At 52.7% G+C, this 70,245-nt stretch overlaps 1 protein-coding gene across 1 annotated transcript; it reads right to left on the reverse strand.

The window, feature by feature from the left end:
• Window positions 1–2,954: 2,954 nt before the first annotated feature.
• e2f7 (E2F transcription factor 7) lies at window positions 2,955–59,967 on the reverse strand. The gene is made up of 14 exons (XM_070901538.1): window positions 59,888–59,967; window positions 58,479–58,577; window positions 54,725–55,009; window positions 44,435–44,603; window positions 42,209–42,496; window positions 38,650–38,811; window positions 34,557–34,694; window positions 31,437–31,613; window positions 27,896–27,980; window positions 25,430–25,973; window positions 19,319–19,579; window positions 16,393–16,498; window positions 7,101–7,492; window positions 2,955–4,077 (listed from the first exon to the last, which is right to left on the reverse strand). The coding sequence occupies exons 2-14, from the start codon at window positions 58,575–58,577 to the stop codon at window positions 3,913–3,915; spliced, it is 2,871 nt and encodes a 956-aa protein (XP_070757639.1). The 5' UTR covers window positions 59,888–59,967; the 3' UTR covers window positions 2,955–3,912.
• Window positions 59,968–70,245: the final 10,278 nt, after the last annotated feature.

Below are 70,245 nucleotides of genomic sequence, written 5' to 3' on the forward strand. Positions count from 1 at the left end.
ACGGAGACCAAAACTGTACGCAGTACTCCAGTTGTGGCAGGACTCCTCTGCTTTTATACTCCATCCCCCTTGCAATAAAGGCCAACATTCCATTTGCCTTCCTGATTACTTGCTGTACCTGCATACTCACTTTTTGTGTTTCATGCACAAGGACCCCCAGGTCCCTCTGTACTGCACTTTGCAATTTTTCTCCATTTAAATTATAATTTGCTTTTCTATTTTTTCTGTCAAAGTGGATAAATTCACATTTTCCTACATTATATTCCATCTGCCAAATTTTTGCCCACTCACTTAGCCTGTCTATATCCCTTTGCAGATTTTTTGTGTCCTCCTCACAATTTGCTTTCCCACCCATCTTTGTCTCATCAGCAAACTTACACTCTGTCCCTTCATCTAAGTCATTAATATAGATTGTAAATAGTTGAAGGCCCAGCACCGATCCCTCTGGCATCCCACTAGTTACTGTTTGCCAACTGGAAAATGACCCGTTTATCCTGACTCTCTGATTTGTTAGTTAGCCAATCCTCTATCCATGTTAACATATTACCCCCAACCCCGCGAACTTTTATCTTGTGCAGTAACCTTTTATGTGGCACCTTATCGAATGACTTCTGGAAATCCAAATACACCACATCCACTGGTCCCCCCTTATCCACCCGGCTCGTTACATCCTCAAAGAACTCCAGCAAATTTGTCAAACATGATTTCCCTTTCATAAAACCATGCTGACTCTGCTTGATTGAATCATACTTTTCCAAATGTCCAACCACTGCTTCCTTAATAATGGACTCCAGCATTTTCACGACAGATGTTAGGCTAACTGGTCTATAGTTTCCTGCTTTCTGTCTGCCTTTTTTTTTAATAAATAGGGACGTTACATTTGTGGTTTTCCAATCCGCTGGGACCGCCCCAGAATCCAGGGAATTTTGGTAGATTACAACCAATGCATCCACTATCTCTGCAGCCACTTCTTTAAGGACCCTAGGATGCAAGCCATCAGGTCCAGGGGACTTGTCCGCTTTTAATCCCATTATTTTACCGAGTACTACTTCTTTAGTGATAGTATTTAGTTCCTCCCTCCCTATAGCCCCTTGATTATCCATTATTAGGGTGTTTTTAGGGTGTATTGGTTTGAAGACCAATACAAAATATTTGTTCAACATCTCTGCCATTTCCCAGTTCTCCATTATTAATTCCCCAGTCTCATCCTCCAGGGGACCAACATTTACTTTAGCCACTCTTTTCCTTTTTATGTACCTGTAGAAACTCTTACTATCTGTTTTTATATTTTGTGCTAGTTTATTCTCATAATCTATCTTCTCTCTATTATTTTTTTCATCGTTCTTTGCTGGCTTATAAACAATTCCCGATCCTCTGGTCTCCCACTAATCTTGGCCACACTATGACCTTGTTTTCAATTTGATACCATCCCTTATTTCCTTCGTCAGCCACGGATGGTTATCCCTTCTCTTAGTCTTTCCTTCTCATTGGGATATATTTTTGTTGAGAGTTATGAAATATCTCCTTAAATGTCTGCCACTGCTCATCAACTGTCCCACTCCAATCTATTTTCCCAGTGCACTTTAGCCAACTCTGCCTTCATTACTTTTGTAGTCTCTTTTATTTAAGCTTAAGACACTGGTTTGCGATCGAACTTTCACACCCTCCAACTGAATTTGAAATTCAACCATGCTATGATCACTCTTTCCTAGAGGATCCTTTACTAGGAGATCATTTATTAATCCTGTCTCATTACACAGTACCAGATCTAAGATAGCCTGCCCCCTGGTTGGTTCCGCAACGTTCTGTTCAAGGAAACTATCCCGGATACACTCTATGAACTCTTCCTCAAGGCTACCCTGGCTAATATTGCTTTGTCCAATCAATGTGAAGGTTAAAATCGCCCATGATTATTGCCGTTCCTTTTTTACAAGCCTCAAATATCTTTGTAGCAGCAGCTGGCGACAGCTACAAACTAACGGGAGACGGTGTTTAAAACTTTAAACCTGGGCCTCAGAGGCCGCTACGTACACATTCCAAAAGCAAAATACTGCGGCAGCTGGGAATCTGAAATAGGAGCAGAAAATGCTGGAAATACTCGGCAGGTCTGTGGAGGGGGGGAGAGAGAGAGAGAGAGAAAGAAAGAGAGAGAGAGAGAAAGAGAAGAGAAGAGAAGAGGAGAGAGAGAAGAGAGAGAGAGAGAGAGAGAGAGAGAGAGAGAGAGAAACCGAGTTAACGTTTCAGGTCGATGACCCTTCGTCAGAACTGGAAAAAGTTAGAGAAGTAACAGATTCTTGACCAAGTGCAGGGGCCGGGAAAGGTGGGAGAGGGGAGGGGAGGAAAGAACAAAAAGGAAGGTCTGTGATTGGGTGGAAGGCAGGAGAGATTAGAGAAACAAAAGGGGATGATGGTGCGAGGCAAAAGGAGACGGTAATGGGACAAGTAAAGAAACAAAAGATGGGTCTAGAGAGAGGGTGTAAATGGGAACGGCTGAAAAAAATGGGGGCAGAGGTTATGATCTGAAATTGTTGAACTCGATGCTGAATCCAAAGGCTGTAAAGTGCCCAATAGTCTCGCCACAGATGCTCAGTGTCTCCAGCATTTTCTGTTTTTAAATGTACATATTCCAACTGTGAAGGCAAAAAGTGATTGTATTATGAATTACCACACATAGCAACCCTTCTGCCCACAGGGCCATGAAGGATCAAGTAATGGCCAAGACCTAGCTAGAAGGATAAAACCGACCTTCAAATGGTACTCGACCATCGAAGGTGAATTGGAGAGCTTTTCCAATTGGTTAATTAGATTCCGTAAAAAAATATTCTTTTTTTTAAAAAACAAGACTTTTTGGGAGAACAATACAATTTTGGGGGGGGGGGGGGTGGGGGGGGGGGGGAGATGGGACAAGGATACCGGAATATAGGATATGCTGGATATCGGAACCGGATGCAGATTGGGATCAGTAATGGTTTTGAAGTGGACACGAGCGTTTAGCTGCAGCTCCGAGCTCGGGACAGAGGGTAAAGAGGACCTTTAGGTGAAGTGAGACTGTGACTTGTAGTTTGTCCGTCACAGAGAAGGAGCAGACGGCAGCAATCTCAGTCCACTATCTGCGGCGCAATGCACCACACTCTCAGCGAATCGCAATTATACAGCGGGCCGGGCCGAGAAACGGGTAAAACCAAGATCCCTTCTGGTCGTGACTGTCATTTGGTGCAGTTGCTCCAAAGTAACTCTTTGCTCTCACCCCGTGGGGTATTTTTTGCAGGGCAGGGGGGGGGGTATTTAAACTTGCCTGGTGACAACTGATGATTAGCGCACAGTACAATTATTCTGCAGTTATTCAACTCGTTCACATTACTAACACTCACCCTCACCGGCGGGCGTGCTGTCCATCAAACACAAGTGAATACAGGAAGGGTATTTTTTTTTTTAAACAAAATACAGAGGTAATACTACGTCGAATTCCAACAGCTGCCGCATGCTGTGGTTAGTTACTGTTCGTTTTACATTCCACCTGTCCTCAGTGAGAGGTCTGTCGGTCCTGAAAAATGCTCTTCTGTAATCTGGGCTCTGGGGAAGTCCCAATTCCCCGCCCAGAATTTTTCTGACAATCTTAATATATTAAAATGTAAAAAAAAAAAAAAAATCGCAACGTTATTATAAAAAACCTCTCCCCATAAACTGCGGGAAGAATCCGTAATGCTCTGTGTCCTTCCTCGCACACCCCCCCCCCATTCACTGAGTAGCAACGTACTCAATCATTCAGCGTGGGCTGGACTTGTAAACAATTGGTGGGGTTACACACAGGTAAACTTCAGCAATAGCGACACCCGACGGAATTGATCGGTAAGTGCAGTTAACCGTCCCACTGCCGTTCATGTTCATTTGCGAGACGCAGTGTACAATCCGTTACTTTGCGCCGCTGTTCTCGATTTCCAGCCTGCGCTGGGCGGGAGACCCCACCATGACCTGCAGTCCCTCCGCCTTCTTGCCCTGTGCCGTGGGAACAGGCGTGTGGAAGCAGGACTCCACTAACTGCTGCTGACCATCCGTGGGGGCCATTGGCATCGGTGACTGGAACAGAAAGAATAGAAACTGGGTGTAGAATTCGATTTCCAATACCTTGCCTCACATAGAAAATAGATGCAGGAGTAGGCCATTCGGCCCTTCGAGCCTGCACCACCATTTCAATATGATCATGGCTCACAAAAAATAGGAGTAGGCCACACGGCCCCTCGAGCCTGCTCCGCCATTTAATAAGATCATGGCTGATCCGATCATGGACTCAGGTCCACTTCCCTGCCCGCTCTCCATAACCCCTTATTCCCTTATCATTTAAGAAACTGTCTATCTCTGTCTTAAATATATTCAGTGTCCCAGCTTCCACAGCACTCTGAGGCAGCGAATTCCACAGATTTACACCCCTCAGAGAAGAAATTTCTCCTCATCTCAGTTTTAAATGGGCGGCCCCTTATTCTAAGATTATGCCCCCTAGTTCTAGTCGCCCCCATCAGTGGAAACATCCTCTCTGCATCCACCTTGTCAAGCCCCCTCACAATCTTATACGTTTCGATAAGATCACCTCTCATTCTTCTGAATTTTCGATACGATCACCTCTTCTGAAGTCCAATGGTTAGAGGCCCAACCTACTCAACCATTCCTCACAAGTCAACTCCCTCATCTCCGGAATCAACCCAGTGAACCTTCTCTGAACTTCCTCCAAAGCAATTCAATAAGATCGTGGCTGATCCTCTATCTCCACTCCACTTTTTAAAATCTTGATTCCCTACTGAGGGAATTTAAAATGTCTTTATTTATTCATTCTTTGGATGTGGGTGTCGCTGGCAAGGCCGGCATTTATTGCCCATCCCTAATTGCCCCTTGAGAAGGTGGTGGTGAGCTGCCACCTTAAACCGCTGCAGTCCGTGTGGTGAAGGTGCTCCCACAACGCTGACTTTGTCGGAGCGGTTTGGTACAACTGAGTGTCTCGCTGGGCCCTTTCAGAGGACAGTTAAGAGTCAACCCATTGCTGTGGGTCTGGAGTCACATATCGGCCAGACCAGGTAAGGACGGCAGATTTCCTTCCCTAAAGGAGATCAGTGAACCAGATGGGTTTTTACAACAATCCAATATTTCATGGTCACCATCACTGACACTAACATTTTAATTCCAGATTTATTTAATTAACTGAATTTATATTCCCCAGCTGCTGTGGTGGGATTTAAACTGATGTCTCTGGATCATTAGTCCAGTGACATAACCACTCTGCTACCGTACCCAGTGTTGCACTGTTGAAGGTGCCGTCTTTCGGATGAGATGTTAAACCGAGGCCCCGTCTGCTGTCTCTTGTGGGAGCTTGCTGTGCGCAAATTGGCTGCCGCGTTTCCCACATTACAACAGTGACTGCACTCCAAAAAGTACTTCATTGGCTGTAAAACGTTTCGGGACATCTAGGAGGTTATGATGTGCAAATTCCTTTTTTCTAACATTGGGGTATAAGTCCATCAGAACTGGAAAAAGAGAGAGAAAAGAGAGAGAGAGAGAGGCGAGAAAGAGAAAAGGGAGAGAAAGAGAGGAGCGAGAGAGACTTATATTTATATCAGGCGTTTCACATCCTCATCGACTGAGTGCCCACAACCTCCCGGGGTAGAGAATTGCAAAGCATTGATTGTAATCTCGGTTTCCGACATTACAACATTCCAAAGTATTTCATTGGCTGCAAGGCAGTTTGGGATGTCCCGAGGTGGTGAAAGACACTCGCTGAATGGGAGTTCTTCTTTGTGAAGAAGAGCTGGCCAGTTTAACAGATACGATTTGTCTCACTTTTGTCGCTCACATTGCACTGGTCCCAGTGTCTGAAACACCCGAATGCTCTCTTCAAAACAGAAGAAGAACTCGCATTTATATAGCGCCTTTAACGTGGTAAAACGGCTCAAGGCGCTTCACCATATAAACCACAAGGAGATATTAGGGGAGGTGACCAAAAGACTGGTCAAAGAGATAGGTTTGAAGGAGCACCTTAAAGGAGGAAAGAGGGGTAGAGGGGTTTAGGGAAAAAAATACTTGCATTTATATAGCGCCTTTCACGACCACCAAAGTGTTTTACGGCCAATGAAATATTTATTTTTTTGAAGCATAGTCACTGTTGTAATGTGGGAAACGCGGCAGCCAATTTGAGCACAGCAAGCTCCCACAAACAGCAACGTGATAATGGCCAGATAACCTGCTGGTTTTTTTCCCCCACTGATGTTGGTTGAAGGATTAAACAGAACGTAATATCGGTCAGACACTATCACGGAGACTTAACCCAGTAATAAAACACACATTACGGCCCCATCATTGGAAATAAAACTGACATTTTGATTGACGGGTTGAAAATATCCCCCAAAAACATGAAAAGGGGGTAATTTTCACCATCAATCGGGTGGTAAAACGGAATTGCCTTATTGCCCGCCCAGTTCAAGACGATGAAAACCGAGCGGGTTCTATAACGGCAGGGCGACGCGTCTCGTCAGATCACCACCCAAGTGGCATCGCTGAACATTGCTGTGAGCCCCCCCCCATAGATCCCCCCGGCCACCGCCCCCCCCTGCACCCAACCAACTGCCCCCCCACTGCACCCCCCCCGTCCCCTTCCCCCACCCTGTTCCCCCCCCCACCCAACCGACCGCCCCCCCCCGCTCTCCCCACCCACCGTCCCGTCCCCCACCCTGTTCCCCCCTCACCCAACCGACCCCCCCCCCCCGCTCTCCCCACCCACTGTCCCCTGTCCCCCACCCACCCAACCGACTGTCGCCCCCGCTCTCCCCACCCACCGTCCCGTCCCCCACCCCGTTCCCTCCACCCAACCGACCGTCCCCCCCCGCTCTCCCCACCCACTGTCCCCTGTCCCCATCCCGTTCCCCCCACCCAACCGACTGCCCCCCCCCACCAAACCCCACCGTCCCCTGTCCCCCATCCCGTTCCCCCCCACCCAACCAACTGCCCCCCCCCCCACCAAACCCCACCGTCCCCTGTTCCCCCACCCCGTTCCCTCCACCAAACCGACTGTCCCCCCAGCTCCCCCCACTCACCGTCTCCCCCCCGTTACCCCATACCTGTTGCTGTAGTTTGAGGCTCGCCACCGGTGGCAGGGCGGGAGGGTCGAGCTTGACGGGAAGGTTTTCCCGAGCAGACGGGGCGAGCACAGGAGAGTAAATCTGCCGCTCCGGCGAGACGGGTCTCACGGCACTGCCGGCCGGGGCGGGGATGGAAACGCCGCTCACCAAAAGCTGGCCGGTCGGAAGGAGGCTCAGGTCCCGCAGGTTGAACTGCAAGAGGCCGGTGTTGGGGATGGAGTTCCCGGCCGGTGTGGTGGTGGGAATGGCCTGGCACAGTACGGGCACCATCACCTGATACGGCAAACTGACCGACGCCACCTGGCTGGGCGACAGGCTCACTCCACCCACGCTTTGATTGGCGGCAAGCAAGAGGCTCAACTTGCCCATACCTACAAAACAGGAGAGGGCACAGAAAACAAAAACTGCAGTTTGAGCAATGTTCACGCATTTCCAGTTGTAAGAAAGAAAGACAGACAGACTTGCATTTATATAGCGCCTTTCACAACCACCGGACGTCTCAAAGCGCTTTACAGCCAATGAAGTACTTTTTGGAGTGTAGTCACTGCTTTAATGTGGGAAACGCGGCAGTCAAGTTGCGCACAGCAAGCTCCCACAAACAGCAATGTGATAATGACCCAGATAATCTTTTTTTGGTTATGTTGGCTGAGGGATAAATATTGGACCCCAGGGATAACTCCCTTGCTCTTCTTCGAAATAGTGCCGTGGGAGCTTTTACGACCACCCGAGAGCATACGGGGCCTCGGTTTAACGTCTCATCTGAAGGACAGCACCTCGGACAGTGCAGCGCTCCCTCAGCACTGCACTAACAGACTCCTGTGGCAATGGTCACAACATCATGACAAGGACAAGGGTTTTGAACCGTACAAGATTCTGGGGGGGGGGGGGGTTTGACAGGGTCAATACAGAGAGGATGTTTCTCCTGGTGGGGGAATCTAGAACTAGGGAACATAGTTTCAGAATAAGGGGTCGCCCATTTAAAATGGACATGAGGAGGAATTTCTTCTGAGGGTTGTAAATCCTTTGGACTTCTCTGCCCCAGAGAGCTGTGGAGGCTGGGTCATTGAATAAATTTAAGGTGGGGACAGACAGATTTTTCAGCGATAAGGGAGTTAAGGGTTATGGGGAGCGGGCAGGGAAGTGGAGCTGAGTCCATGATCTTATTAAATGGCGGAGCAGGCTCGAGGGGCCATAAAGTCTACTCCTGCTCCTCTTTCTTATGTTCTTACCACGTAACACGCAGCGGATTATTCCACTACTAAAGTGCGCTGGGAACTCGACATCCAGCGGTATTCAACATTCAGGAAGGATAGACAGAAAGGAAAAGGAGGTGGGGTGCCGTTGCTGGTTAAAGAGGAAATTAATGCAATAGTAAGGAAGGACATTAGCCTGGATGATGTGGAATCGGTATGGGTGGAGCTACGGAATACCAAAGGGCAGAAAACGCTAGTGGGAGTTGTGTACAGACCTCCAAACAGTAGTAGTGAGGTTGGGGAGAGCATCAAAGAAGAAATTAGGGATGCATGCAATAAAGGTACAGCGACTTCATGGGCGACTTTAATCTACATATTGACTGGGCTAACCAAACTGGTAGCAATACGGTGGAGGAGGATTTCCTGGAGTGTATTAGGGATGGTTTTCTAGACCAATATGTCGAGGAACCAACTAGAGGGCTGGCCATCCTAGACTGGGTGATGTGTAATGAGAAAGGACTAATTAGCAATCTTGTTGTGCGAGGCCCCTTGGGAAAGAGTGACCATAATATGGTAGAATTCTTTATTAAGATGCAGAGTGACACAGTTAATTCAGAGACTAGGGTCCTGAACTTAAGGAAAGGTAACTTCGATGGTATGAGACGTGAATTGGCTAGAATAGACTGGCGAATAATACTTAAAGGGTTGACGGTGTATAGGCAATGGCAAACATTTAAAGATCACGTGGATGAACTTCAACAATTGTACATCCCTGTCTGGAGTAAAAATAAAACGGGGAAGGTGGCTCAACTGTGGCTAACAAGGGAAATTAAGGATAGTGTTAAATCCAAGGAAGAGGCATATAAATTGGCCAGAAAAAGCAGCAAACTTGAGAACTGGGAGAATTTTATAATTCAGCAGAGGACGACAAAGGGTTTAATTAGGAGGGAGAAAATAGAGTACGAGAGGAAGCTTGCTGGGAACATAAAAACTGACTGCAAAAGCTTCTATAGATATGTGAAGAGAAAAAGATTAGTGAAGACAAACGTAGGTCCCTTGCAGTCAGAATCAGGTGAATTTATAATGGGGAACAAAGAAATGGCGGACCAGTTGAACAAATACTTTGGTTCTGTCTTCACGAAGGAAGACACAAATAACCTTCCGGAAATACTAGGGGACCGAGGGTCAAGTGAGAAGGAGGAACTGAAGGAAATCCTTATTAGGCAGGAAATTATGTTATGGAAATTGATGAGATTGAAGGCCGATAATCCCCGGGGTCTGATAGTCTGTATCCCAGAGTACTTAAGGAAGTGGCTCTAGAAATATGGATGCATTGGTGATCATTTTCCAACAGTCTATCAACTCTAGATCAGTTCCTATGGACTGGGGGGTAGCTAATGTAACACCACTTTTTAAGAAAGGAGGGAGAGAGAAAATGGGTAATTATAGACCGGTTAGCCTGACATCAGTAGTGGGGAAAATGTTGGAATCAATTATTAAAGATGAAATAGCAGCACATTTGGAAAGCAGTGACAGGATCTGTTCCAAGTCAGCATGGATTTATGAAAGGGAAATCATGCTTGACAAATCTTCTAGAATATTTTGAGGATGTAACTGGTAGAGTGGACAAGGGAGAACCAGTGGATGTGGCGTATTTGGACTTTCAAAAGGCCTTTGACAAGGTCCCACACAAGAGATTGGTGTGCAACATCAAAGCGCATGGTATTGGGGGTAATGTATTGACGTGGATAGAGAACTTGTTGGCAGACAGGAAGCAGAGAGTCAGGATAAACGGATCCTTTTCAGAATGGCAGGCAGTGACTAGTGGGGTGCCACAGGGCTTAGTGGTGGAACCCCATCTATTTACGATATACATTAATGATTTGGATGAAGGAATTGAGTGTAATATCTCCAAGTTTGCAGATGACACCAAGCTGGGTGGCAGTGTGAGCTGTGAGGAGGACGCCAAGAGGCTGCAGGGTGACTTGGACAGGTTAGGTGAGTGGGCAAACGCATGGCAGATGCAGTATAATGTGGATAAATGAGAAGTTATCCAATTTGGTGGCAAAAACAAGAAGGGAGAATATTATCTGAATGGCGGCAGATTAGGAAAAGGGGAGGTGCAGTGAGACGTGGGTGTTATGGTACATCAGTCATTGAAGGTTGGCATGCAGGTACAGCAGGCGGTGAAGAAGGCAAATGATATGTTGGCCTTCTTAGCTAGGGGATTTGAGTATAGGAGCAGGGAGGTCTTGCTGCAGTTGTACAGGGCCTTGGTGAGGCCACACCTGGAATATTGTGTTCAGTTTTGGTCTCCTAATCTGAGGAAGGACATTCTTGCTGTTGAGGGAGTGCAGTGAAGGTTCACCAGACTGATTCCCGGGATGGCTGGATTGACATATGAGGAGCGACTGGATCGACTGGGTCTTTATTCACTGGAGTTTAGAAGGGTGAGAGGGGATCTCATGGAAACATATAAAATTCTGATGGGACTGGATAGGTTAGATGCAGGAAGAATGTTCCCGATGTTGGGGAAGTCCAGAACCAGGAGACAGAGTCTAAGGATAAGGGATAAGCCATTGCGGACTGAGATGAGGAGAAACTTCTTCACTCAGAGAGTTGTTAACCCGTGGAATTCCCTACTGCAGAGAGTTGTTGATGCCAGTTCATTGGATATATTCAAGAGGGAATTAGATGTGGCCCTTACGGCTAAAGCGATCAAGGGGTATGGAGAGAAAGCAGGAAAGGGGTACTGAGGTGAATGATCAGCCATGATCTTATTGAATGGTGATGCAGGCTCGAAGGGCCAAATGGCCTACTCCTGCACCTATTTTCTATGTTTCTAAGTGCAGGGAGATTGGACGGGTAGATTGCATGCAACAGCGCAGCCTCTGGTTTCCGTACATCCACTTAAATGGATGGAAAATGGAGCGGACTGTGGTATGGTTTTGCGATTCCACCCCCTGCCCGACTTTAACCCAATGTGCTCGACCCCATCGATGACTCAATATCCAAAGGTCAAAGGGCAAACTCCACCCGAAGGTGCTCCACTCGAGATCAGAATCGCTGGGCCCTCTCCGGGTCAAGTCGACACCAATTAATGCGGGACAGATCTTCAGTTCAATTAACGAGAAAACTGTTTTAAAAAATTTCTCCATGTTTTTCTCCCCAGTTTGAGCCTCCTGACAATTCATTGGTCGGAAGTGTCTTTGCACATTGAAGATCAATGCCGTGTTTTTGCTGCCGGAGTTCGATATAAAAATTAAGCGTGATGCGGTGGCCAAATTGCGTCAAAAAAAAGTACATCTCCTGCATCATTGCTCATGATAAGTCAAGATGATTCATAGAAGTTTACAGCCCAGAAGGAGGGTATTTCGGCCCAGCGTGTCCGCGCCTAATCTCACTTTCCAGCTCTCGGTCCGTAGTCCCGTAGGTTCAAGTGCACATCAAAGTACTTTTTTAAATGTGGCGAGGGTTTCTGTCTCTACCGCCCTTTCAGGCAGTGAGTTCCAGACCCCCACCGCCCTCTGGGTGAAGAAAGCTCTCCTCAAATCCCCTCTAAACCTCCTACCAATTACTTTAAATCTACGCCCCCTGGTTATTGACCGCTCTGCTGAGGAAAAAAAATCAGTCCTTTGCTGCTTCATCAGGACAGGAGCAAGAGATGGAACACAATATTAGAAATAGGAGCAGGACTCGGCCATACGGCCCCTCGAGCCTGCTCCGCCATTCAATAAGATCATGGCTGATCTGATCTTGGCCTCAACTCCACTTCCCTGCCCTGCTCCCCATAACCCTTGGGAATAGCAGATGCATTGGTTGTCATCTTCCCAAATTGCACTCTCTCAGAATGGACAGATGTGGTTGAAAGCACTGTCCAACTGCTGTGCGTCAGCAAAAAGAACTACTTGCATTTATATAGCGCCTTTAACGTAGAAAAACATCCCAAGGCGCTTCAGAGGCACAGTCAGCCAGAAATAGACACCGAGGCAAAAATGGAGACACCAGGTGAGAACAAAGGCATGGAAAAAGAAGTGGCTTTAAAGGGGGAGATAGCAGTGTAGAGGCAGAGAGGGTTTGAGGGACAGAATTCCAGAACTTGCGACTTAGATGGCTGAGGGCACGGCTACCAATGGAGGGGTAAAGGAGAGGGGGAGAACAATTAAATACTTCAGTTCTTCCTTCACGGAAGAGGACACAAATAACGTCCCAGAAACAATAGGGAACCAAGGGTCTAGTGAGCAAGAGGAATTAAAGGAAATGATTATTAGTAAGAAAATAGTGCTGGGGAAACTAATGGGACTGAAGGCCGATAAATCCCCAGGGCCTGATGATCCGCATCCCAGAATACGAAAAGAGGTAGCCATGGAAATAGTAGATACATTGGTTGTCATCTTCGCAAATTCTATAGATTATGGAACAGTTCCTGCAGATTGGAGGGTGGCAAATGTAACCCCACTATTTAAAAAAGGAGGGAAAGAGAAAACAGGAAACTACAGACCGGTTAGCCTAACATTAGTAGGGAAAATGCTAGAGTCTATTATAAAGGATGTGATAACGGCACACTTAGATAATATCAATGGGATTAAACAAAAATTTATGAAAGGAAAATCACGTTTGACAAACCTGCTGGAGTTTTTTGAGGATGTAACTGATAGAATAGATAAGGGAGAACCAGTGGATGTAGTGTATTTGGATTTTCAGAAGGCCTTTGATAAAGTCTCACGCAAGAGGTTAGTCTGCATAATTAAAGCACATAGGATTGGGGGTAATGTATTGGCATGGATTGAAAATTGGTTAACTGACAGGAAACAGAGTAGGAATAAACGGGTCTTTTTCGGGGTGGCGGGCAGTGACTAGTGGGGTACATCAGGGATCAGTGCTGGGGTCCCAGCTATTCACAATATATATATATATATATATATATATATATATATATATAATAAATGATTTGGATGAGGGAACCAAATGTAATATTTCCAAGTTTGCTGACGACACAAAACTAGGTGGGATTGTGAGTTGTGAGGAGGATGCAAAGACGCTGCAAGGTGATTTAGATAGGTTGAGTGAGTGGGCAAACACAAGATGCAGTATAACGTGGATAAATGTGAAGTTATCCACTTGGGTAGGAAAAACATAAGGACAAAGTATTATTTAAATGGTGATGGCTTGGGAAGTGTCGATGTACTGAGGGACCTGGGTGTCCTTGTACACCAGTCAGTGAAAGCAAACATGCCGGTGCAGCAAGCAGTTACGAAGGCAAATGGTATGTTGGCCTTCATTACAAGAGGATTTGAATACAGGAACAAGGATGTCTTACTGCAGTTATACAGGGCCTTGGTGAGACCGCACCTGGAGTATTGTGTGCAGTTTACCAAAGAAAGGATATACTTGCCATAGAGGGAGTGCAGCGAAGGTTCACCAGACTGGTTCCTGGGATGGCAGGACTGTCGTATGAGGAGGGATTGGGTCGACTGGGCCTGTATTCACTAGAGTTCAGAAGAATGAGAGGGGATCTCATTGAAACGCATAAAATTCTGACTGAGTTGGATAGACTGGATGCGGGGAGGATGTTTCCCCCCGGCTGGGAAGTCTAGAACAAGGGGTCACAGTCTCAGGATACGGGGTAGGAAATTTAGGACTCAGAGGGTGGTGAACCTGTGGAATTCTCTACCACAGAAGACTGTGGAGGCCAAGTCAGAGAATATATTCAAGAGGGACATGTGTAGATTTCTAGAAACAAAAGGGGTATGGGGAAACAGTGGGAATGTGGTGTTGAGATACAGGATCAGCCCATGATCATATTGAATGGTGGTGCAGACTCAAAGGGCCGAATGGCCGACTACTGCTCCTATTTTCTGAGTCTATGAGACACCCTTATCGTTCAAAAATCTGTCAATCTCCACCTTAAATATATTCAATGACACATCATAGAATGTGCAACGTATTATTCTGCTGCTAAGACAAAGTACTGGATGGGCAATCCAGAGATGGTAAGTTCAGATCCCACAATGCCAAGTTGTAAAACGGAATTTGAATGGGTCAGATTTGGACTCGTGCGCCATCGTGTAAAACGAGCATTAAACCTCTCCTCATTCTTCATTTCAATTTCAGTCACATCCGGGAATGGGTGACCGATACACCACCGCGCAAGGATCCGGGTCTACCCAGAGATCAATCTGGCACCGGATGGAAACGACCCAAGGGAAGCACCCAGATCGGTGCGAATACTAAACTGGTCCGGCCAATGCCCCCCCACGGGGGGGGGGGGGGGGGAAGAGAGAGAGAGAGAAAAAGAGAGAGAGGGGGGCGGGGGGGGAGCGAGAGGGGGGCGGGGGGGGGGAAGCGAGAGGGGGGCGGGGGGGGGGAAGCGAGAGGGGGGCGGGGGGGGGGAAGCGAGAGGGGGGCGGGGGGGGGGAAGCGAGAGGGGGGCGGGGGGGGGAAGCGAGAGGGGGGCGGGGGGGGGAAGCGAGAGGGGGGCGGGGGGGGAAGCGAGAGGGGGGCGGGGGGGGGAAGCGAGAGGGGGCGGGGGGGGAAGCGAGAGGGGGGGGGGAAGCGAGAGGGGGGCGGGGGGGAAGCGAGAGGGGGGCGGGGGGGGGAAGCGAGAGGGGGGCGGGGGGGGAAGCGAGAGGGGGGCGGGGGGGGGAAGCGAGAGGGGGGCGGGGGGGGGAAGCGAGAGGGGGGCGGGGGGAAGCGAGAGGGGGCGGGGGGGGAAGCGAGAGGGGGGCGGGGGGAAGCGAGAGGGGGGCGGGGGGGGAAGCGAGAGGGGGGCGGGGGGGAAGCGAGAGGGGGGCGGGGGGGGGAAGCGAGAGGGGGGCGGGGGGGGAAGCGAGAGGGGGGCGGGGGGGGGAAGCGAGAGGGGGCGGGGGGGGAAGCGAGAGGGGGGCGGGGGGGAAGCGAGAGGGGGGCGGGGGGGAAGCGAGAGGGGGGCGGGGGGGGAAGCGAGAGGGGGGCGGGGGGGGGAAGCGAGAGGGGGCGGGGGGGGGAAGCGAGAGGGGGCGGGGGGGGAAGCGAGAGGGGGGCGGGGGGGGGAAGCGAGAGGGGGGCGGGGGGGGAAGCGAGAGGGGGGCGGGGGGGAAGCGAGAGGGGGGCGGGGGGGAAGCGAGAGGGGGGCGGGGGGGGAAGCGAGAGGGGGGCGGGGGGGGAAGCGAGAGGGGGGCGGGGGGGGAAGCGAGAGGGGGGCGGGGGAGGAAGCGAGAGGGGGGCGGGGGGGAAGCGAGAGGGGGGCGGTGGGGAAGCGAGAGGGGGGCGGTGGGGGGGGGGGGAAGAGAGAGGGGGGCGGGGGAAGTGAGGGACGGGGCGGGGGAAGTGAGGGAGGGGGCGGGGGAAGTGAGGGAGGGGGCGGGGGGAAGTGAGGGAGGGGGCGGGGAAGTGAGGGAGGGGGCGGGGGAAGTGAGGGAGGGGGCGGGGGAAGTGAGGGAGGGGGGCGGGGGGAAGTGAGGGAGGGGGCGGGGGGAAGTGAGGGAGGGGGCGGGGGGAAGTGAGGGAGGGGGCGGGGGGAAGTGAGGGAGGGGGGCGGGGGAAGTGAGGGAGGGGGAGGGGGCGGGGGCGGGGGGAAGTGAGGGAGGGGGCGGGGGGAAGTGAGGGAGGGGGCGGGGGGAAGTGAGGGAGGGGGCGGGGGGAAGTGAGGGAGGGGGCGGGGGGAAGTGAGGGAGGGGGCGGGGGGAAGTGAGGGAGGGGGAGGGGGAGGGGGCGGGGGGAGGGGAGGGGGAGGGGGCGGGGGGAAGTGAGGGAGGGGGCGGGGGGAAGTGAGGGAGGGGGCGGGGGGAAGTGAGGGAGGGGGCGGGGGGAAGTGAGGGAGGGGGCGGGGGGAAGTGAGGGAGGGGGCGGGGGGAAGTGAGGGAGGGGGCGGGGGGAAGTGAGGGAGGGGGCGGGGGGAAGTGAGGGAGGGGGCGGGGGGAAGTGAGGGAGGGGGCGGGGGAAGTGAGGGAGGGGGCGGGGGGAAGTGAGGGAGGGGGCGGGGGGAAGTGAGGGAGGGGGCGGGGGGAAGTGAGGGAGGGGGAGGGGGCGGGGGCGGGGGTGGGGGGGGGGAGCCTGGCACAAGGCGAGGTGCCAACGCACGATGTTTCATCACTCACCCGTCGCGGCTGGCAGTCGGAAGCACCGGCCATTCTCGGCGGATCCATTCTGACCCCGGGGAGCGAACGGAGGCGGTGGGGCGAGGTTTCTGGGCACCATCGGAGGCTAGGAGAAATACAGCACCATTGGTCACCCAGTGTAACCAGGGAACAGTCATACCCCTTCTCCCCCCCCCCACTCCCCCGCTCCCCACAACAAAAATAACAGCAAGTCGATAAATAAACGTGAGGAACTCTAAATTTGGTTTAATCACGTAATGCTCCTCGGGGCGTTTCACTACACGAAAGGCGCTATACAAATTCAAGTTGATGTTGCTGTTGGTGGTTTGTTTTTGAAATAATACTTTAAAAAAAATGGGAGCGGATGGAAATGAAGTAACCCCTGGCCCTGCATGGCCTCCCCCTCCCTAAACATGTAACCTCCTCCAGCCCGACAACCCTCCGAGATCTCTGCGCTCCTCCAATTCTGGCCTCTTGTGCACCTCGATTTCCTTCACCCCACCAATGGAAGGCCGTGCCTTCAGCTGCCCGGGCCCCATGCTCTGGGATTCCCTGCCTGAACCCCTCTGCCTCCTTTAAGACGCTCCTTAAAACCGGCCTCTTTGACCCAGCTTTTGGTCACCTGTCCTAATATCTCTATGAGGCTTGATGTTACATTTCGTTTGATAACGTTCCAGTGAACATTTTAAATACTTGGATTTATATAGCACCTTTCACGACCACTGAACGTCTCAAAGCGCTTTGCAGCCAATGAAATACTTTTGGAGTGTAGTCACTGTTGTAATGTGGGTAACGCGGCAGCCAATTAGCGCACAGCAAGCTCCCACAAACAGCAACGTGATAATGACCAGATAATCTGTTTTTTGTGATGTTGATTGAGGGATAAATATTGGCCCCAGGACACCGGGGAGAACTCGCCTGCTCCTCTTCGAAATAGTGTCGTGGAATCTTTTACTTCCACCCGAGAGAGCAGACAGGGCCTCCTCGGTTTAACGTCTCATCCGAAAGACGGCACCTCCGACAGTGCAGCACTCCCTCAGCACTGCCCTGGGAGTGTCAGCTTAGTGAGACTTGAACCCACAACCTTCTGACTCAGAGGCGAGAGTGCTACCCACTGAGCCACTGTTTTACTACAAGTTGCTGTTGTATATCATAGAATAGTAGCAGCATGGTCAGCACGCGAGGGAGAGGACACTTTGCCAATAGGCTCGGAGGGATAGACCGCCCCCTGGTGGCAAATTAAGACCAAAAACCACGGCCACATTTTGTGCCTATCACGTTAATTCAACATCATTCCTGCCCAGACAAATTGAGACTGTGAGCATACCTGCGAGGGTAATTAGTGTGTTAGATAATTGCTCAATGACTCCCACACGAGTAGAGACCAAATTGCAGTGTTGATCTCCGAGGAGCAGTAAATGAATTTAACGGGGGCCAAAGACCAGTCAAGGGTTCCAGCTCAGAGCACTGGCACAGTGAGCTAGGCTGGGAATCTCTCACGTTCAATACCGTTACAGGGTTGGGGAAACAGTTTCAACAGGGGGAGTAGGATATGGGGGGGGGGGGGTGGAGGGAGGGAATGACATCGCAGTCCAATCTTTCCCGAGTCGGGGAGACACACATGTGCGGTTTCTCGGCAGGGTATTAAAAAAAGACTTGCATTTATATAGCGCCTTTCACAACCACCAGACGTCCCAAAGCACTTTACAGCCAATGAAATACTTTTAAAGTGTCGTCACTGTTGTAATGTGGGAAATGCAGCAGTCAATTTGCTCCCACAAACAGCAATGTGATAAATACCAGATAATCCGGGGCCTTGTTTTAACGTCTTATCCGAAAGACTGCACCTCCGACAGTGCAGCACTCCCTCAGCACTGCACTGAGAGAGTCAGCCTGGATTTTTTTGGAATTCAATTCTCTGGAGCGGGACTTGAACCCACAAACTTCTGACTCAGACGAGTATGGGGGAAATTATTGATTTAAACCTCTATTGCAGCACTCTGTGGCAACACATTTGACCAGCACTACAAGTCTCCTCCCATTCCTCTCATAAGAACATAATAGGAGCAGGAGTAGGCCATACGGCCCCTCGAGTCTGCTCCGCCATTCAATGAGATTATGGCTGATCCGATCATGGACTCAGCTCCATTTCCCTGCTCGCTCCCCATAACCCCTTATCGGTTAAGAAACTGTATATCTCTGTCTTAAATTTATTCAATGTCCCGGCTTCCACAGCTCTCTGGGGCAGCGAATTCCACAGATTTACAACCCTCAGAGAAGAAAATCCTCCATCTCAGTTTTAAATGGGTGGCCCCTTTGTTATATATGCAGACGATAGATATACTCTCTGTGTAGTCACTGTATAAGATGGAGACTTGTTACCTGATGTACTATCAATAAGGTTTACACTGTGTATATACTATGCTGGCACCACTAGAGGGTGCAACTGGTGGAGACCGGGGTTTCCTGCCCCGGTGTCAGAGGCTGTCCACCAGAGGGCACTGCGGTGGGAGACCTGAGGGTCACCTGCCCAGGTGTGCAGGGCCCAGTATAAAAGGCTGCTCACCATGCTTGTGCCTCACTCTGGAGTTACGATTAAAGGACCAAGGTCACTTCAGTTTGAGTACAACACATTGACTCGTGGAGTCATTCATAAGTGCATTACAGACATAATACCCTTATTCTAAGATTATGCCCCCTGGTTTTAGTCTCCCCCATCAGTGGAAACATCCTCTCTGCATCCACCTTGTCAAGCTCCCTCATAATCTTATACGTTTCGATAAGATCCTCCTGTGCACTGCAGTTTCAAGTCCGGTGTCGTCTGCGAACTTTGAGATGATGCCCCTCCCTGTACCCAAGTTTAGTCCCCTGTATTGACAGTCCAGGTGCAATTAGCTTTCAAAACTGTTGCATTTGCTGGACCTACCTCCTGATTGGCCTCTTTCAGCAGGGGTTGGGCTGTGAAGGATAAACTCACAGGCCCATTCTCAACCGTTCCAAAGCGATTCCGCTCCTCAGCATCCCGCGGGTCTGTGTGGCAGTCCGCAGCCGGGATTTCTGTCGCAGGGCAAGGCGCCTCGGGACCCACGTCCATGGTTTGACACGGGGGATACACAGTTGTCTCGGAAACTCGGTCAAGACCCGTGGTGTGACTTCTCAGAGCGTCTGTGTGTCGGGTCGAAGTTCTCTAAAATAAATAAAAGATAAATACTGATTTAGGTTATACATTAAAAGCCAACATTTTCACAGTTTGAAACAAATATTTTTCTTTATTTATTAATACTTCTCTCACTCCCATTTTTGTAATTTTCCCTCTTGTATAGCGTCGAATCACAGGTGTTAGCCGTGGCTCAGTGGGCAGCACACTCGCCTCTGAGTCAGAAGGTCGTGGGTTCAAGTCCCACTCGAGACACCTGAGCACAAAAATCTAAGCTGACACTCCCAGTGCAGCGCTGAGGGAGTGCTGCACTGTCGGAGGTGCTGTCTTTTGGATGAGACGTTAAACCAGGTGGACGTAAAGGATCCCATGGCACTATTTTGAAGAAGAGCAGGGGAGTTATCCCCGGTGTCCTGGGGCCAATATTTATCCCTCAATCAACATCGCTAAAACAGATTATCTGGTTATTATCACATTGCTGTTTGTGGGAGCTTGCTGTGCGCAATTAGCTGCCACATTACAACAGTGACTACACTTGAAAAGTACTTCATTGGCAGTAAAGCGCTTTGGGGCATCCCGAGGATGTGAAAGGCGCTATATAAATGTAAGTTTGTTCTTTCTCTCTGAAACATCCCATAGCTCGCCACTTACAATGAATTATTCTGAAATCTGGAACTCTCTTCCCCTCGCAAAAGGCTGTGGATGCTGGGAGACAATTGGAGCTTTCAAGACTCAGATCTAGTTTTGCTGGGTAAGGGTATCGAGGGATAGAAAGCAAGGGCGGTGAATGGATTTGAGGCGCAAATCAGCTGCCATCTAATTGAATGGCGGAGCAGGCTCGAGGGGCCGAATGGCCTCCTCCTGATCCTAACCTTCCTGTGAAGCAGACTGCGGGCAAACATAGTGGCCATTTTGCACTTAGTAAGTTCTCAAAACAGCAACGAGACACGTAAGCAATTCATCGGATGGCCGTGCTCGAGTTTGGAACGTTGGCCAGGACCCTGGGAGAACTGCCTGCTCTTTAATAATGTCACGAGATCTTGAACATTACCTGAACAGGTCACAGTTTAACGTCTCATCAACATATAAAACACTGCCACATTCCCTCAGTACGGCACCTCACTCACTGCGCACTCCCTCAGTACGACACCTCACTCACTCCCTCAGTACGGCACCTCAACCACTGCGCACTCCCTCAGTACGACACCTCAACCACTGCGCACTCCCTCAGTACGGCACCTCACCCACTGCGCACTCCCTCAGTACAGCACCTCACCCACTGCGCACTCCCTCAGTACGGCACCTCACCCACTGCGCACTCCCTCAGTACAGCACTGCGCACTCCCTCAGTCCAGCCCTGGACAAGTGTCCGTTTAGATTATATCCTGCAGTGGAGCTTGAACCCACAATCTTCTGACTCGGAGGCGAGAGTGCCATCAACTGAGCCAAGCTGACAATATCCACCAGCTCGGGTGGTCACCAATTAAGCTGCCCCCAAGTTCCTGTGAAACATGGATCGGACTTTCAGTCTCCCCAGAGATTATATCGATGAGTGCAGCCCTGTATCTCCACTTATCAGCATCATTTCATAGCTCAAAGGCAGGCAAACTGTTCCCAGTGGTACTCCTGAACCAGAGTGAGCGAGGCAGAGGGAGGGAGGGAAAGAAATTGCATTTATATAGCGCTTTTCAAAACCACCGGACGTCCCAAAGCGCTTCGCAGCCAGTGAAGTACTTTTGGAGTGTACTCGCTGTTGTAATGTGGGAAACGTGGCAGCCAATGTGTGCACAGCAAGCTCCCACAAACAGCAACGTGATAGTCAGAGTAGGAATCGTAGAATAGCTCAGATGAATACGTGGCTTGATGAGTGGTGCAGAAGGGAGGGATTCAAATTCCTGGGACATTGGAAGCGGTTCTGGGGGAGGTGGGACCAGTACAAACCGGACAGTCTGCACCTGGGCAGGACCGGAACCAATGTCCGAGGGGGAGTGTTTGCTAATGCTGTTGGGGAAGAGTTAAACTAATACGGCAGGGGGATGGGAACCTATGCAGGGAGACAGAGGGAAGTAGAATGGGGCAGAAGCAAAAGATAGAAAGAGGAAAAGTAAAAGTGGAGGGCAGATAAACCTAAGGCAAAAAGCAAAAAGAACCACATTACAGCCAAATTCTAAAGGGGCAAAGTGTGTTAGAAAGACAAACCTGAAGGCTCTGTGTCTCAATGCGAGGAGTATTCGGAATAAGGTGGACGAATTAACTGCGCAGATAGCAGTTAACGGGTATGATGTGATTGGCATCACGGAGATATGGCTCCAGGGTGACCAAGGCTGGGAACTCAACATCCAAGGGTATTCAACATTTAGGAAGGATAGACAGAAAGGAAAAGGAGGCGGGGTGGCGTTGCTGGTTAAAGAGGAAATTAATTCAATAGTAAGAAAGGACATTAGCTTGGATGATGTGGAATCGGTATGGGTGGGGCTACGAAATACCAAGGGACAGAAAACGCTAGTGGGAGTTGTGTACAGACCACCAAACAGTCGTAATAAGGTTGGGAATAGCATCAAACAAGAAATTAGAGATGCATGCAATAAAGGTACAGCAGTTATCATGGGTGACTTTAATCTACATATTGACTGGGCTAACCAAACTGGTAGCAATGCGGTGGAGGAGGATTTCCTGGAGTGTATTAGGGATGGTTTTCTTGACCAATATGTCGAGGAACCAACTAGGGAGCTGGCCGTCCTAGACTGGGTGATGTGTAATGAGAAATGACTAATTAGCAATCTTGTTGTGCGAGGCCCCTTGGGAAAGAGTGACCATAACATGGTAGAATTCTTTATTAAGATGGAGAGTGACACAGTTAATTCAGAAACTAGGGTCTTAAGGAAAGGTAACTTCGATGGTTTGAGACGTGAATTGGCTGGAATAGACTGGCAAATGATACTTAAAGGGTTGATGGTGGATAGGCAATGGTAAACATCAGAACTTCAGCAATTGTACATCCCTGTCTGGAGTAAAAACAAAACAGGGAAGGTGGCTAACAAGGGAAATAAGGATAGTGTTAAATCCAATAAAGAGGCATATAAATTGGCCAGAGAAAGCAACAAACCTGAGCACTGGGAGAAATTTAGAATTCAGCAGAGGAGGACAAAGGGTTTAACTAAGAGGGGGAAAATAGAGTACGAGAAGAAGCTTGCCGGGAACATAAAAACTGACTTCACATATCGATGGAAGCTTTTGCAGAGAAAACGATTAGTGAAGACAAACGTAGGTCCCTTGCAGTCGGATTCAGGTGAATTTATAATGGGGAACAAAGAAATGGCAGACCAATTGAACAAATACTTTGGTTCTGTCTTCACGAAGGAAGACACAAATGACCTTCCAGAAATACTAGGGGACCGAGGGTCTAGTGAGGAGGAGGAACTGAAGGATATCCTTATTAGGCGGGAAATTGTGTTGGGGAAATTGATGGGATTGATGGCCAATAAATCCCCAGGGCCTGATCGTCTGCATCCCAGAGTACTTAAGGAAGTGGCCCTAGAAATAGTGGATGCATTGGTGATCATTTTCCAATAGTCTATCGACTCAGGTTCAGTTCCTATGGCCTGGAGGGTAGCTAATGTAACACCACTTTTTAAAAAGGGAGGGAGAGAGAAAGTGGGTAATTATAGACTGGTTAGCCTGACATCAGTAGTGGGGAAAATGTTGGAATCTATTATTAAAGGTGAAATAGCAGCGCATTTGGAAAGCAGTGACAGGATCGGTCCAAGTCAGCATGGATTTATGAAAGGGAAATCATGCTTGACAAATCTGGAATTTTTTGAGGATGTAACTAGTAGAGTGGACAAGGGAGAACCAGTGGATGTGGTGTATTTGGACTTTCAAAAACTTTTGACAAGGTCCCACACAAGAGATTGGTGTGCAAAATCAAAGCACATGGTACTGGGGGTAATGTACGGACGTGGATAGAGAATTGGTTGGCAGACAGGAAGCAGAGAGTCGGGATAAACTGGTCCTTTTCAGAATGGCAGGCAGTGACTAGTGGAGTGCCGCAGGGCTCAGTGCTGGGACCCCAGCTCTTTACAATATACATCAATGATTTGGATGAAGGAATTGAGTGTAATATCTCCAAGTTTGCAGATGACACTAAACTGGGTGGTGGTGTGAGCTGTGAGGGGGACGCTAGGAGGCTGCAGTGTGCCTTGGACAGGTTAGGTGAGTGGGCAAATGCATGGCAGATGCAGTATAATGTGGATAAATGTGAGGTTATCCACTTTGGGGGCAAAAACGCGAAGACAGTATATTATCTGAATGGCAGCAGATTGGGAAAGGGGGAGGTGCAACAAGACCTGGGTGTCATGGTTCATCAGTCATTGAAAGTTGGCATGCAGGTACATCAGGCGGTGAAGGCGGCAAATGATATGTTGACCTTCATAGCTAGTGGATTTGAGTATAGGAGCAGGGAGGTCTTGCTGCAGTTGTACGGGCCTTGATGAGGCCTCACCTGGAATATTGTGTTCAGTTTTGGTCTCCTAATCTGAGGAAGGACGTTCTTGCTATTGAGGGAGTGCAGCGAAGGTTCACCAGACTGATTCCCGAGATGGCAGGGCTGACATATGAGGAGAGACTGGATCAACTGGGCCTTTATACATTGGTGTTTAGAAGGATGAGGGGATCCCATAGAAACATATAAGATTCTGACGGGATTGGACAGGTTAGATGCAGGAAGAATGTTCCCGATGTTGGGGAAGTGCAGAACCAGGGGACACAGTCTTAGGATAAGGGGTAAGCTATTTAGGACTGAGATGAGGAGAAACTTCTTCACTCAGAGTTGTTAATCTGTGGAATTCCCTGCCGCAGAGAATTGTCGATGCCAGTTCATTGGATATATTTAAGAGGAAGTTAGATATGGCCCTTATGGCTAAAGGGATCAAGGGGTATGGAGAGAAAGCAGGAAAGGGGTACTGAGGGAATGATCAGCCATGATCTTATTGAATGGTGGTGCAGGCTCGAAGAGCCGAATGGCCTACTCCTGCACCTATTTTCTATGTTTCCATATGTTTTTAAAAAAAACGGATCTTAATTGAGGGTTAAACATCAGCTCGGACACTGGGGAAAACTCCCCTAATCTTTAAAATAGTTCCTTGAGATCTTGTGCATCCCCTCGACAGCGCCTTGGTTTACAGTTTCATCCGAAAGACAGCACCTCCGTCAGTGCAGCACTCCCTCAGCACTGCACTGGGAGTGTCAGCCTAGATATTGTGCTCAAGTCTCTGAAGCGGGATTTGAACCCACGGCCTTCTGACTCAGAGGCGAGTGTGTTACCCACTGAGCCACTCGCCTACTCCAGTCCAGGGACGTTAGCACGAAAAATCTAAACTGACACTCCCAGTGCAGTGCTGAGGGAGCGCTGCACTGTCGGAGGTGCCATCTTTCGGATGAGACGTTAAACCGAGGCCCCGTCTGCTCTCTCAGGTGGATGTAAGAGATCCCACGGCACCATTTCAAAGAGCAGGAGAGTTATCCCCGGTGTCCTGGGGCCAATATTTATCCCTCAATCAACATCACAGAAAACGATTATCTGGCCGTTATCACATTGCTGTTTGCGGGAGCTTGCTGTGCGCAAATTGGCTGCCGCATTTCCCACATTACAACAGTGACTGCACTTCAAAAAGTACTGCATTGGCTGTAAAGCGCTTTGGGGCGTCCGGTGGTCGTAAAGGTGCTATATAAACGCAAGCCTTTCTTTCTTTCCTTGGGGGCCACCTGGTTTGCCCAACGACCTGGCTGTATTTTAATGTATTTAATAAAAACCAAGATGGCAGCAGCAGCAGACTGCACCATCGCAGTCTGGGCTTCACTCAATACAAATGAAACGCATACCTTGTCCACAGACAGTACTGAAGGAACGCTCTCTGCAGAGGCAGGTTCAAGGCAACAAAGCGTTTTTCCCCGTTTAGCGTCTGGCCTGCCGGCTTCCCGAGGCCCGTGAGGCACCGCGCATCCCTTCGCGGGACTACGCTTGCGTGGGTTTCCGCCGGGCGCCCTCGTCTCGACCTCTTGCGCCCCGGATGTCAATGCCGCCTCTTGCCCAGCGGGCGGGGCCTGGCCGGACCCGGGAGAGGGCTCCGCGTACAGCATGAGGACAGGGGCGGACGGCAGGCCCTGCAGGAAGACGATTGGCTGGTTCTCAAGGAAGCATGGGTAGGCTTCGTTCGCGGCGGGCGGGGGCGGGACTTCCAGCTGCCCGCCGGGAAGGCAGAACGGCAGCGTCGGTTCGGACTGGGCGAGGGCGAACCCATGCTGGGCCTGAGGCCTCAGGGCAGAGTCCTCAGAAGCTGCCGTGCTGGTGATGAACAGGGGCCGAGACGCCAAGGGAATGGACTGCGGCCGGCAAACTGCACGCTCCGGGCAACATTCCGAGTTCCTGCAAGAGAAAAAGAAAAGTTCTTTAACGAGAGCAAATGCTAATATCCGTAAGTTCGCCCATCCCTGCCCCCCTGACTCAGCCCATTCACTGCCGAAACCCTCATCCGCGCCTTGGTTACCCCCAGGCTCACCCAGCCCTACAGCAACTGATTGTTATATATCCCACCATCTTCAGTTTGTGACATGATTTTTGGAGTCTGTCAATGGAAACTATATGAAGAGAATCGGCGGGGATGAAATAATTTAGTAATAAAAAGGGCCGGGTTTAATTCTGGTGTTTTTGGATTGAAATAGTTTGAATGCTGGTTTCATTCTCGCCCAGTCCCTGGCCGGCCCCCCAGCTTCCTCCCTCCACAAACTCGAGCTCATCCCAAACGCGGCTGCCCCCTTGTCCCAACTCGCACCCAGTCCCACTCACCCATCGCCCCCCTGTCCTAACTCGCACCCAGTCCCACTCACCCATCGCCCCCCTGTCCTAACTCGCACCCAGTCCCACTCACCCATCGCCCCCCTGTCCTAACTCGCACCCAGTCCCACTCACCCATCGCCCCCTGTCCTAACTCGCACCCAGTCGCACTCACCCATCACCCCCTGTCCTAACTCGCACCCAGTCCCACTCACCCATCGCCCCCTGTCCTAACTCGCAATCACCCCCTGTCCTAACTCGCACCCAGTCCCACTCACCCATCGCCCCCTGTCCTAACTCGCACCCAGTCCCACTCATCCATCGCCCTCTGTCCTAACTCGTACCAAGCCCTGCTCACCAATTGCCCTCTGTCTTAACTCGCACCAAGACCCGCTCACCCATCGCCCCCTAATCTACATTGGCTCCCGGTCTGGCAACGCCTCCAATTTAAAATGATCATCCTCACGTTCAAACCCCTCCATGGCCTCGCCCCTCCCTTCCTTTAAACTCCTCCAGACCCACAACCCCATCCCGTTGATCTCTGTGCTCCTCCAATGTTCGCCTCTTGAGCATCCCCCATTTCCATCGCTCCACCATCGGTGGCCGGGCCTTCAGCTGCCTGGGCCCCAAGCTCTGGAATTCCCTCCCTAAACCTCTCAGTCTCGCTACCTCCTCCTTTAAGAGGCTCCTTAAAACATACTTCTCTTTGACCAAGCTTTTGGTCACCTGTCCTCATATCTCCACCTTTGGCTTGGAGTCAAATTTATTAATGAATACACTCCTTGGGACTAATCCAAATCAGTTGAATTACAAAAGAATTGGCAGGAATAGGCCATTCAGCCCCTCGAGCCTGCTCCACCATTCAATAAGATCATGGCTGATCTTCAACATCAACTCCACTTTCCTGCCCGATCCCTAATCCCTCGATTCCCTTAGTGCCTAAAAATCTATTCAACGACTGAGCATCCACAACCCTTTGGGGTGAAGAATTCCAAAGATTCCTGCTCATCTCTGTCTTAAATACCAACATCTTTTCCTGAGTCTGTGTCCCCTGGTTCTAGATTCCCTCACAAGGGGAAATATCCTCCCAGCATCTACCCTGTCAATCCCCCTCTGAATCTTCTATGTTTCAATGCGATCACCTCTCATTCTTCTAAACTCCAGAGTATGGGCCCATTCTACACAATCTCTCCTCATAGCACAGCCCTCTCATCCCAGGAATCAATCTCGCGAACCTTCGTTGCACCGTCTCCAAGGCAAGTATATCCTTCCTTAGATAAGGAGACAAGAACTGTGCGCAGTACTCCAGGTGTGGTCTCACCAAGGCCCCGTACAATTGTAGCAAGACTTCCTTGATCTTATACTGCAACCTCCTTGCAATAAAGGACATGACATTCGCCTTTCTAATTGCTTGCTAACTCTCTAATCTGCCCGTCTCAGCACAGGAAAATACTTCAACATTTACAGAGGCAAGGGCAGGAGACACAGGTAGATGTCCCACAAGAAAAACTTACTTAAGGTCTTTTTCAAACTGCAGTCTGCAGGCGGCTACAAGTTGTGCCATCTTACTGGAAGAATCTTCGGTTTCTGCGCTTCTCACTGCAAGGGAAACAAGGACGCGCACATTAACACTACGCCACACACAAAATTAAAAGCAACTTTAGAAAAACGATCCCTTCGCTTTGGTGGAGAATTCCATATTCCAACCACCCTCTGCTCAGAGTCCAAAAGTATTTTCAAAAAGGAATTAAACTATTGGTTGAAAAAGATGATTAAAGTGGGATTAGACGGTGGGCTCATATCTAGAACACCAGTTTTCTTTATTGTCCCACTTTTGCCGTGTACCAGTACCCTTTGTCATTTAATGACATCTACAAGGCACAAGTCAGGAGTGTGATGGAACACTCTCCACTTGCCTGGATGAGAGCAGTTCCAACAACACTCAGGAAGCTCGACACCATCCAGGACAAAGCAGCCGCTTGATCGGCTCCCCATCCACCACCTTCAACATTCACTCCCTCCACCACCGGCGCCCCCTGGCTGCAGTGTGCACCATCTACAAGATGCACTGCAGCAACTCGCCAAGGCTTCTTCAGCAGCACCTCCCAAACCCGCGACCTCTACCACCTAGAAGGACAAGGGCAGCAGGCGCATGGGAACACCATCACCTGCAAGTTCCCCTCCCAGTCACACACCATCCCAACTTGGAAATATATCGGCCGTTCCTTCATCGTCGCTGGGTCACAATCCTGGAACTCCCTCCCTAACAGCACTGTGGGAGCACCTTCACCACACGGACTGCAGCGGTTCAAGAAGGCGGCTCACCACCACCTTCTCAAGGGGCAATTAGGGATGGGCAATAAATGCCGGCCTTGCCAGTGACGCCCACATCCCAGGAATGAATTTTAAAAACCCTGCACTCCACCCAATCACAGATTCCCCACACCGCCCCCTCTTGCTTAAAACCTGTTAAATCTCCAACTTCTTCCAGTCATCGGCCTGAAACGTTAACTCAGTTTCTCTCTCCACACATGCTGCCTGACCTGCTGAGTGTTTCCAGCATTTTCTGTCTTTATTCCAGATTTCCAGCATCTGCCGTATTTGGCTTTCTGTAAGATGCGAGGATGCCGAGATACTGAACTGAACATTCTTGTACTTAATGATAAATGTGATATACTTTTCCAAAGGCCGCCTCAGGAACCTCACCCTCCGTAAACTTTACCTATCCTGCAGCAAGCCCCACTCACCCATCACCCCCGAGATGCAGGGAGGATGTTTCCCCGGGCTGGAGAGTCTGGAACCAGGGGTCACAGTCTCAGGATAAGGGGTCGGCCATTTAGGACTGAAACGAGGACGAATTTCTTGACTCGTTAGATTGTGAATCTTTGAATTTCTGCGAGGGCTGCGGACACTGAATCATTGAGTATACTCAAGGCTGAGATCGATAGATGTTTGGACTCGAGGGGAATAAAGGGATAGGGGGATCGGACGGGAAAGTGTTGAGACGGAAGATCAGCCATGATCATATTGAATGGCGGAGCAGGCTCGAGGGGCCGTTTGGCCGAATCCTGCCCGTGTTTTTTGTGTTCTTCTGTCCGACACGACCTCCCCACCCCAAGTCTTCATCTCCACCTTCCTCTATGCAGTTGTTGCAATCTACCTCTGTAATCTTTTGTGCCCCTTGCTGCTGGTTACATTCCTCTAACTCTGGCCTACTCTGTACCGCCCCAACATTCTATCCTCAGCAACAGAAACAGGAGCAGGAGTCGGCCATTCGGCCCCTCGAGCCTGCTCCGCCATTTAATAAGATCATGGGCTGATCTGATCATGGACTCAGCTCCACTTCCCCGCCCACTCCCCATAACCCTTTACTCTCTTATCGTTCAAAACTCTGTCTATCTCCACCTTAAATATATTCAATGACCCAGCCTCCACAGCTCTCTGGGGCAGAGAATTCCACAGATTCCGACCCTCAGAGAGAAGAGATTCCTCCTCATCTCAGTTCTAAATGGGCGACCCCTCATTCTTAAACTGTGCCCCCTAGTTCTAGATTCCTCCACGAGGGGAAACATTCTCTCTGCATCTACCCAGTCAAGGCCTCTCAGTATTGTATATGTTTCGATAAGATCACCTCTCATTCTTCTAAACTCCAATGAGTCGAGGCCCAAACTGCTCAACCTTTCCTCATATGACAACCCCCTCATCCCCGGAATCAACCGAGTGAACCTTCTCTGAATTGCCTCCACAGCAAGTACATCCCTCCTTAAATACGGAGGGCATTGCTCCCTCAGCACCTTCAAAAGCAGCCTTCAAAATACAGCTTCCTGGCCACCCCCACCAATTGTCTGTCTCACTTGAGCCTGATCGCCACTCCCCCACGATTGATACCAAGGAACCGCAGAACACTTTAGTTACGATAAACCCACCGTCACAGTTGGATTGTTCTTAAACAGGACTCAAGATCCAGCCCCCCTCCACTCCCCCTCCAAAAAAAGTTGTTGAGGCTGGGGTGGGGGGGGGGGGAAGTGGCAATTGAAAATTGAAAAACGGAGAAGGATATATTTTTGATCAGCGAGGATATTGAGGGTTATGGCAGTAAGTCGGGTAGATGGAGTTAAGGCACAGATCTAATTGAATGGCAGAAGAGACTCGAGGGGCTGAGTGGCCTCTTCCTGATCCCGTGACAGTGCTGCCCACAACACGTGTGGGCCTAACATACTCCTCGGGGTTTAGCCAACACAAGTGGTCGGGAGACTTGTTAAAGAAAGGACTTCGTGATGTGTTCCATCAACAAAGGATACTTTCCGGGAGCGGGGGGGGGGGGAGGCGGCGAGGGGAGGATTATGCTTGACACTGGTCAGGCCACAGCTGGAGTATTGCGTGCAGGTCTGGTCACCGCATTACAGGAAAGACGTGATTGCACGAGAGAGAGGGTACAGGGTACAGAGGAGATTTACGAGGATGTTGCCTGGACTGGAGAATTTTAGCTATTAGGAAAGATTGGATAGACTGTGGTGGTTGTCTTTTGAACAGAGGAGGCCGAGAGGAGACCTCTTTGGAGGTGAATAAAATTATGAGGGGCCTGGATCGAGTGGATAGGAAGGACCTATTTCCCTTGGCAGAGGGGTCAACAACCAGGGGGCATAGATTTAAAGTAATTGGTAGGAGGTTTAGAGGGGATTTGAGGAGAAATATTTTCACCCAGAGGGTGGTGGGGGTCTGGAACTCACGGCCTGAAAGGGTGGTAGAGGCAGAAACCCTCACCACATTTAAAAAGTACTTGGATGTGCGCCTGAAGTGCCGTAACCTGCAGGGCTAGGGACCGAGAGCTGGAAAGTGGGATTAGGCTGGGTAGCTCTTGGTCGGTTGGCGTGGATACGATGGGCCGAAATGGCCTCCTTCCGTGCTGTAAATTTCTATGACTCTATGAACTGACCACGAACACCACCACGGGCGATCTATTTGTGGCATTTGAAGCCCGTCGGGAGTTTTAGATTGAGGGTGGGAAGTGTAGGTTTTCGGCCCACTGACAGCAACCCGCGCGTAGAAACACACCGTGCCGAAATTTAGTAGGGCTGCACAGAGCAGACTGGGCCTTGTACTGGTTGCCCTGGGAACCGTGCCGGGCGTGGAATGAAGCTGCACGCCTCTCCTCTGTGCTCACCGCGACCGGCAACACTGCCTCAGCCGAAACCGTCGATGCGGACAATGCAACAGAATGATCCGGAACCCCTGCGGGGGAGATGGAGAAAAAAAAATATCATTCCAACAACCGCTCACAAAGAAACGACGGCATTAGAAATTTACAACAACAACTTGCATTTATACAGCGCCTTTAACGTCCCAAGGCACTTCACAGGAGCGTAATTGGAAGGAGAAAAAAAAATCGACACAGAGCCACATATGAAGATATTAGCTCGGTCAGCTGTAAAGGAGGAGAGAAAGGTAGCGAGGTGGAGATATTTAGGGAATTCCAGAGCCTCGGGCCCAGGCAGCTGAAGGCACGGCCGCCAACGAAGGAGCGATTAAACGCGGAGACGCGCGAGAGGGTGAAGTATGGTCACGGGGCGAGAGGCATGATGGAACGGAGCCAAGAGAAAACTGGTGCTCTTTCCAGTGAGTAGCTCCCCCTATAGCTTAATGGGTAGAACATAAGAAACAGGAGCAGGAGTCGGCCATCTGGCCCCTCGAGCCTGCTCCGCCATTCAATAAGATCATGGCTGATCTAATCATGGACTCAGCTCCACTTCCCCGCCCGCTCCCCATAACCCTTCACTCCCTTATCGCTCAAAAATCTGTCCATCTCCACCGTAAATATATTCAATGACCCAGCCCCCACAGCTCTCTGGGGCAGAGAATTCCAAAAGATTTAGAGAAAAAATTCCTCCTCATCTCAGTTCTAAATGGGCGACCCCTTATTCTGAAACTGTGCCCCCTAGTTCTAGATTCTCCACGAGGGGAAACATCCTCTCTGCATCCACCCTGTCCAGCCCCCTCAGTATCTTATAAGCTGCAATAAGATCACCTCTCATTCTTCGAAACTCCAATATGTATCGGCCCAACCTTTCTTCATAAGTCAACCTCTTCATCTCAGGAATCAACCGAGTGAACTTTCTCTGAACTGCCTCCGATGCGAGTATATAAGTAGATGCACCTTCTGGGTGTCGCTGGCGAGACCAGTATTTATTGCCCACTCTGAGAACAACCGAGTGCCTTGCTGGCCTACTTGATGGTGTATATGGACTTTCAAAAGGTGTTTGATGAAGTGCCACATATTAGGCTTGTTAGCAATATTGAAGCCCATGGGATAACATGGGCCAGTGGCAGCATGGATACAAACTTGGCTAAGGGACAGGAAAGAGAGAGAGTAGTGGTGAACGGCTGTTTCTCGGACTGGAGGAAGGTATACTGTGTGGTGTTCCCCAAGGTTCAGCACTCGGACCGATGCTGTTTTTGATCTACATTAATGACTGGGGACTTGGGTGTACAGGGCACAATTTCAAAATTTGCAGAAGACACGAAATTTGGAAGTGTAGTGAACAGTGAGGAGGGTAGTGATCGACTTCAAGTCGACACAGACAGGCTGGTGGAATGGGCGGGCACGTGGCAAATGAACTTTAACGCAGAGTGTGAGGTGATGCATTTTGGTCGGAAGAATGGGGAGAGCAAACATGCTAAACGGTGCCATTTTAAAGGGGTTGCAACAGCAAGACCTGGGGGTATGTGTGTACGAATCTTTAAGGTTGGCAGGGCAGGTTAACAATGCATACGGGATCCTGGGCTTCATAAATAGAGGCAGCGAGCACAAAAGAAAAGTTATTGTGCTAAACCTGCATAAAACATTGGTTTGACCCCAGCTGGAGTATTGCGTCCAATTCTGGGCACCGCACTTTAGGAAGGATGTGAAGGCCTTGGGGAGGGTGCGGGAAGAGATGGTCCCAGTGGGTGAGGGAACACAGTTGTGTGGATAGAGTGGAGAAGCTGGGGTTGTTCTCCCCACAGCAGTGAAGGCCAAGAGGAGATTTGATAGAGGTGTTCAAAATCACGAAGGGATAAGATAGAGTAAGTAACGAGACACTGTTTCCAATGGCTGAAGGGTCGAGAACCAGAGGGCACAGATTTAAGGTGATTGGCAAAAGAACCAGAGGCAAAACCTTTTTATGTAACGAGTGGTTAGGATTTGCCGGCCGACCAAGAGCTACCCAGCCTAATCTTACTTTCCAGCTCTAGGTCCTAGCCCTGGAGGTTACAGCACTTCAAGTGAACATGCAAATACTTTTAAAATGTGGTGAGGGTTTCTGCCTCTACCACCCTTTCAGGCAGCGAGTTCCAGACCCCCACCCTCTGGGTGAAGACATTTCCCCTCTAACCTCCTACCAATTACTTTAAATCTGCGCCCCCTGGTTGTTGACCCCTCTGCTAAGGGAAATAGGTCCTTCCTATCCATTCTATCCAGACCCCTCATAATGTTATACACCTCAATAAGGTCTCCCCTCAGCCTCATCTGTTCCGAAAAAAAACAAACCCAGCCTACCCAATCTTTCCTCATAGCTAACGTTCTCCACTCCCGGCAACATCCTCGTAAATCTCCTCCATACTCTCTCCAGTGCAATCACGTCCTTCCTGTAATGTGGTGACCAAATTGCACGCAGTACTCCAGCTGTAGCCTAGCTAGTGTTTTAGACAGTTCAAGCATAACCTCCCTGCTCTTGTATTCTATGCCGTGGCTAATAAAGGCAAGCATTCCGTATACCTTCTTAACCAGTTTATCTACCTGGCCTGCTACTTTCAGCGATCTGTCGACCTGCACTCCAAGGTCCTTTTGTTCCTCTACACTTCTCAGTGTCCTACCATTTAATGTGTATTCCCTTGCCTTGTTAGCCGTCCACAAATGCATTACCTCACACTTCTCCGGATTGAATATCCATTTGCCACTGTTCTGCCCACCTGACCAGTTCATGGATATCCTCCTGCAGTCTGCAGCTTTCTTCTTCATTTATCAACCACACGGCCGATGGATGTAGCCGAGTTACACATTACCGTTACCAGAGGGACAGCCCCTTACAGTGCTCCTGGGCTGCAGAAGGGGAAAATTTGACAGGAGTTCCGCCCCAGGTCCAACTCAATCAAACGTCGATGAGATCACCGACACACGGCATTGAGCAAACACCTTACCGTGGGGCCTGGTCTGATGGACGGTCCCGACCCATTTGAACGCGGGCTTGCGACCCCTGTCCTCAGTCACGTGAACCTTCTTGATGAGCCCCAAACTGGTCAGCACGTTGGCGATGTCGTAGAGTCTGCGGATTTTAGCTGAGGGAGGGGAAACAGACGGGAAAGGTTGGAGACGTTCTATTGGGAGACAGTTCGCTAATTAGAACCCGAGACACAACACTTTGCCCCTTGTGGTTCACACGGAACAGAATTCAGAGAGAAGAGGAAGATACACACAGGTATGCACATACGTGTGTGTGTGTGTGTGTGTGTGTGTGTGTGTGTATATAACATGTATAGGATGAGAGGTGAACTTATCGAAACGTATTAAGATTATGAGGGGGCTTGACAAGGTGGATGCAGAGAGGATGTTTCCACTGATGGGGGAGACGAGAACTAGGGGACATGATCTTAGAATAAGGGGCCGCTCATTTAAAACTGAGATGAGGAGAAATTTCTTCTCAGAGGGTTGTGAATCTGTGGAATTCTCTGCCCCAGAGAGCTGTGGAAGCTGGGTCATTGAATATATTTAAGACCGAGATAAGACAGTTTCTTAAAGGACAAGGGGATAAGGGGTTATGGGGAGCGGGCGGGGAAGTGGAGCTGAGTCCATGATCGGATCAGCCATGATCGTATTAAATGGCGGAGCCGACTCGAGGGGCCGAATGGCCTACTCCTGCTCCTATTTCTTATGCAGGTGCAACGTCCCGAATCCGGAACTCCACAAACCAGAATTGTCCAAAAACCGGACATTTTGAGTATAACTCATGGGAGTCGTCCGAAACCTGGAATTATTGTCCGAAAACCGGACATTTTGAGGCAAAACCCGAAATGGATTCGTTGAGGGTTCCAGACAAGAAAATTCAAGTCTGAAATCTGGAATCCTCGACCGGATCCATGCCGGATTTCGGGTTTTGCCAGATTTCAGACCTCGCCGCTCAAAACCCGGCACGGATTCGATTGAGGATTACGGATTTCAAACTATTGATTTTCTTGTCTGAAATCCAGAAAAACCCCAAAACCGGAATGGATTCGGTCCCGAGGATTCCGGATGTTGAACCTGTATATGTATAAAGTTTTTTTTAAATGGAGTGACTCCTGCCAACGACCGGAAGCTGCATACTGGGCATTCATCTGCAGCCACAAGCTTCTTTTTTTCTCTCCACTGATCATTTTTGTCCGTCATTTTTCCTGCTCACCCCCCAACATTTAATTTTTTTTAAATAAACGAAGCCGCCATTGTGACGGACCTGCAGGCGCAGTCCGCTTCCGGTGCGTTGGCAGCAGTTGCGAACTTTTATTATGGACGCGCTTATTTGTTCTGCCAAAAAGGCCACCATACTCCACCGTTTGTCTGTGATTGGCTCCCTGGGAGGATAAGCCACACTCTGAAGTTCCACAGGAATGTGTTACTGGAAATCGCCCATCCCAAGGTCTCACTGACTTTGCAAATTGTAACTTGATCCACTTTGACTTCCTGAAGCGACAGAGGTTAGAGCTCCACAGAAGACAGCAAGGGCCGGCCAAAGTGCCTTACCCCAGTCCAAGTGCACACCTCCCCCAGCCGAAGTGCCTTACCCCAGTCCAAGTGCATTCCTCCCCCAGCCGAAGTGCCTTACCCCAGTCCAAGTGCACGCCTCCCCCAGCCGAAGTGCCTTACCCCAGTCCAAGTGCACACCTCCCCCAGCCGAAGTGCCTTACCCCAGTCCAAGTGCATTCCTCCCCCAGCCGAAGTGCCTTACCCCAGTCCAAGTGCACGCCTCCCCCAGCCGAAGTGCCTTACCCCAGTCCAAGTGCAGGCCTCCCCCAGCCGAAGTGCCTTACCCCAGTCCAAGTGCACGCCTCCCCCAGCCGAAGTGCCTTACCCCAGTCCAAGTGCATGCCTCCCCCAGCCGAAGTGCCTTACCCCAGTCCAAGTGCATTCCTCCCCCAGCCAAAGTGCCTTACCCCAGTCCAAGTGCACGCCTCCCCCAGCCAAAGTGCCTTACCCCAGTCCAAGTGCACACCTCCCCCAGCCGAAGTGCCTTACCCCAGTCCAAGTGCACACCTCCCCCAGCCGAAGTGCCTTACCCCAGTTCAAGTACACTCCTCCCCCAGCCAAAGTGCCTTACCCCAGTCCAAGTGCATGCCTCCCCCAGCCAAAGTGCCTTACCCCAGTCCAAGTGCACGCCTCCCCCAGCCAAAGTGCCTTACCCCAAGCACAAGTGTATCCGTTCCCCCCTCCCCCACCCCACCATCGATGGGGTATTGTGGACGGATTGCTAACAGGTTTATTGGGTATGAAGTGAAAAGTGACAGTGTCGTGACTTCTGGATATCATCCACCCCAACGACGTCCCTTGTAGGGGGGAGGGTTGGAAGAACGTGATCCGTCTTCCCCGAGTTCCCCCTCTCCCCTCCGATCACCCCCCGCCCCCCCAGCTCGCTCGCTCTCACCCCTCCCTCCCTCCCACCTGCGTTTGTCTCTCTCTCTCCCTCCCTCCCTCTCGGCCCCCCACCGCTCTCGGCCCTAGAACCCCCCAGGGAGAGTGTCGCAGGGTGCGGGGGGGGGGGGGGGGGGGGAGTCGGGGCCAGGGCGGGGGCGACGAATGTCCTGCTTCCCGGCATCTTGTGGAGGTTTTGAGTGGGGGGGGGGGGGGGGGTGGGCAGAGCTTGACAGATGCATGTCTGTCAATAAACGGTGCAGTACAAATAGTTACTGTTTTTTTAATTTGTTCATGCGATTGCTGGTGAGGCTGGCATTTATTGCCCATCCTCAGTCACCCCTGGAGAAGGTGGTGAGCCGCTACGGCCTGGGAGGTGAAGGTGCTCCCACAGTGCTGTTAGGGAGTCGGAGAGAAGTTACCATATTTCGGTTGGACGTGGTCATGCAATGGTTCTAGACCAGCGGTCCAGGGGTCACAAGTTCAAATCTCCACCAAGGCAAGTTATGAAACTGAACGGAATTGAATGAAGGTCGCTATTGCGGGATCGGTGTCACAGATTGAACAATGGTCACGTGAGCTACAGACTGCTGTTAAAAAGCTGTTGGGCTGACTAATGTCCTTCAAGGCAGGGAACCTGCCACCTCGATCCACTCTGGCCTACATGCGACGCTCGTCCACACGATGTAGTTGACTCTTAATTATCATTAAACCCGGATTATCTGGTCATTATCACATTGCCGTTTGTGGGAGCTTGCTGTGCGCAAAATGGCTGCTGCATTTCCTACAACAGTGACTGCACTTCAAAAGTATTTCATTACAAAGCGTTTTACAGCTTTTAAGTGTAGTCACTGTTTATACTCAAGACGCGCAACTATTGTCGTTCGAATCTACTAACAAAACTCAAGTTACATTTAATATAAAATGAAAAGCAGAAAATGCTGGAAAGTGGGAAGGACAGGATGAAAGAGAAGGCATTGGGCACATGGGCTTTAGATCGAGAGACTGTAGACAGAAGCAGAGAGCGTGAAAACTGTCGGGAAAAGCTGGGCCACATCTAGAATACTGTAACAACACAGAAAATGCTGAAGACACTGCAGGTCAGGCAGTATCTGTGGAGAGAGAAACAGAGTTAATGTTTCAGGTCAATGACCCTTCATCAGAACTACCATCGACCCAAAATGTTAACTCTGTTTCTCTCCCCACAGATGCTGCCTGTCCTGCTGAGTATTGCCAGCATTTTGTTTTCATTTCAGATTTACAGTCACCTCCGGTAATTTGCTTTTGTCGACAGGGTGGATGCAGGGAGGATGTTTCCCCCCGGGCTGGAGAGTCTAGAACCAGGGGGTCACAGTCTCAGGATAAGGGGTCGGCCATTTAGGACTGAGAGGATGAGAAATGTCTTCACTCAGAGGGTGGTGAATCTTTGGAATTTTCTGCCCCAGAGGGCTGTGGAGGCTCAGTCTTTGAGTATATTCAAGACATAGTGCGATAGATTTTTGGATATTAAGGGAATCGAGGGATATGGGGACAGTGCAGGAAAGTGGAGTTGAGGTCGAAGATCAGCCGTGATCTTATCGAATGGCGGAGCAGGCTCGAGGGGCCTGCTCCTAATTCTTATGTCCCACTTACTTTTAAACTTGCTGTTATCTGCAGAGTCCTGCTGGCTTTCTTCGATTAGGATTTTAGCAGCAATATCGAGAGCAACAGTCTTGGGCTCGGACACAAGGAACAGCATCACAAACTTCTCACTCATGATGCGCAAGGATTTATCCTTCCTGCTGTTCATAGATGCTGAGAGAGAGGGAGAGAGAGAGAGAGGGAGGAGAGAAAGGGATGGCATTAATACAACGCACACACAAAGACCAGCAACCTCTTCAGATTCGGTCTGAGATTACATCCATTAATACTGGCCCTGAAATTACGGTCAATGCTTCTTTCGGACAAACGCCTCCGGCCCGAAACATTTCTACAAAAGTACCTGGTGCTCTGGGAGGTGTATGGAATTCCAGTGGGGCGGGAGGGCCCTTCTCTTCCCGCACTGCGGAGCGCGCTCCCGTCCTCCAGGTTCCCCCGGAGACGGTGCAGTCACGTGTGACTGCTCAACCAATCAGGTACAGTATTCCCAATATATTCCACAGCTTTCTCACTAATAGCAATGGGAACTCCGTATCTACCAGTTCCCATAGCTATTAATAGGAAGAAAGACCCAAGCACACTATAATAAAAAATAAACACACCTCACATAATTAAAATGAATTGAAATTAAAGTTAATAAATATGAGAAAATTTTTTTGAGTTTTTAAAAAAGTTTTTAAAATTATGGTTTAAAATAAATTTAATGTTGTGGGGCAGCGTTTTTAAAAATAAAATGTGTATTTTAATTTTAAATTTTATGTTTTCAGTTCTTTTAAAAACTCTTACGCCTGTAACAGTAGGCTATGCACCTGCTTTTATCAGGCACAAGAGTTTTGAGGACATTTGCCGGGCAAGATATGGGTAAATCCCGCAATCTTGCCCGTGCAAATGTCCTCGCGCCCGAGGTACGGAGGATCTGTCGAGCTCCAGCTTGACGGATCGGAAAAGCCCGTTTTCGGCGCATGCTCATGGCGTGCAGAAAACCGGCTTTTTGCAATGCCTTCCCGGGTCCATACGCACGCACTCCATACAGACCCGGGGAGACTGGGATTTCTGGGCCTATATTTTCAAATTCCATTTGACAGGACAGAGTGAGCAGAATTGCCTCCATCTCCCACATTACAACAGTGACCACACTCCGAAAGTACTTCATTGGCTGTAAAGCGCTTTGGGACGTCCGGTGGTTGTGAAAGGCGCTATATAAATGCAAGTCATTCTTTTCCATCTCCCGCTCCGACGCTGTTCACTGAACAGCCAGAAGAGGGCAGCAGAAGACAGCACGAGGTGGAACCACTGCCAAGCATCTCTGGAAACACTTCACAACCCTCTCTGATTAATGCTGTACCAGTAGAACAGGTATCTGGAGACACCTTAAGCGTCAGCACCAGACAAATCTGGGACTCCAAGTTGCGTGGTCACCCGTTATTTTTAATTTAAAAAAGACTTGCATTTATATAGCGCCTTTCACGACCACCGGATGTCCCAAAGCGCTTTACAGCCAATGAAATACTTTTTTTTGGAAGCGTAGTCACTGTCGTAATGTAGGAATATGTGGCACAGCAAGATCCCACAAACAGCAATGTGATAATGACCAAATAATCTGTTTTAATGATGCTGGTTGAGGGATAAATATTGGCCCCAGGACACCGGGGATAACTCTCCCTGCTCTTCTTTGAAACATGCCTTGGGATCTTTTACAGCCACCCGAGTGGTATTAGTGATATTGGTTAATAGAACAGAAACTAATATAAAGAGGGCGAGGACAGTTTGCAATTTTTAAGCCCTTTTGACTGGTTCCAGAACAGGAGGCGGCCATTCAGCCAGTCGAGCCCGTGCTGGCTCTCTGCAAGAGCACCTCAGCCAGTCCCACTCCCCTGCCTTTTCCCCGTAGCCCTGCAATTTATTTTCCTTCAGTTACTTATCCAACTCCCTTTTGAAAGCCACGATTGAGTCTGCCTCCATCACCCTCTCAGGCCGTGCATCCCAGATCCTAACCACTCGCCGCGTAAAAACATTTTCCCTCGTGTCGCCTTTGGTTCTTCTGCCAATCACCTTAAATCTGTGTCCTCCGGTTCGCGACCCTTCCACCAATGGGAACAGCTTCTCTCGATCTACTCTGTCCAGACCCCTCATGATCTTGGACACCTCGATCAAATCTCCTCTCAACCTTCTCTGCTCCAAGGAGAACAACTCCAGCTTCTCCACGTCACTGAAGTCCCTCATCCCTGGAACCATTCTCGTAAATCTCCTCTGCCCCCTCTCCAAGGCCTTCACATCCTTCCTAAAGTGCGGGGCCCCGAATTGGACACAATACTCCCGTTGGGGCCGGACCAGTGTTTTATACAGGTTCATCATAACTTCCTCGCTTCTGTACTCTGTGCCTCTATTTATGAAGCCCAGGATCCCGTAAGCTTTTTTTAAACCACTATCTCAACGTGCCCTTCCACCTTCGACAATTTGTAATTGAAAGGAATCGGAGGGGGGTGAATCTTTGGAATTCTCTCCCCCAGAGGGCTGTGGAGGCTCAGTCGTTGAGTATATTCAAGACAGAGATCGATAGATTTTTGGACTCTCGGGGAAATCAAGGGATTATGGGGATCGGGCGGGAAAGTTGAAATAGAAGATCAGCCATGATCTTATTAAATGGCGGAGCAGGCTCAAGGGGATGAATGGCCAACTATTGCTTATGTGCTAATTCTCATCCTCATTTTCAAATCCCTCCATGGCCTCGCCCCTCCCCATCTCTGTAACCTTGTCCAGCCCCACAGCCCCCCCCCTCCCCCCGAGATGTCTGCGCTCCTCTAATTCTGGTCTCTTAAGCGTTCCTGATTATAATCGCTCCGTCATGGATGCCTGCATCTCTGCATCTCCGCATCTCTTTCCTCCTTCAAGACGCTCCTTGAAACCCACCTTCTTTGACCAAACTTTTGGTCACCTGCGCTAATTTCTGCTTATGTGGCCCAGTGTCAAAATTTTTTAATCTCATAATACCCCTGTGAAGCACCTTGCGACATTTCACGCCGTTAAAGGCGCTATATAAATACAAGCTGTTGTTGTTGTCGTCTTCGTAATTCTCCGTGACTGCTGAAGCGTTGAGTATACACAAGACCAAGGTCAATAGATTTTTGGACTCGAGGAGAATCAAGGGATATGGGGATAGTGCAGGAAAGTGGAGTTGAGGTCGAAGATCAGCCGAGATCTTATTGAATGGCGGAGCAGGCTCGAGGGGCCGAATGGCCCACTGCTCCTAATTCTTACGTGCTTAGGAATTGTGCACAGTGACAGAGACGCTACAGAACGAATGCAGCAATTTAAGTGGTGCTATTTAAACGGTGCAAATTTGTATACATTTAAAAGGTGGAAATAGACAGAGATTCTTGAACAATAAGGGAGTCAAGGGTTATGGAGATCAGGGAACTGGAGTCGAGGCCAGGATCAGAATGAATGGCGGAGCAGGCTCAAGGGGCCACGTGGCCTACTCCTGCTCCCATTTCTTATGCGACACAGGCCTGCTACTTTATCAGGCTGACCCGACCGTACCAACATGCCTTACCCGATTTACTCTCGGCCTCCGCGGACTTCGCCTCCTGCCAGCCGGACCACGCTTCCCGGGTGGTGTGTCTCCTGTCCGCTCCGTCGCCGCCCAGCTCCAGCTCCTTGTGGCGGACCCAGGCCAGCTGCTTGGCGTAGCGCTGCTGCTCTCCCCTCCGCTTCAGGGCGGCCAGGGTCTCCTCGAGGCCCCGCAGCCCGTGCCAGGAGTACTGGTTCTTGGCCAGGCGGCTGACCAGCTGCAGGGACTCCAGCACATTCACGATGTCGTAAATACGTCTGCGCTCCACCCCTGCCGGAACCAAAAAAAAAACATCCCCCCCACCCCGGGGGCAGGGGGGGAGGGGTCCGCTCCGTTAGACAATGTCCCCGCACCCATCGACCGCCCCGGAATCCGTCGTGGCGGCAACAGCGAGGCCACCGCCGGCTGTTTATACGCAGCACCTCCAGGCAAGGGGCGGAGACTGACTTTCCCCGCTAAGCAGGGCTGCCGCGCGGCGATCTCCAGGCCCCACACACGCGGGACGCCCAGCGGCTTTTAAAATGGGCAAAGAGTGCGCGTGCACGGAAATTTGAATGGGCCGCGCGCGCTCGCCCTGCCCCTCACCCCCCCACCCACCGCCCCCAAAATCAGCGGGGGACATCGGCAGGTGCGCGGTTCAACGCCAATATCCAACCGGTGCTCGCCGAGCTCCACCGTGGAAACAGCATCGCGCTCTCCGCCCTTGCGCACCGTGGGGGGGGGGGGGAAAGAGAGGAAGGTGGGGGGGGGGGGGGAAAGAGAGGAAGGTGGGGGGGGGGGGGAAAGAGAGGAAGGTGGGGGGGGGGGGAAAGAGAGGAAGGTGGGGGGGGGGGGAAGAGAGGAAGGTGGGGGGGGGGGGAGAGAGGAAGGTGGGGGGGGGGAAGAAAGAGAGGAAGGTGGGGGGGGGGAGAAAGAGAGGAAGGTGGGGGGGGGGAGAAAGAGAGGAAGGTGGGGGGGGGGGGAGAAAGAGAGGAAGGTGGGGGGGGGGGAGAAAGAGAGGAAGGTGGGGGGGGGGGGAGAAAGAGAGGAAGGTGGGGGGGGGGGGAGAAAGAGAGGAAGGTGGGGGGGGGGGGAGAAAGAGAGGAAGGTGGGGGGGGGGGGAGAAAGAGAGGAAGGTGGGGGGGGGGAGAAAGAGAGGAAGGTGGGGGGGGGGGGGGAGGAGAGAGAGAGAGAGGAGGGTGGGGAGAGGGGGAGAGGGGAAGAGAGGAGGGGGGGGGGGGGTGGTGTGTGATCCCAGGGCTTGACAGGGTAGATGCAGGGAGGATGTTTCCCCCGGGCTGGGGAGTCTAGAACCAGGGGTCACAGTCTCAGGATAAGGGTTCGGCCATTTAGGACTGAGATGAGGAGAAGTTTCTTCTCTCAGAGGCTGGTGAATCTTTGTAATTCTCTCCCCCAGAGGGCTGTGGAGGCTCAGTCGTTGAGTATATTCACGACAGAGATCGACAGATTTCTGGATATTAAGGGAATCAAGGGATATGGGGACAGTGCAGGAAAGTGGAGTTGAGGTGGAAGATCTCATTAAATGGCGGAGCAGGCTCGAGGAGCCAGATGGCCGACTCCTGCTCCTATTTCTTATGTAATCCCTCCAAGAATCTTGTATTTTTCAATGAGATCACCTCTCATTAAAGCCCCGAGACTCTAATGCCAGCAGACACCGTTATAAGCTCTCCTACAGCAAAATCTGGCTCATCATATTCTCTTCCTTGAAGGTTCACCAGACTGATTCCCGAAGACAGGACTGACATACGAAGAAAGACTGGATCGACTAGGCTTATATACACTGGAATTTAGAAGAATGAGAGGGGATCTCATAGAAACATATAACATTCTGACGGGACTGGACAGGTTAGATGCAGGAAGAATGTTCCCGAATGTTGGGGAAGTCCAGAACCAGGGGTCACAGTCTAAGGATAAGGGGTAAGCCATTTAAGACCGAGATGAGGAGAAACTTCTTCACCCAGAGAGTGGTGAACCTGTGGAATTCTCTACCACAAAAGGTTGTTGAGGCCAGTTTATTAGATATATTCAAAAGAGAGTTAGATGTGGGCCTTACGGCTAATAGGATCAAAGGAAATGGAGAGAAATCAGGAATGGGTACTGAAGTTGCATGATCATATTGAATGGTGGTGCAGGCTTGAAGGGCCGAATGGCCTACTCCTGCACCTATTTTCTATGTTTCCATGTTTCTCCCTCCGACCACAAGCTTACCAAGTTCGGTTGCCACTTCATCCAGGGAAATTTCCGTTTTCTCGGTTGAAATGGGATCATTGGGATAGCGCGCCAGGAATTTCTGGCACAGAAGCCCCAGACTCTTCTGCTTCCTGCTCGGGCGCTGAGGTTCAAGTTCATCCGTAGCGCCGTCGTCGATCGCAGCGAGCTGCAGGGGACACAAAGAACGGGTTTGTACTTCACAAGAGGCGGCCCCGTCTTACCATCGCTCGTTGTGGGGAACTCCCGCGGCTGCACCGTCACTCGTCCAGCCAGCAAACGTTTCTCCTCCGCCGGAAATTCACCCGCAAAAGATTGGACAGGCTGGGGGCTCTCGTCTCCGGGCTCGACCTTCCCGGGAGCCCCTCAACGCCCGCCCAGAAAAAAAACCACAAACATTTTGTCAGTAACGCTGGGGAAAATTTCCATTATTAAGTTAAAAATAATCGCCCTGCGAGAAAATGGATCTTGCATCAGTATTCTTGGCGGTTAAGGGGAGACCAAGTAAAACGGACGGTTCTTAAAAAGGTTTTTAATTTAGCCCGAGGCTGCGGTTGGGCCTAGGGAGGGGGTGAGGGGACTTTAAAAAAATTTCACAAAAAAAAAGTTAAAAAACATTCCCAAGATAGTTTTACAGTTTGAAAAAAATACATAAAGAACCTTTAACTTACCATCCTTTGCAGAGTGATCAGGGGGAAGAGAGGAGGGTGGGGGGAAGGAGAGGAGGGTGGGGGGGAAGAGGGGAGGGTTGGGGGGAGGGAGAAGAGGAGGGTTGGGGGGTGAAAGAGGAGGGTTGGGGGGGGGGGGGGGAAGAGAGGAGGGTTGTGGGGGGGGGGGAGGAGGAGAGGAGGGTTGTGGGGGGGGGGGAGGAGGAGAGGAGGGTTGTGGGGGGGGGGAGGAGGAGAGGAGGGTTGTGGGGGGGGGGGGCGAGGAGGAGAGGAGGGTTGGGGGAGGAGAGGAGGGTTGGGGGAGGAGAGGGGGGTTGGGGGGGAGGAGAGGAGGGTTGGGGGGGGGAGGAGAGGAGGGTTGGGGGGGGGGGAGGAGAGGAGGGTTGGGGGGGGGGGGAGAGGAGAGGAGGGTTGGGGGGGGGGAGGAGAGGAGGGTTGGGGGGGGGGGGAGGAGAGGAGAGGAGGGTTGGGGGGGGGGAGGAGAGGACGGTTGGGGGGGGGGGGAGGAGAGGACGGTTGGAGGGGGGGGGGGGAGGAGAGGACGGTTGGGGGGGGGGGGGGGAGGAGAGGACGGTTGGGGGGGGGGGGGGGGGAGGAGAGGACGGTTGGGGGGGGGGGGGGAGGAGAGGACAGTTGGGGGGGGGGGGGGGGGGAGAGGACGGTTGGGGGGGGGGGGAGGAGAGAGAGGAGGGTTGGGGGGGGGGGAGGAGAGAGAGGAGGGTTGGGGGGGGGGGAGGAGAGAGAGGAGGGTGGGGGGGGGGGGGAGGAGAGAGAGGAGGGTTGGGGGGGGGGGGGGAAGAGAGGAGGGTTGGGGGGGTGGGGGGGGAAGAGGAGAGAGGAGGGTTGGGGGGAGGAGAGAGGAGGGTTGGGGGGGGGAGGAGAGAGGAGGGTTGGGGGGGGTGAGGAGAGAGGAGGGTTGGGGGGGGGTGAGGAGAGAGGAGGGTTGGGGGGGGGTGAGGAGAGAGGAGGGTTGGGGGGGGGTGAGGAGAGAGGAGGGTTGGGGGGGGAGGAGAGAGGAGGGTTGGGGGGGGGGTAGGACAGAGGAGGGTTGGGGGGGGGGGGGGGAGGAGAGGAGGGGGGGGAACGAGGGAGGATGGATGGATGGATGGATGGAGACGAGGGCAGAGTTGGAGGAAGGTAGAGTTTTCGGGAGGGTTGTTAGGCTGGAGGAGGTTCCAGAAATGGGGAGGGGGCGAGGTCATGGAAGGATTTGAAGACGAGGACAAGAAGTATAAATTGGAGGTGTCTGCAGGCCGGGCTCACAGTGTGGATCAAAGCTAACACGGCCCGTCATGAGCTGCAAGGATTCCAGAAATGCGAGGGTGTACATATCCTCTTGAAAAAAGGCTGAGGGGTGACCTAATAGAGGTCTTTAAAATGATGAAAGGTTTTGAGAGAGTGGATACAGAGAATGTTTCCACTTGTGGGGAAGAGCATAACTAGAGACCATCAATATAAGATAGTCACCAAGAAATCCAATGGGGAATTCAGGAGAAACTCCTTTACCCAGAGAGTGGTGAGAATGTGGAACTCGCTGCCACAGGGTGTGGTTGAGGCGAATAGTATCGATGTATTTAATGGGAGGCTGGATAAACACATGAGGGAGAAGGGAATAGAGGGTTATGCTGATAGATTTAGATGAGGAAAGACGGGAGGAGGCTCGAGTGGAGCATAAACGCCAGCATGGACTGGTTGGGCCGAATGGCCTGTTTCTGGGCCGTATATCCGGTGTAATCCTGTGACTGCTGGGCTGGGCTGCCACGTTGCTCCTTCTGCTCCCCGGCCTGCTCCGACGGTGCTCGCAGGCCAGAGGCCGCACAGCATGGTGGCCTAGGCGAGCAGTCTGTGAGGCCCCCGGCCTGCGAGCACCATCGGAAGGAGCAGCATGGCGGGGTACCACTCCAGGGAGCAGCGCGAGCTGGTGCAGGAGAGCAACGGCAGCGAAGAGTGACGTCATCAAGGTCCAGGTCGGTGATTGGAGCGTGGGCAGGTACAGCAGGAGCGGCGAGGTCGGGGCGAAGGAGCGGCGAGAGACTATAGAGGGACGTGATCGGGGCCCAGGAGAGGCGCGTGTTTGGGGCCCAGAAGAGGCGAGGGCCCTGGGGCAGCACGGACCCAGCCCACACTGTGCGATATGTGTGAGAGCACTGGGTCTGTGCAGCAGAGCTGGTCTCCAGTCGTCCTGGTTAACCCTTGCCACTGGACCAAGACCTCGCTCTGTCAAGCCCGTGTGGTGGCTGGTGTGCAACGGCCACCCCACGTTAAACAAATCCACGCACAGGCATCTTCCACCCTTGGGATGTAGTTCGGGACCTGGAATATTGGGTCCTTCATTGAAACACCGGTGAACTTTTTGACGTGGACGCAAGTCATCCTCGATTCGAGGGCCGGCCTGTGATGATGTAATACTATGGGCCTTGTTGCCACTGGTGTAGCCAGGGAGAATTATGTGGGGTTGTGGGGGGGGGGCGAGAGAACGCAACTTAGAAGCGGTGGGGCAATAAGCGGGACCAATAAAAACCTCCACTTTTGCGGTTATCGCCCAAAAAAGGGTTTTCAGATCGCCGGCTTCTCGCCCATTCTCAAAGCACCTAGTCTCCACTTTTGAAAATGGGCATTAACCGTGAGCGATATAAAATGGGCAGTAGCGGTAAAACTTTTTGACCTTCTGCCGTAAAGTGTGGCTGTCCGCAGCAACGGCATGGCAACGCTCGATTCCCGCGATTCTGAGGGTCAAAGGTCACCGTGACATGCGCAGGAGAGAGAGAGAGAGAGAGAGAGAGGGGGAGGGGGGAGGGGACTGAAGGCACGTCTGGGTGTGGTGTGGCTGCTTTGGGAGAAAGAGGGAGACTTTACAGCATCACAGCAAGTAGGCAAACAAAAAGTAGCTGTTACCAGCCACATATTTGTCCAAATTTGGCCAAAAATGGAGAGAGGAGGAGGAGGAGGCATCACAGCGCGCTGTGAAGACTGATGCTGGAGAGAGCAGTGAGGTGGGAGAGGAGCACATTGGAGGCCGCAAAAGAGCCAGGAGGTTCTCGGACGAGGCAAATGCCTCCCTCCTGCAGGAGGCAGAGTTACACTGGGGTGATTTGACACAGGGAGGGCGTGGGAAGCCCACCCCAAAGGCCTACCAGAGGATATGGACAGAGATCGCAGAGGTGGTCTCGTCGGCGACCAACGAGATGCGCGAGGGCAACCAATGCCGCAAACGATGGAACAACCTTGTGCGATCTGCAAGAGTAAGTAGTACATTGATTTACATGTACTCATGTATTTATATAATTTGATTTGTGACAGTCATGAATGACTCAGATGTGAGGTCTTGCACTTTTTCCGGGAATGTTACTCAAAGCCTGCGGTCACGGTGTACGTCTTTAGGTAACGAAGGATAATTTTCATAACAATGATGATTACATCTGTGGGTTATGTGTTGTATCAGTCTCTGTGACAGTACCTAGCAATGATATCACGCAATGATCTCATGCCATGTCGTCCTGTCACCTTTTACAGAAGAAGCTATCGATGATGAGGTCCGTGCAGAGGCGAACGGGTGGGGGGGCCGCCAGTCCCCAGCGACATCACTGACATAGAGGAGCGAGTGCTCACACCCCCGGACAGCCACGGACACATCTGCAGACCCTGAAGTGGTGCCACGTGAGTAAAGCTTACACCATTGCTAACGTAAAGTCAATAGATGCCACACCCACTCATATACGAACAATCATAAATGATAGATGCTTTCTAAAATGGTCACAGAAATAATGATGGCCCAATGAAAATCATTGGACTGCAAATGTGTTGATGGTCATGAAGTGTGATGTCTGCGATGATTTTGAGAGCAGTGGTGCTTGTGTCGTGCAGATGCTGTGTGTAGCGCTGGACTCACCTTGTCACTGTAGCACCCACTTCGCTTCGAATGACCTCATTTGTGTTTTTCAACTCAGCCTCAACATGTGATTGGTGTTAATGGTGAAAAAAGTGGGGAGTGGGCAGGGGTTGGGTGTCATTGGCTGTGATATTTATGATTTCAAGCCAATGTTGGTAGAAAATATGTGTTCTTGAACATAACCTTGTTGCGCCTGGTCTCAGATAGCTGGACCGTTACACACTGGTGATTCCTCAACATGAAAGGGTGAAATACAACTTAATATCAATCAACGTAAATGTTGTGTATCAGTAAAGCATGCACTCCCATGTTCCGCCACCAGGGAGCGCATCCGCTGAAGTCCCAAGGGATCCCAGCATCCCTTGGGAGCACTGTGTATAAGCCGGCCCCCTAAAGGCCTGTTCCTCACTCTGGAGTGTCTTAATAAAGACTGAGGTCACTATTACTTTAACCTCCCTGTGTGCAGTCTCATCTGTGTTAGGAACACAATAACTGGCGACGAGTTTACGAATCCAATGCAAAGATGCAGCAAACTGTGGGCATCCTGGAGAAGTTCTCGGAGGGTGAGGACTGGGAAGCCTATGTCGAACGGCTCCTTTGTAGCCAACGAGCTGGACGGAGAAGGAAGCGCTGCAAAAAGGAGAGCGGTCCTCCTCACAGTCTGCGGGGCACCGACCTACAGCCTCATGAAGAATCTTCTGGCTCCGGTGAAACCCACAGATAAGTCATATGAGGAGCTGTGTACACTGGTTTGGGAGCATCAGGGAGGGAAGAGCATGCTGATGGCAGGATATCGATTCTACACGTGCCAGCGATCTGAAGGTCAGGAAGTGGCGAGCTCCGTCACCGAGCTAAGGCGACTTGCAGGACAATGTGAGTTTGATGGCTACCTGGAGCAGATGCTCAGAGACTTTCTTGTACTGGGCATTGGCCACGCGACCATCCTATGAAAACTTTTGACTGTAGAGACACCGACCCTCAGTAAGGCCATTGCGATAGCACAGGCGTTTATGTCCACCAGTGATAACACCAAACAAATCTCTCAGCACACAAGGGCTAGTAATGTTCATAAATTAACTGGAACTGTGTTTGCGAGCAGAAATGTACAGGGCAGAAACCACGAGTCTGCAACTGCCAGCGGGCCTCAGGTGACCCAGATGACTCAGAGTCTCCAACAAAGGATGAATGCAAGGCAATTCACATCTTGCTGGCGTTGTGGAGGCTTCCATTCAGCCTATTCATGCCGCTTCAAAGGGTATGTTTGCAAGAGCTGTGGAACAATGGGGCACCTCCAACGAGCTGCAAGCTCTGCAAAACCTGCTAACCACCACGTGGCAGAGGAAGATCAGTCCATGCTGGATCAAAGCAATTTTGAGCCTCAGAGAGAGGAGGCAGATGCTGAAGTACACGGGGTGCACACATTTTCGACGAAATGTCCACCTATAATGCCAAATGTAAAATTGAATGGCTTACCCGTAGCCATGGAATTGGACACTGGCGCTAGCCAATCCATCATGAGTAAAAAGATGTTTGAGAGACTGTGGTGCAACAAGGCAGTCAGACCAGCCCCGAGCCCCATCCACACGAAACTGAGAACGTACACCAAAGAGCTTATCACTGTCCTGGGCAGTGCCATGGTCAAGGTCACCTACAAGGGCACGGTGCACGAACTGCCACTCTGGATTGTTCCGTGCGATGGTCCCACACTGCTTGGAAGGAGCTGGCTGAGCAAAATCCACTGGAATCTGGGACGACATCAGAGCGCTATCACATGTCGATAAGGCCTCATGTACCCAGGTTCTGAACAAATTTCCTTCCCTTTTTGAGCCAGGCATTGGAAACTTTTCCGGGGCGAAGGAGCAGATCCACTTGGTTCCAGAGGCACGACCCATTCACCACAAGGCGCGAGCGGTACCTCACATGATGAGGGAGAGAGTGGAAATCGAGCTGGACAGGCTGCAACGCGAGGGCATCATCTCCCCAGTGGAATTCAGCGAGTGGGCCAGCCCGATTGTTCCAGTACTCAAAAGTGATGGCACGGTCAGGATTTGCGGCGATTATAAAGTAACTATTAATTGTTTCTTGCTACAGGACCAATACCCGCTACCTAAGGCAGATGACTTATTTGCGACGCTGGCAGGAGGCAAGACGTTCAAGCTCGACCTGACTTTGGCCTACATGACGCAGGAGCTGGAGGAGTCTTCGAAGGGCCTCACCTGCATCAACACGCACAAGGGACTGTTCATCTACAACAGATGCCCGTTTGGAATTCGGTCGGCTGCAGCGATCTTAGAGAAACATGGAGAGCCTACTCAAGTCGGTACCACGTATGGTGGTTTTTCCGGACGACATATTGGTCACGAGTCGGGACACCGCGAGCACCTACAAAACCTGGAGGAGGTCCTCCAGCGACTGGATCGCGTAGGGCTGCAGCTGAAGAGGTTGAAATGCGTCTTCATGGCAACAGAAGTGGAGTTTTTGGGGAGAAAGATCGCGGCGGACGGCATTCAGCCCACAGACGCCAAGACAGAGGCTATCAGGAACGCGCCCAGGCCACAGAACGTCACGGAGCTGCGGTCGTTCCTGGGACTCCTCAACTATTTTGGTAACTTCCTACCAGGGTTAAGCACCCTCTTAGAGCCCCTACATGTGTTATTGCTTAAAGGTGAGAACTGGGTATGGGGGGAAAAAAACAAGTAATTGCTTTTGAGAAAGCCAGAAACATTTTATGCTCCAACAAGCTGCTTGTATTGTATAACCCGTGTAAAAGACTTGTGCTAGCGTTTGATGTGTCGTACTGAGTCGGGTGTGTATTACAAGCTAACGTTGCGGGGAAGTTGCAACCTGTCGCCTATGCCTCCAGGAGCTTGTCTAAGGCCGAGAGGGCCTACAGCATGATTGAGAAAGAGGCATTAGCGTGTGTGTTCGGGGTAAAGAAAATGCATCAGTACCTGTTTGGCCTCAAATTTGAGCTGGAAACCGATCACAAGCCCCTCATATCCCTGTTCACTGAAAATAAGGGGATAAATACTAATGCCTCAGCCCACATACAAAGGTGGGAACTCGCACCATCAGCGTCTAACTATATCATCCGCCACAGGCCAGGCACCGAGAACTGTGCGGATGCTCTCAGTCGGCTACCATTGCCCACCACGGGGGTGGAAATGGCGCAGCCTGCAAACTTGTTGATGGTGGCGCAGCCCGCAGACCTGTTGATGGTCATGGAAGTGTTTGAAAATGATAAATCACCTGTCTCGGCCCGCCAGATTAGGACTTGGACCAGCCAAGATCCTCTGCTGTCCCTAGTAAAAAACTGTACTGCATGGGAGCTGGGCCAGCATCCCCGTTGAAATGCAAGAGCTAATCAAGCTGTACCAGCGGCGAAAGGACGAGCTGTCCGTTCAGGCAGACTGCCTGTTGTGGGGTAACCGCGTAGTGCTACCGAAAAAGGGCAGGGAGACGTTCATCTCGGATCTCCACAGCACACACCCGGGTATAGTAATGATGAAAACGATAGCCAGATCCCACGTGTGGTGGCCCGGTATCGACTCTGACTTAGAGTCCTGTGTACGGCAATGCAGCGTGTGTGCTCAGTTGAGCAACGCGCCCAGAGAGGCACCACTAAGTTTGTGGTCCTGGCTCTCCAGACCATGGTCAAGGATCCATGTCGACTATGCGGGCCTGTTTCTCGGTAAAATTTTCCTGGTGGTGGTGGATGCTTTTTCAAAATGGATTGACTGTGAAATAATTACGTGAAGCACTGCCACCACCACCATTGAAAGCCTGAGGACCATGTTTGCCACCCATGGCCTGCCTGACAACAGGCCATATTTCACCAGTGCCGAATTTAAAGAATTCATGACCCGCAATGGGATCAAACATGTCACCTCGGCCCCGTTTAAACCAGCCTCCAATGGGCAGGCAGAGCGGGCAGTACAAACCATCAAACAGAGCCTTAAACGAGTCACAGAAGGCTCACTCCAAACCTGCCTGTCCCGAGTACTGCTCAGCTACCGCACGAGACCCCACTTGCTCACAGGGGTGCCCCCGGCTGAGCTACTCATGAAAAGGACACTTAAAATCAGACTCTCGCTGGTTCACCCCAACCTGTATGATCAGGTAGAGAGCAGGCGGCAGCAACAAAATGTAAACGATGGTCGCGCCACTGTGTCACGGGAAATTGATCTGAATGACCCTGTGTATGTGTTAAACAATGGACATGGTCCCAAGTGGATCCTGGGCACGGTGATAGCTAAAGAAAGTAGTAGGGTGTTTGTAGTCAAACTAGACAATGGACAAATTTGCAGAAAGCACCTGGACCAAACGAGGCTGCGGTTCACAGACTGCCCTGAACAACCCACAGCAGACACCACCTTTTTCGAGCCCACAACACACACCCAAAGGATCAACGACACCACCCCGGACCAGGAAATCGAACCCATCACGCCCAACAGCCCAGCAAGGCCAGGCTCACCCAGCAGCCCTGCAGGGCCAACAACACGCCAGCCCAGCGAGGGCACAGCCAACACACCAGAACAGACATTTGTACCGAGGCGGTCCACCAGGGAAAGAAAGGCTCCCGACCGCCTCACCTTGTAAATAGTTTTCACTTTGACTTTGGGGGGGGGGGGGGGGGGGGGGAAGTGATGTTGTGAATCTGTAAAGCATGCACTCCCATGTTCCGCCACCAGGGAGCTCATCCCCTGAAGTCCCAAGGGATCCCAGCATCCATTAGGAGCACTGTATATAAGGCCTGTTCCTCACTCTGGTTTTATTAAAGACTGAGGTCACTGTTACTTTAACCTCCCTGTGTGCAGCCTCATCTGTGTTAGGAACACAATAGTAAATTTTAACTGGCACCAAGATGATGGGCACCACTGATGTCTGAGCTGCACACACACAGCAGTGTGTCAGCGTTGTCACTCACATCAACGCTCTTTCAGGCAAATCGTTCAGATTTCAGCTCCTCACATTAAGAGTGGGATTTTAAAAATGCCAGTCACACTGCTGGCGTCCGTTCAGAACAGTTCCACTTTTTGTGTGCGGTTTTTTTGGGCGAGCGATGTGTGCGCGAGGTTGGGAAAGTGATGGTGGGTGATCTCCTGGGCATTAGTTTCATCAAATGCGCTCTTTACGACAAAAAAAATGTGGGCGGGCGGTATTATTGAATTTCGGCGTTAATTCCATGCGGAAAGTAACGCTGGGCGATATTATGGGCGTTGATTTCGCCCATTCTGATGATTCGGCCCAAAAAAAGTGGGCAGGCGGTAATACATTCTCCATGTGCTTAACGCCGGGAAAAATAATGCTCGGTAAGTTTTCTAAAAATGCCGGTCAGTGCATTTTGTGCCAAAATGGGCACTAAATGGGCGTGATACATCATTCAGCAGTAAAATGGGCGGTAAGCATTCAAAAAAGTAGAGGTTCTAGCCCTGTGTTTTTTTAAAATTAAGAACTGGTTGGTTTATTAGCAAAGGTTTAACAGTCACACGACACATTACCGGTTCATCCACCAGGCTCACAACCACCTGCCCCATCGTGGTTCCCCCGAACCCAACTGGCTGGGGTTTTATTGAGTCTTGTGAACATTACGTGACTGGCTAAGCCACTCCCAACTCAACAGCTCTACAACTATTTTAAAGCAGAACATTAAATCAAGTGCCCCCTTTTGGCAAGGGCACTAGAACCTACAAAATTCCAAATAAACTTTTACGGAAACTTAGATGAAATTACCTGGATAACGTTGCTGATGGTTCTGACCCTCTCGTTCTCAATCTGTCGGAACAGTTCCTTTTTCTTCTCCCGATCCCGGATGTCGGGGCTCGCGGCGCTGATGAGCATCTTGAGGTTGGCCGTGGGGGACCAGGGCTCGGGGGACGACTTGTCCGCCTGTTTATTGGGGGTTATCTGAATGCGATCCGGAGTGCAGCACTTGCGCCTGGACACACTGCCCGCCGACAATTCAGTTTTCACCGGGGTTTGGGGCGATGCCCTCTTCGGTTCCATAAACAGGTTTTCCTAAACCGGAGACCAAAAGGGAAAAGCCACACCCGTGATTAAAAAAAAACAGGGGCTCGCGGATAAGAACATAAGAAATAGGAGCAGGAGTAGGCCATAGGTCCCCTCGAGCCTGCTCCGCCATTTAATACGATCGTGGCGGATCCGATCGTGCACTCGGGTCCACTTCCCCGCCCGCTCCCCATAACCCCTTAAATCCCTTATCGATTAAGAAGCGGTCTATCTCTGTCTTAAATTTATTCAATGTCCCGGCTTCCACAGCTCTCTGAGGCAGGGAATTCCACAGATTTACAACCCTCAGAGGAGGATAGAGGAGAACCAACTCTGCCCTATTACATCATTAGTGAAGGATGCTTGGAAGAACTGCGATACACGGAATGGATTCCTTATCAAAGACCCCACAGTACAACCTGAAGGATCAAACCTTCCTCTCAAACAGTGGACAAACATCAACTGCCTCAGAACCGGTCACAGTCGACGCTGCCGCCTTCTCCATAGGTGGAAGGTTAAGGCATCCCCGTCATGCGACTGTGGAGCTCCTAATCAGACCCTGGAGCACATCATCAAGCACTGCCCTCAGGAGGGAATTCGCAGACAGCCTAAAGATATCCATGCTGTTACACCGGGAGCTTTGGCCTGGATATCTGACTTACATAGAAAATAGGAGCAGTCGGCCATTCGGCCCTTCGAGCCTGCACTGCCATTCAATATGATCATGGCTGATCCTCTATCTCAACACCATATTCCCGCTTTTTCCTTATTCCCCTTGATGCCTTTTGTTTCTAGAAATCGATCTATCTCCCTCTTAAATATATTCAGTAACTTGGCCTCCACAGCCTTCTGTGGTAGAGAATTCCACAGGTTCACCAACCTCTGAGTGAAAACATTTCCCCTCATCTCTGTCCTAAATTTCCTCCCCCGTATCCTGAGACTGTGACCCCTTGTTCTAGACTTCCCAGCCCCGGGGAAACATCCTCCCCGCATCCAGTCTGTCCAACCCCGTCAGAATTTTATACGTTTCAATGAGATCCCCTCTCATTCTTCTAAACTCTAATGAATACAGGCAGAGTCGACCCAATCTCTCCTCATACAACAATCCTGCCATTCTGACTTCGATATTGACATTTGATTTGCTACTACCGTACAAAAGCAGCAGCGAAGGATAACTTCGCCCACTGTTGCCTTCAGCCGCCTGGACCCGAAGCTCTGGAACGCCCTCCGTACACCTCTCCGCCTCTCTTTCCTCCTTAAAACCCACCTCTTTGACCAACCTTTTAGACACCTGTCCCTGTTCTCTCCTTGTGCAGTTCAGTGTGAAATTTTGACATGACAATGTTCCCGTGAAACACTTTGGACAATGCTCCCTTCAAGCAGAGCGGCCACAGCTCTCAGGACCTCCTGCACAGCCGGATCACCAGCTTTTCAATGGGAATAAAACGCGCATGCGCAGCATTTTGAATGGGCAGCACAGCCCCTTAAAGGGACGGCGCACCGCACCCAAGAACAAAATTAAAGGGAACATTGGGCTTGGGAACGTTTTTAACGACGTTAAAAGGCACTAAATCAATGCAGTTTCATACGAAACAATATTTTTGGTACTTCAAAGTGGTCTTGTTGCAATTACGGTCAATCGCTGTCCAGTGGCCCATTGAAAATCATGCACGCGTCCGAGGCACCATTTTGAATCCCCCCCTGCCCCCCACCACCACAATGTAGGGACAAATAATCCGCACAGTCAAACGCTTCATAATTTAGTCCCAATCCGACAGAAAACGGGACCTTTCATAACTGGCACCAGTTAACCAGTGTGCACATCATTTACAAATCTTTTTGTAATATTTCAGAATTGCGGTGGTTCAAAGCGTTGTTCCCAATGGAACAGTAGCAGGCCATTCGGCCCTTCGAGTCTGCACCGCCATTCAATATGATCATGGCTGATAGCTGCATAACACTCTGTCTGTGCGACTGGTGGAAGGGTTCCCCGGGGATTATTTTAGGCAGTGGTTTACCAAGTACCAGCGTTCGATAATAACTGCCTCGGGGGTTGTGCAAGGTCTTCGCAACAGCGAATGCTGGTGAAAAATCAGGAAGCACTTTTTTCACACAAAGTGTAGTAGAAATCGTGAACTCTCGCCTTCCTCCCCCCGATAAGAACATAAGGAATAGGAGGAGTAGGCCACACAGCCCCTTGAGCCTGCTCTGTCGTTCAATAAGATCATGGCTGATCTTCTACCTCAAGTCCACTTTCCCCATATCCCTTGATTCCCCTAGAGTCCAAAAATCTATCAATCTCCATCTTGAATATACTCAATGACTGAGCATCCACAGCTCTCTGGGGTAGCGAATGCCAAAGATTCAGCACCCTCTGAGTGAAGAACTTTCTCCTCATCTCAGTCCTACATGGCCGACCCCTGACCCTGAGACCGTGACCCCTGGTTCTGGCTGTGGGTGCAGGAAGCCAATTGGAACTTTCAAAACTGAATGGGTGAATTTTTGTTGGGCAAGAGTATCGGGGGATATGGAGCAAAAGCGGGTAAATGGGGTTGAGGTACACATCAGCCGTGATCTAACTGAATGATGGGATGGCCACGAGGGGCTGAATGGCCTCCTCCTGTCCCTGAAACATAGAAAATAGGTGCAGGAGAAGGCCATTCGGCCCTTTGGGCCTGCACCGCCATTCAATAAGATCATGGCTGATCATTCAACTCCACTCCTGCCTTCTCTCCTTACCCCCGATCCCTTTAGCCGTAAGGGCCACATCTGACTCCCTTTTGAATATGTCCAACGAACTGGACTCAACAAATTTCTGTGGCAGAGAATTCCACAGGTTCACAATTCTCTGGGTGAAAAAGCTTCTCCTCATCTCGGTCCTAAATGGTTTACGCCTGATCACACCGATAACAAAAACGAAGACTGAATCCTTAATGCCGAAACAGAAAATTTTATCCTGGAAAAGTTGCCAATTAAGCCGCAGTTCTGCACAGTTAGTATCTGATCCGTTTAAAAAAAAACGTATTCGTTCATAGGATGCGGGCGTCACCAACAAGGCCGGCATTTACTGCCCATCCCTAATTGCCCTCGAGAATGAGGTAGTGAGCCGCCATTTCAGAGGGCAGTTAAGAGTCAACCACATTGCTGTGGGTCTGGAGTCACATATAGGCCCAGACCGGGTAAGGACGGCAGATTTCCTTTCCTAAAGGGCATTAGTGAACCAGATGAGTTTTTAACGACAAAACGGTAGTTTTATGCTCACCATTACTGATACTAGCTTTTTAATTCCAAATTTATTAACTGAATTAAAATTCTCCCACTGCTTTAGTGGGATTTGAATTCATGTCTCTGGATTAGTCCAGACCTCTGCATTACTAGTCCAGTGACATAACCACTAGGCCACCATTCCCACTGACAATGTTTATGTACATTTTATTTTAAGAAACTCAGATGCAGGAAAGCTACACATTACATTTACCTTCTGTGCACTTTTGCTTTCATCATTCAGGGTCTCTGGGGGGAAATCACATTTTCCATACCGTGCAGTCAAGAGATCTTTCAGTTTCAGGCACTCCATCTGCAAAATGAAAGAAATATACGAACACTTATTCAATAAAACGTTCATTCATAGAATAGTACAGCGCAGGCGGCCATTCGGCCCATCGAGTCTGTGCCAGCTCTTTCGCAGAGCGATCCAGTTAGTCCCTCGCCCCCTGCTCTTTACCCATACCCCGGCAATTTTTCCCCCTTCAAAAAGGGAGTTGGATAAATACTTGAAGGCTACTTTTGATTCTGCCTCCACCACCCTATCAGGCAGTGTATCCCAAATGCTAACCACTCCCGTTGCATAAAAAACTTTTCATGTCGATCTGATTCTTTTGCCAATCACCTTAAATCTGTGCCCCTTGGTTATTGACCCTTCAGCCACAAGAAACAGCTTCTCTTTATTTCAACCCTACATGATTTTAATCACCACCATAGGCAGTCTCTCGGAACATGATTTTGAACACCTCGGTCAAATCTCCTCTTGGCCTTCTCTGCTCCAAACAGAAGAAGCCCAGTTTCTCATTGTAATAAAAAGAACCACCTTCGCAACGGGTTGAAGCACACCCCAGCCAACAGGCGAACACTACATTCTCACAACTCTTTAATTTATTACATTGTGTTGGGATAGTTTGTCAAAACAGATTGGAGGTACTGGGATATTCCTGTCCTGGATTGCACGCAGCATCTGCCGAGTGCAAAAGCCAACTGGAAGTTCCTGACCTCCCAAATTGTTCCGCTAACTCTGGAGCCAACTTTGGAAAAGTTCTCTCTTTCTTTAATATCAACTGGCTCTTTAGTCACGACCACATCTCACTGCGAACTGTTTCAATCGTTGCAAAGTCTAAATATCAGAAGCTATTTTTAACCCCTAATTTTTTTAACAAAATTGGCGGAAAGATATGGATCAGCCCACCGTTTGAAATAAACGCCTTTATGGGGCAGCGAATACCTAAACACTCTCGTGACAGAAAATGATTGCTGAGTGAAGATTGCAAGCAGTTTCAGAAATGGTTTGTCACGCCGCATGTACAGGACAAGGTGAACTGTCACAGTTACAGACAGGAGTTACAGAACTAACACACAGCGACAGAAATAAAACCAAAGACTGGAAATCTGAAAAATATAAAAAAAAACTGAAAATGCTGCCAATTTAAATGATAAAAAAAATCAGAAAGTGCTGGAAATTGAAATGATAAAAAGCAGAAAATGTAAAATATAAAAACAGAAAGTGCTGGAAATGCAGAACAACATCTGGAAACAAATTAATGAGGAGCTCACGTTAATATAGTTTTAGAAAATGTGTTACAATGACTAAAAGCCAAATGAATGAAACGGACTCACCTTTCTCGCGCAGTGGCTGTAACCTTTTATATATATATATATTATTTCTAAAATGTATGCACTGAGTGTTTGAGTGAGCGCTCCGCTCCGGCTGCTGTGTCTCCCTCTCCCTTCTCCCCCAACTCTCTCTCTCCCACCCCTCTCTTGTCCCCTCTCCCTCTCCCCTCCTCTCCCTGTCCCTGTCTCTCTCTCTCTCTCCCCTCCTCTCCTCTCGTCTCTCCCTTCCTCTCCTCTCGTCTCTCCCTGTCTCTCCCTTGTCCCTGTCTCTCCCCTCCTCTCTCTCTCTCCCCCCTCCTCTCTCCCCCCTCCTCTCTCCCTGTCTCTCCCCCCGTCTCTCCTCTCTCCCCTCTCCCTGTCTCCCCTCTCCCTGTCTCCCCTCTCTCCCCTCTCCCCTCTCCCTGCCCCGGACCCCGGACCCCGGTCTCGGGGGAAGCCGCGAATTCCCGCCACTGTGGCGCGCTCCGAGATTCCCAGAGACGTCAGTGGGCCGGCCGGCCAATGGGGAGCGAGCCGCCGGCCCGCTTCCGGGTTTGTTTGGCGCGCTGCTCGGCGCGGCTGCAGACAGAAACCCGCCCCCCAGAGTCATCCTCATCCCCCGCACCCTCTCCCCACAGTCCCTGCATCAGCCACCCCCCACTCATCATCCCCTCTCCTTAAGTCATCGCCACGCATTATCACTCTCTCCCTATCCTGAGTCATCATCCCTCCCTCTCACCCCATTTGAGTCATCATCTCTCCTCCCCCTCCCTCCACCTAGCTCCCCTCTCCCTCCCCCCCTCTGCATTCCCCCCACTCTCTCTCTCCATTTCCATTCTCCCCCTCTCTCTCTCCATTCTCCACCTCCCTCTCCATTCTCACCCCCTCTCCATTCCCACCCTCTCTCCGTTCCCCCCTCTCTCTCCGTTGCCCCGCTCTCTCTCCGTTTCCCCCCTCTCTCTCCGTTCCCCCCCTCTCTCTCTCTCCGTTCCCCCCTCTCTCTGTTCCCCCACCCTCTCTCCGTTCCCACACCCTCTCTCTCTCCGTTCCCCCACCCTCTCTCTCTCCGTTCCCCCACCCTCTCTCTCTCCGTTCCCCCACCCGCTCTCTCTCCGTTCCCCCACCCGCTCTCTCTCCGTTCCACCACCCTCTCTCTCCGTTCCACCACCCTCTCCGTTTCCCCACCCTCTCTCTCCATTCCCCCACCCTCTCTCTCCGTTCCCCCGCCCTCGCTCTCTCTCTCCGTTCCCCCGCCCTCTCTCTCTCTCTCCGTTCCCCCGCCCTCTCTCTCTCTGTTCCCCCGCCCTCTCTCTCTCCGTTCCCCCGCCCTCTCTTTCTCTCCGTTCCCCCGCCCTCTCTCTCTCTCTCTCTGTTCCCCCGCCCTCTCTCTCTCTCTCCGTTCCCCCGCCCTCTCTCTCTCTCTCCGTTCCCCCGCCCTCTCTCTCTCTCTCCGTTCCCCCGCCCTCTCTCCGTTCCCCCGCCCTCTCTCTCTCTCTCTCTGCGTTCCCCCGCCCTCTCTCTCTCTCTGCGTTCCCCCGCCCTCTCTCTCCGTTCCCACGCCCTGTCTCTCTCTCTCTCCGTTCCCCCGCCCTCTCTCTCTCCGTTCCCCCGCCCTCTTTCTCTCTCTCCGTTCCCCCGCCCTCTCTCTCTCCGTTCCCCCACCCTCTCTCTCTCTCTCTCTCCGTTCCCCCGCCCTCCCTCTCTGTCTCTCTCCCTCTCCCTCTCTCCGTTCCCCGTCCCTCTCTCTCTCTCCATTCCCCCGCCCTCTCTCTCTCTCCGTTCCCCCGCCCTCTCTCTCTCTCCGTTCCACCGCCCCCTCTCTCCGTTCCCCCGCCCTCGCTCTCTCTCTCTCTCTCTTTCTCCGTTCCCCCGCCCTCTCTCTCTCTCTCTGTTCCCCCGCCCTCTCTCTCTCTCTCTCCTTTCCCCCGCCCACTCTCTCTCTCTCTCTCTCTCCGTTCCCCCGCCCTCGCTCTCTCTCCGTTCCCGCGGCCTCTCTCTCTCTCCGTTCCCCCGCTCTCTCTCTCTCCGTTCCCCCGCCCTCTCTTTCTCCGTTCCCCCGCCCTCTCTCTCTCTCTCTCTCCGTTCCCCCGCCCTCTCTCTCTCTCTCCGTTCCCCCGCCCCCTCTCTCTCTCTCTGTTCCCCCGCCCTCTCTCTCTCTCTCTCCGTTCCCCCGCCCTCTCTCTCTCTCTGTTCCCCCACCCTCTCTCTCTCTCCGTTCCCCCGCCCTCTCTCTCTCTCCGTTCCCCCGACCTCTCTCTCTCTCCGTTCCCCCGCCCTCTCTCTCTCTCCGTTCCCCCGCCCTCTCTCTCTCTCCGTTCCCCCGCCCTCTCTCTCTCTCCGTTCCCCCGCCCTCTCTCTCTCTCCGTTCCCCCGCCCTCTCTCTCTCTCCGTTCCCCCGCCCTCTCTCTCTCCGTTCCCCCGCCCTCTCTTTCTCCGTTCCCCCGCCCTCTCTCTCTCTCTCTCTGTTCCCCCGCCCTCTCTCTCTCTCTCTCCCTTCCCCCGCCCTCTCTCTCTCTCCGTTCTCCTGCCCACTCTCTCTCTCTCTCTCTCTCTCCGTTCCCCCGCTCTCGCTCTCTCTCTCCGTTCCCCCGCTCTCTCTCTCTCTCCGTTCCCCCGCCCTCTCTCTCTCTCTCCGTTCCCCCGCCCTCTCTCTCTCTCCGTTCCCCCGCCCTCTCTCTCTCTCTCCGTTCCCCCGCCCTCTCTCTCTCTCTCCGTTCCCCCGCCCTCTCTCTCTCTCCGTTCCCCCGCCCTCTCTCTCTCTCCGTTCCCCCGCCCTCGCTCTCTCTCCGTTCCCCCGCCCTCTCTCTCTCTCCGTTCCCCCGCCCTCTCTCTCTCTCCGTTCCCCCGCCCTCTCTCTCTCTCCGTTCCCCCGCCCTCTCTCTCCGTTCCCCCGCCCTCTCTCTCTCTCCGTTCCCCCGCCCTTTCTCTCTCTCCGTTCCCCCGCCCTCTCTCTCTCTCCGTTCCCCCGCCCTCTCTCTCTCTCCGTTCCCCCGCCCCCTCTCTCTCTCTCTGTTCCCCCGCCCTCTCTCTCTCTCTCTCCGTTCCCCCGCCCTCTCTCTCTCTCTGTTCCCCCACCCTCTCTCTCTCTCCGTTCCCCCGCCCACTCTCTCTCTCCGTTCCCCCGACCTCTCTCTCTCTCCGTTCCCCCGCCCTCTCTCTCTCTCCGTTCCCCCGCCCTCTCTCTCTCTCCGTTCCCCCGCCCTCTCTCTCTCTCCGTTCCCCCGCCCTCTCTCTCTCTCCGTTCCCCCGCCCTCTCTCTCTCCGTTCCCCCGCCCTCTCTTTCTCCGTTCCCCCGCCCTCTCTCTCTCTCTCTCTGTTCCCCCGCCCTCTCTCTCTCTCTCTCCCTTCCCCCGCCCTCTCTCTCTCTCCGTTCTCCTGCCCACTCTCTCTCTCTCTCTCTCTCTCCGTTCCCCCGCTCTCTCTCTCTCTCTCCGTTCCCCCGCTCTCTCTCTCTCTCCGTTCCCCCGCCCTCTCTCTCTCTCTCCGTTCCCCCGCCCTCTCTCTCTCTCCGTTCCCCCGCCCTCTCTCTCTCTCTCCGTTCCCCCGCCCTCTCTCTCTCTCTCCGTTCCCCCGCCCTCTCTCTCTCTCCGTTCCCCCGCCCTCTCTCTCTCTCCGTTCCCCCGCCCTCTCTCTCTCTCCGTTCCCCCGCCCTCTCTCTCTCTCCGTTCCCCCGCCCTCTCTCTCTCTCCGTTCCCCCGCCCTCTCTCTCTCTCCGTTCCCCCGCCCTCTCTCTCTCTCCGTTCCCCCGCCCTTTCTCTCTCTCCGTTCCCCCGCCCTCTCTCTCTCTCCGTTCCCCCGCCCTCTCTCTCTCTCCGTTCCCCCGCCCTCTCTCTCTCTCCGTTCCCCCGCCCTTTCTCTCTCTCTGTTCCCCCGCCCTCTCTCTCTCTCTCTCTCTCCCTTCCCCCGCCCTCTCTCTCTCTCCGTTCTCCTGCCCACTCTCTCTCTCTCTCTCTCTCTCCGTTCCCCCGCCCTCTCTCTCTCTCCGTTCCCCCGCCCTCTCTCTCTCTCCGTTCCCCCTCCCTCTCTCTCTCTCCGTTCCCCCGCCCTCTCTCTCTCTCCGTTCCCCCGCCCTCTCTCTCTCTCCGTTCCCCCGCCCTCTCTCTCTCTCCGTTCCCCCGCCCTCTCTCTCCGTTCCCCCGCCCTCTCTCTCTCTCCGTTCCCCCGCCCTCTCTCTCTCTCCGTTCCCCCGCCCTCTCTCTCTCTCCGTTCCCCCGCCCTCTCTCTCTCTCCGTTCCCCCGCCCTCTCTCTCTCTCCGTTCCCCCGCCCTCTCTCTCTCTCCGTTCCCCCGCCCTCTCTCTCTCTCCGTTCCCCCGCCCTCTCTCTCTCTCCGTTCCCCCGCCCTCTCTCTCTCTCCGTTCCCCCGCCCTCTCTCTCTCTCCGTTCCCCCGCCCTCTCTCTCTCTCCGTTCCCCCGCCCTCTCTCTCTCTCCGTTCCCCCGCCCTCTCTCTCTCTCCGTTCCCCCGCCCTCTCTCTCTCTCCGTTCCCCCGCCCTCTCTCTCTCTCCGTTCCCCCGCCCTCTCTCTCTCTCCGTTCCCCCGCCCTCTCTCTCTCTCCGTTCCCCCGCCCTCTCTCTCTCTCCGTTCCCCCGCCCTCTCTCTCTCTCCGTTCCCCCGCCCTCTCTCTCTCTCCGTTCCCCCGCCCTCTCTCTCTCTCCGTTCCCCCGCCCTCTCTCTCTCTCTCCGTTCCCCCGCCCTCTCTCTCTCTCCGTTCCCCCGCCCTCTCTCTCTCTCCGTTCCCCCGCCCTCTCTCTCTCTCCGTTCCCCCGCCCTCTCTCTCTCTCCGTTCCCCCGCCCTCTCTCTCTCTCCGTTCCCCCGCCCTCTCTCTCTCTCCGTTCCCCCGCCCTCTCTCTCTCTCCGTTCCCCCGCCCTCTCTCTCTCTCCGTTCCCCCGCCCTCTCTCTCTCTCCGTTCCCCCGCCCTCTCTCTCCGTTCCCCCGCCCTCTCTCTCCGTTCCCCCGCCTTCACTCTCCGTTCCCCCGCCCTCTCTCTCCGTTCCCCCGCCCTCTCTCTCCGTTCCCCCGCCCTCTCTCTCCGTTCCCCCGCCCTCTCTCTCCGTTCCCCCGCCCTCTCTCTCCGTTCCCCCGCCCTCTCTCTCCGTTCCCCCGCCCTCTCCCTCTCCCTCTCCGTTCCCCCGCCCTCTCCCTCTCCGTTCCCCCGCCCTCGCTCTCCGTTCCCCCGCCCTCCCTCTCCGTTCCCCCGCCATCCCTCTCCGTTCCCCCGCCCTCCCTCTCCGTTCCCCCGCCCTCTCTCTCCGTTCCCCCGCCATCTCTCTCCGTTCTCTCTCTATCTCTCTCCGTTCCCTCTCTCTCTCCGTTCCCCCGCCCTCTCTCTCTCCGTTCCCCCTCCCTCTCTCTCTCCGTTCCCCCTCCCACTCTCTCTCTCTCCGTTCCCCCTCCCACTCTCTCTCTCTCCGTTCCCCCGCCCTTCCTCTCTCTCTCCGTTCCCCCTCCCGCTCTCTCTCTCTCCGTTCCCCCGCCCTTTCTCTCCGGTCCCCCGCCCTCTCTCTCCATTCCCCCGCCCTCTCTCTCTCTCTCTCTCTCTCTCCGTTCCCCCGCCCTCTCTCTCTCTCTCCGTTCCTCCGCCCCCTCTCTCTCTCCGTTCCCCCGCCTCTGTCTCTCTCTCTCTCCTTTCCACCACCCTCTCTCTCTCTCTCTCTCCGTTCCCCTGCCCTCTCTCTCTCTCTCCGTTACCCCGCCCTCTCTCTCTCTCTCCGTTCACCTGCCCCCTCTCTCTCTCTCTCTCCGTTCCCCCGCCCTCTCTCTCTCTCTCTCTCCGTTCCCCCGCCCTCTCTCTCTCTCTCCGTTCCACCGCGCTCTCTCTCTCTCTCTCTCTGTTCCCCGTCCCTCTCTCTCTCTCCATTCCCCCGCCCTCTCTCTCTCCGTTCCCCCGCCCTCTCTCTCTCTCTCCGTTCCCCGCCCTCTCTCTCTCTCTCCGTTCCCCCGCCCTCTCTCTCTCTCCGTTCCCCCGCCCTCTCTCTCTCTCTCCGTTCCCCCCGCCCTCTCTCTCTCCGTTCCCCCGCCCTCTCTCTCTCTCCGTTCCCCCGCCCTCTCTCTCTCTCCGTTCCCCCGCCCCCTCTCTCTCTCTCTCTCCGTTCCCCCGCCCTCACTCTCTCTATCTCTCTCTCTGTTCCCCCGCCCATCTCTCTCTCTCTGTTCCCCCGCTCACTCTCTCTCTCTCTCTCTCTCTGTTCCCCCCACCCTCTCTCTCTCTCTCTCTCCGTTCCCCGCCCTCTCTCTCTCTCTCTGTTCATCCGCCCTCTCTCTCTCTCTCTCTCTCTTCCCCCCGCCCACTCTCTCTCTCCGTTCCCCTGCCCTCTCTCTCTCTCTCTCCGTTCCCCCGCCCTCTCTCTCTCTCTCTCTCTCCGTTTCCCCACCCTCTCTCTCCGTTCCCCCGCTCTCTCCTCTCTCTCTCTCTCTCTCTCTCTCCGTTCCCCCGCCCATCTCTCTCTCTCTGTTCCTCCGCCCCCTCTCTCTCTCTCTCCGTTCCCCCGCCCTCTCTCTCTCTCTATCCGTTCCCCCCCTCTCTCTCTCTCTCTCTCTCTCCGTTCCCCCGCCCCCTCTCTCTCTCTCTGTTCCCCCGCCCTCTCTCTCTTCTCTCCGTTCCCCCGCCCTCTCTCTCTGTTTCCGTTCATCTGCCCTCTCTCTCTCTCTCTCTCTCTTCTCCCGCCCACTCTCCCTCTCCGTTCCCCTGCCCTCTCTCTCTCTCTCCGTTCCCCCGCCCTCTCTCTCTCTCTCTCTCTCTCCGTTTCCCCGCCCTCTCTCTCCGTTCCCCGCCCTCTCTCTCTCTCCGTTCCCCGCCCTCTCTCTCTCTCCGTTCCCGCGCCTCTCTCTCTCTCCGTTCCCCCGCTCTCTCTCTCTCCGTTCCCCCGCCCTCTCTTTCTCCGTTCCCGCCCTCTCTCTCTCTCTCTCCGTTCCCCCGCCCTCTCTCTCTCTCCGTTCCCCCCGCCCTCTCTCTCTCTCCGTTCCCCCGCCCTCTCTCTCTCTCTCTGTTCCCCCGCCCCCTCTCTCTCTCCGTTCTCCTGCCCACTCTCTCTCTCTCTCTCTCTCTCTCTCTCTGTTCCCCCGCCCTCTCTCTCTCTCTCTGTTCCCCCGCCCCCTCTCTCTCTCTCTCCGTTCTCCTGCCCACTCTCTCTCTCTCTCTCTCTCTCCGTTCCCCCGCCCTCCTCTCTCTCTCTCTCTCTCTCTCCCTTCCCCCGCCCTCCCTCTCTCTCCCTTCCCCCGCCCTCCCATCTCTGTCTCTCTCCCCGCCCTCCCTCTCTCTCTCTCTCTCTCCGTTCCCCCCCTCTCTCTCTCTCTCTTCCGTTCCCCCGCCCTCCCTCTCTCTCTCTCTCTCTCTCTCTCTCCCTTCCCCCGCCCTCCCTCTCTCTCCCTTCCCCCGCCTCCCTCTCTCTCTCTCTTCCCCCGCCCTCCCTCTCTCTCTCTCTCTCTCCGTTCCCCCACCCTCTCTCTCTCTCCTCTCCGTTCCCCCGCCCTCTCTCTCTCTCTCCGTTCCACCGCCCGCTCTCTCTCCGTTCCCCCGCCCGCTCTCTCTCTCCGTTCCCCCGCCCTCTCTCTCTCCGTTCCCCCGCCCCTCTCTCTCTCCGTCCCCGCCCCCTCTCTCTCTCCGTTCCCCGCCCCCTCTCTCTCTCCGTTCCCCCGCCCCCTCTCTCTCTCCGTTCCCCCGCCCCTCTCTCTCTCCGTTCCCCCGCCCCCTCTCTCTCTCCGTTCCCCCGCCCCCTCTCTCTCTCCGTTCCCCCGCCCCCTCTCTCTCTCCGTTCCCCCGCCCCCTCTCTCTCTCCGTTCCCCCGCCCCCTCTCTCTCTCCGTTCCCCCGCCCTCTCTCTCTCTCTCCGTTCCCCCGCCCTCTCTCTCTCTCTCTGTTCCCCCGCCCTCTCTCTCTCTCTCTCTCGTTCCCCGCCCTCTCTCTCTCTCTCCGTTCCCCCGCCCTCTCTCTCTCTCTCCGTTCCCCGCCCTCTCTCTCTCTCCGTTCCCCCGCCCTCTCTCTCCCGTTCCTCGCCCTCTCTCCTCTCTCTCCGTTCCCCCGCCCTCCCTCTCTCTATCTCTCTCTCTGTTCCCCCGCTCTCTCTCTCTCTCTCTCTCTCTCTCCGTTCCCCCGCCCATCTCTCTCTCTCTGTTCAACCGCCCCCTCTCTCTCTCTCCGTTCCCCCGCCCTCTCTCTCTCTATCCGTTCCCCCCCTCTCTCTCTCTCTCTCCTCGTTCCCCCGCCCCCTCTCTCTCTCTCTCTCTCTCTCTTCCCCCGCCCTCTCTCTCTATCTCTCCGTTCCCCCGCCCTCTCTCTCTCCGTTCATCTGCCTCTCTCTCTCTCTCTCTCTCTTCTCCCGCCCACTCTCTCTCTCCGTTCCCCTGCCCTCTCTCTCTCTCTCCGTTCCCCCGCCCTCTCTCTCTCTCTCTCTTTCTCTCCATTTCCCCCGCCCTCTCTCTCCGTTCCCCCGCCCTCTCTCTCCGTTCACCCGCTCTCTCTCTCTCTCTCCCCGTCCCCCCGCCCTCTCCCTCTCTCTCTCTCTCGCTCTCTCCGTTCCCGCCCTCTCTCTCTCTCCGTTCCCCCGCCCTCTCTCTCTCTCCGTTCCCCCGCCCTCTCTCTCTCCGTTCCCCCGCCCTCTCTCTCTCTCTGTTCCCCCGCCCTCTCCCTCTCTCTCTCTCCGTTCCCCCGCCCTCTCCCTCTCTCTCTCTCCGTTCCCCCGCCCTCCCTCTCTCTCTCTCCGTTCCCCGCCCTCCTCTCTCTCTCTCCGTTCCCCCGCCCTCCCTCTCTCTCTCTCCGTTCCCCCGCCCTCCCTCTCTCTCTCTCCGTTCCCCCGCCCTCCCTCTCTCTCTCTCCGTTCCCCCGCCCTCCCTCTCTCTCTCTCCGTTCCCCGCCCTCCCTCTCTCTCTCTCCGTTCCCCCGCCCTCCCTCTCTCTCTCTCCGTTCCCCCCGCCCTCCCTCTCTCTCTCTCCGTTCCCCCGCCCTCTCTCTCTCTCTCTCTCTTTCTCTCCATTTCCCCGCCCTCTCTCTCCGTTCCCCGCCTCTCTCTCCGTTCCCCCGCTCTCTCTCTCTCTCTCCCCGTCCCCCCGCCCTCTCCCTCTCTCTCTCTCTCTCGCTCTCTCTCCGTTCCCCCGCCCTCTCTCTCTCCGTTCATCTGCCCTCTCTCTCTCTCTCTCTCTCTTCTCCCGCCCACTCTCTCTCTCCGTTCCCCTGCCCTCTCTCTCTCTCTCCGTTCCCCCGCCCTCTCTCTCTCTCTCTCTCTCTCTCTCCGTTTCCCGCCCTCTCTCTCCGTTCCCCCGCCCTCTCTCTCCGTTCCCCCGCTCTCTCTCTCTCTCTCTCCCCGTCCCCCGCCCTCTCCCTCTCTCTCTCTCTCTCTCGCTCTCTCTCCGTTCCGCCGCCCTCTCTCTCTCTCCGTTCCCCGCCCTCTCTCTCTCTCTCTCTCCGTTCCCCCGCCCTCTCTCTCTCTCCGTTCCCCCGCCCTCTCTCTCTCTCTCTCTCTCCGTTCCCCCGCCCTCTCTCTCTCCCGTTCCCCCGCCCTCTCTCTCTCTCTCCGTTCCCCCGCCCTCTCTCTCTCTCCGTTCCCCCCGCCCTCTCTCTCTCTCCGTTCCCGCGGCCTCTCTCTCTCTCCCGTTCCCCCGCTCTCTCTCTCTCCGTTCCCCCGCCCTCTCTCTCACTCTCCGTTCCCCCGCCCTCTCTCTCTCTCTCTCTCTGTTTCTCCGCCCCCTCTCTCTCTCTCTCCGTTCTCCTGCCCACTCTCTCTCTCTCTCTCTCTCCGTTCCCCCGCTCTCTCTCTCTCTCTCCGTTCCCCCGCCATCTCTCTCCGTTCCCTCTCTATCTCTCTCCGTTCCCCCGCCCTCTCTCTCTCTCTCCGTTCCCCCCCCTCTCTCTCTCTCTCCGTTCCCCTCCCTCTCTCTCTCTCTCTCCGTTCCCCCTCCCTCCCTCTCTCTCTCCGTTCCCCCCTCCCTCCTCTCTCTCTCCGTTCCCCCCTCCCTCCCTCTCTCTCTCCGTTCGCCCGCCCTCCCTCTCTCTCTCCGTTCCCCCTCCCTCTCTCTCTCTCTCCGTACCCCCGCCCTTTCTCTCCGGTCCCCCGCCCTCTCTCTCCATTCCTCCGCCCTCTCTCTCTCTCTCTCTCTCTCTCCGTTCCCCCGCCCTCTCTCTCTCTCTCTCCTTTCCCCCGCCCTCTCTCTCTCTCTCTCCGTTCCCCTGCCCTCTCTCTCTCTCTCCGTTTATCCACCCTCTCTCTCTCTCTCTCTCTCTTTCCCCCGCCCACTCTCTCTCTCCGTTCCCCTGCCCTCTCTCTCTCTCTCTCCGTTCCCCCGCCCTCTCTCTCGCTCTCTCTCTCCGTTCCCCGCCCTCTCTCTCCGTTCCACGCCCTCTCTCTCCGGTCCCCCGCCTCTTTCTCTCCTCCTCTTCCTCCCCTCTCTA

The sequence above is a fragment of the Pristiophorus japonicus genome, chromosome 15, assembly GCF_044704955.1.
Source record: "Pristiophorus japonicus isolate sPriJap1 chromosome 15, sPriJap1.hap1, whole genome shotgun sequence".
Taxonomy (NCBI): Eukaryota; Metazoa; Chordata; class Chondrichthyes; family Pristiophoridae; genus Pristiophorus; species Pristiophorus japonicus.

Bases quoted from the DNA above. Each gene is read 5' to 3' on its own strand.
- e2f7 (XM_070901538.1), bottom strand. From the start codon at position 58,577: ATGGAGTGCCTGAAACTGAAAGATCTCTTGACTGCACGGTATGGAAAA. The intron at 34,695-38,649 runs GTAAGTGGGACA...CCCCTCCCTCAG, and splicing joins AGATAACAGCAAGTTTAAAA to CTAAAATCCGCAGACTCTAC. The intron at 27,981-31,436 runs GTGTGTTTCTAC...TTTCCCTTGCAG, and splicing joins CCCTACTAAATTTCGGCACG to TGAGAAGCGCAGAAACCGAA.